The 72,089-nt window shown below is 36.6% G+C and overlaps 1 protein-coding gene and 1 long non-coding RNA gene across 8 annotated transcripts; both read right to left on the bottom strand.

Annotated features, from left to right (window-relative positions):
• Window positions 1-25,007: 25,007 nt before the first annotated feature.
• Window positions 25,008-68,409, bottom strand: pax2b (paired box 2b). 7 transcript variants are annotated; one of them, XM_067368982.1, is made up of 12 exons: window positions 68,367-68,409; window positions 67,141-67,306; window positions 65,436-65,633; window positions 56,454-56,533; window positions 54,547-54,697; window positions 52,418-52,431; window positions 49,500-49,526; window positions 43,525-43,700; window positions 37,719-37,833; window positions 31,810-31,935; window positions 29,746-29,832; window positions 25,008-25,126 (listed from the first exon to the last, which is right to left on the bottom strand). In XM_067368982.1, exons 1-12 carry the CDS (start codon window positions 68,407-68,409, stop codon window positions 25,008-25,010), a joined length of 1,302 nt encoding a protein of 433 aa, XP_067225083.1. The 7 variants fall into 7 exon arrangements, with proteins under 7 accessions (XP_067225083.1, XP_067225084.1, XP_067225086.1 ...); XM_067368985.1 differs by having other exon boundaries at window positions 25,072-25,145; XM_067368984.1 differs by lacking the exons at window positions 49,500-49,526; window positions 52,418-52,431 and adding an exon at window positions 49,598-49,649 and having other exon boundaries at window positions 25,072-25,145; window positions 54,582-54,697; window positions 67,141-67,318.
• On the bottom strand, window positions 60,112-63,052 carry LOC137007482 (uncharacterized). The gene is made up of 4 exons (XR_010892632.1): window positions 63,005-63,052; window positions 61,871-61,899; window positions 61,668-61,738; window positions 60,112-60,399 (listed from the first exon to the last, which is right to left on the bottom strand). It is a non-coding gene; the product is annotated as an uncharacterized lncRNA (long non-coding RNA).
• Window positions 68,410-72,089: the final 3,680 nt, after the last annotated feature.

The following is a 72,089-nucleotide window of genomic DNA, read 5'->3' as shown; positions in this document are numbered from 1 at the left end:
CCATTGGGAAATTCTGAGATGAATCCGCCCAGTCTGAGAGGATCAAGTCTTTAGATGCATGATAATGTGTTTTTGAATAGGTGTCTTATGAGATATGAGATAATTTAATGAACATTTGTTTTGTTTTACAAGACACATTTAGCTGAATCTTGATTGAAATTGCAACAACTTTAGGGTTGTTGGACATTTGTAGAAATCCCTAAACTTAAACATTGAACTTTTTAGCGTAACTCGTCCTACACTTTTTGTGGTACAAGAATGAAAGATATTTCAATTCATGTGGCTATTTTTCTGAATCCTCAGACTTAATTTTTTTTACTAAAGAATATAAAAAGTCCAATAGATTTATGTTGAAGCCATCGACACTGTAGTGTTAAGGGGCAGTTTACACAACACTGTTTTCAACTAAAAACGTAAAACTTTTTGGCCATTCAATTGCACGACAACAACATTGTCTGAAAATGCAAACTTTTGAAAGCGGGTTTCAAAGTGCAAGTTTTTGAAGCAATACCATTATTGGGTCTCATTCATGAAACATTCGTAAATATACGAATAATATGTGAGTGATTTGCGCGTAAAGACACCTTCCCGAAAACTCTTCTCCTGATTCACAAATACTTCGTAAATGTCAGAAGTGATAGTGAAATGTGTGTGTGTGTGTTAATGAATTCCAATCAGTCGTAAATGGGACGCGAGTGCACGCTCATTCTCAATTACCATAAATCCCGCCCATTAAATCCGACTGACAACTATATATGTGCATCATATTATGACACCAAATGAAGAATTTTGGCCATTTTTTAGTAAAAAAATTCTATAACAATTAAGGGCTGGCCATTAGTTTGCCCAGCCCTATTGAAATCACTTATTTGATTAATATGTACCTTATTAAGGTGAATTAAAATGCAGCCTTATTAATGAGCAAAACGTTCGGATGTTAAACGCACTATTTACGCGTGGCTGGGAGCAGGTGTAGATTTCCTTCGTACCAATTAACGTTTGGAAAATACGAACGTTTTAATAAATCCGAAAATTTACGCCAGAACCACTTTACACACGATTTACACAAAAATTCGTTCTGCTCGTGTTTCATGAATGAGACCCATTGTCTCTGTGTAAACTACATACAAAAACGTGAATTTGTGAAAACGGTGAGCATGCGTATTACGTGACATCGCCATCTACTGGCCTGGCAGCAGAATAGTGTTTTTAGTTGTTTTCGCGGATCCGTGTGTACTGGGATTGTTTTGATGACGTTATCGTTGTACGCAAAAAAACGCAAAGGAAAAGGCTTTTCCATTTTTAGTACATTGTACGTAAACATACCCTTAGTATCATTAATATACTATTATACTTTTGTTAATATTTTGAATTCAATTTTATTTTTATGTTCCTCTTTTCAATTTAAGTTAAAGTTTTAGTAATTTTTTTTATATAGTTTTAAGTTTAGCTTTAGTTATTTTAGCTTAAACTAAATGAAAAATGTTGACTTTGCAACCAGCTGAAATAAAAGGCTTAATTTTAAAAATATTTCACTAGTTAGTGATGATTATAATTGCACAAAATAAATGTCTTAGTATTTTTGTCTTTCATTGCAAATATCTAAAGATTCTTAAATCAAGCTACATTCACTTGTTACATTTACTTGTCTTGTTTTTTGAAAAACTAAAATTAAGTGAGATTATGCTTAAAACAAGAACAATATCTGTCAGTAGGGTAAGAGAATTTTTATCTTTGAACTAAGTTTATTTTTCTCACCCCAGATATTGACATTTTCTTGTTTTAAGCAAAAAATTAACTTAATTTAAATTTGAACTTTTTTTTCAAAACAAGACTTAATACATTGTCATTTTGCTTCTCCAGTATAATGATTTTGATTTAAGAATGTTTAAGATATTTGTACTGGAAAACCAGACAAAAATACTGAGTAAGAAATTAAGAATTTTGTTTTTTTTGCAGTAGACGCCAGAATATAATTGAGTTTCGAGTTTGTATGTAACATATTTAACATTTTTATTTAAATTATGTAAAAATCAAGTTCTTAAATGTTTTTCCCACACATAAGACAGGTGCTAAAAGGAATAGTTCACAATTCATTCTGTCATCATTTACTCATGTCATGTTGCCGGTGAACTGTTTAACTTTCTTCTGTGGAGAACAAAGATGTGTCTCAAGATTTGTTGCATCAGGTTTGAGATCAGTGATGTTAAAAGCCCATCTGAGCCCTTCATGGAAGAAAATCATATGGGTTTGAAACAACATGAGAGAACAAGATGACTGATTTAATTTTTTGGGGGTAAATGGTTACTTTACCACAGGCCTAAAGCTAAAGCACTGGTAGTTTATGCATTCCTGATATGAGTCATTGCTAAGGTGTTGAACTTCTGTAGTTAAGAATTCTCTACCTGAAACGCAGGATTGATCCAACTGTCAGCAAGCACTTATTTCGTTCTGCTGTGCACACAAATTGTTAATGGTCGTCCACTCCGAACGCCAGAGAAAATGGCACATCCCTGACTTCTGCTCTCCGTCTTCCTTCTCCTTCCTCTCTGGGTTAACAGGGTTTAATTTAAATCCAAAAGGCCTGACAGCACAGTTTCTGACGGTTTGGCCAGAATGTTCTGCATGGCTGTTCGGATCAAAGCTCGACCATCTCTCGTATTGAGCTGTTCTAACCTCTGTCCGGGCTGATTAACAGCGGGTTGCTCGGAGAGTCCTGCATAATCAGGAGCAACATCAGGGAGAGTCACACACACTGATCATCAATATGGAGAAAATGCAGAGCTTCGCAGAAAACGCCTGACAATGAGCGTAAATCATAGTTGCAGCGCGTTCTGAGGCATGCAAATGATTCGGGAAATGACCCAAAAGATTCATTCAGATTGTTTGAATTTGACACTCTGGCTAGAGAATAGCAGACTACTCTGAATGCATGCTTACATATTTGCCAAAGTACTATATCCCACAATGCACTTGACTTCATTGAGGTCATGTGACAACAATCTTGCATTGCATACTTTTTTTGTATTGTGAAATAATGCCTACTGTTCGTGTGAGAAATAGTCTGAAATTTTAAGAATGATTTATGATTTTTGTTTGATTGTTTCTCAGTATTAACATCCAAAAAAATTTATTTGGAAAGCAACATGGCATTAGTGTTTTTTTTTTTTTTTTTTTAAGTATTGTTTGTATAGAATCTATTAATATTTTGAATGACCTTTTTTATATTTTCAGTTTTCATTTTCATTTTAGTTTAGCTTTTAGTAATTTTGATGTGTTTTTGTTTTTATTTCTTTTATTTTTTAGTTTTAAGCTTTATTTAATTTAATTTAAGTTTTTCATCAAATATTTTAATTTTTTATTTTTAGGGGTTCAAGAACGTAACGCTGAAATCCTATTGTAATTGGCAAAATTTCCAAGGATCAGCATTCTCCCCTAAAAGTGATCAGGCAGACCAAACCGTAAGTTGTAAGTCGTACTCACACCGTCTACAACATCACCAAGGCTCGCCCACATTGGCCTGACGGGGGCGCTAAAAGTACGAAATGGCTCATAACTCCTGAACCATTAGGCGTCGACTCAAGTCTTAAATCATTGGAATCCTTGTCAGAATTTTAAATTTTTGGGTTTCTTGGATTTTTGAAAAAACATACTTTTTGCAAGCTAGTCCTAGGTTTTTGGCCCAATCGGAACCAAACAGCAAGATTCTCCAGAGTCTGATTATCAATAATTATCAAAAAAAAGGTTTTGAATTGCGATTCACTGTCTCTGAGGGCCACCAAAACTTTCAAAATGGGTGGAGCCACTTTTACTAAAATGGCTATAACTTGTGAATGGAAAGAGATATTTTCACCAAACTCAGCACACCTATGTACCTGCTCATTCTGTGGTTGTGTGAAAAAGGACGTGGTGACAGGTCATGATTGTCTATGAGGACATTGATGCATCTCAAAAAACATGTCCGCCATCGACCAATGAGTTTTGAGCAGCTATCAGACAAGGTTAACGGAGGCCGATTTGATTGAAGCTTACTGGGCCTGTTTGACTCACGGCCCTAGAGGCCTGTGAGACATTCGAAAGAAATCAGCCACCGGAGAAGCCTTCACATTTATCGTGCGATTGTTTTTTTGTTTTTGTTTTTGTTTTTTTCTTCGTGCACACCCATTAAATTTATACCACATGGTAGAACTCCTTATTCTGAGCAACTTTGCCTCTAGTATTACCTCTGTCTACTGAATAGTTCATTAAATATTGGTGATTATTTCAAAAACCAACTTTGGTGAACTAGTCCTAGGTTTTTGGCTCAACTTCTAACTGTTAAAAAGGTTATATTTACTATGGTAAGTTGCCTGTATTTGCTGTAAATGTCTTTTCCATCTATGATCGAGATGGTTACAGGCTTAATTAAAACATAATACCTTTAAATATTAAATTATTAGTTTTAGTTAACAATAACAAAACTGTGCCGACATGTATATTTTCACTTATTTCTATCTTCTTAATACTCTAAACAAGTCACTGTCAGAAAAAAAAGTTATGGTGCTTGTCTCTGGGGCAGTATATATATATATATATATATATATATATATATATATATATATATATATATATATATATATATATATATATATATATATATATATATATATATATGCGCATTCAACTTTTTTAAATTTATTTTTATTTTTTGCATTGACATTATTGTCCCTCTGCACAAAAGTTAATGTGCTAAATTTCTTTCTATTCTTCACACAATGCTGTCGAATAGCTTCATCTCTGCATATTGCGGTTGAAGCTGTGCTTTTTAATATATTATTTCTAATTAAATTCCATGTATAATTCAAACATGTCATAATACCTAAAGATAGAAAAGACTTGACAAAATCCACCAAACTCTGATCGTTTTTTTCAGTAAAATTCACTCCAGAAATCTTTTTCTTGTGAAGCTGCCGTGCGTCTCAGTTTCAGCTCTTCTGCTCCTGTAATGCAGCATGTAAATGTTCTTTGTATTGTATATTGTAATTCTTTGGCTTAATACGGCCTATTCAAGATTAACAAGAGCAGAAAATGGAACTATAACAATAACTGGCATTTTAATTAGGTGGTGGATCAGGTCTGAGTTGTAAAGCGTTAGAGCACATTGATATCGTCCCCACAGGCTAATGATGGTCTGGCCGCTGTGTTGGAGGGTTCAGGGGTTGCATTGCACGGTTCAGGAGGTTAGAAAGGCTGTGTGAGGAGTGGGTCAGTTTAAAGACTGAATCACACCAGCTGTGTTTATGACTCTGCTGCACCTGTGGACGTCAAACACACACAAATCATACAGAATAAGAGTAAAGCTTAAGCAGAAAGAATGCTTTGGTTTTCTGTTTGCCACTAGGATGTAAATTTCATCATTGTGCATCGTGATACGTCTGCGTTCACGTGTATATATATATATATATAATATAATTAGCCTTTACTGCTGATATGGCATTCAATAAATAAGTAAATAAATCTATAACTAGTTATGCTCTTCAATGAGGACAAATCATTCAATCAGATGTTCGGGGGAAAAAGCCCTGCCACCACCTGATGCCAGCTGTTTTCACCAGAGTTTGCTAATTCATGATTAAAACATTGACACTTTACTCAGGATTAACCTGATGATCGTAATTGAATGTTAAAGCCTCTAGTTCAGCATTTCACATGATCAAAAGAGATGGATCAAGACAGATGGATGTCAAATTGAATACTCCTCTCGTTCCCCGCGCTGCTAATTGTGCCGTTTACCTCAGCAAAAGCCTCTGACTGTGGCCCTTCAGACAGGCTAATGATGATTCACGGTGTGAAACATCCCTTGATAATTAAAAGGAAAGAAAAAAACATCAATGTGAGTGCTAGCCACAACTGACTCGCACACTCAAAAAATATCGAGCAGTTTATCAGTGTGACTAGTCTAATTGCTTGTGGTTGACTTTATACTTTAAGGTCTTTTTTTCTGGTGCTTGCCTGTGCAAAAGTCACTATCACAGTCACTATTGTTATGATAGCTGCCAAAGAGTTGCTAAGTGGTTGCTAGGCTGTTCTGGGTGGTTGTCAGGGCGTTGCTGTGTAGTTGCTATAGGTGGCTGGCTAAGTCTAATGACATTCTGCTCCCTAGATGTGCAAGTTTTCTCCAGCTTTGGCAACCAAAGCGTGAGCTGTTGAAGCTCTGCCCTCTTCTGGAAAGGGGGCCGGGAGCAGCAGCTTATTTGCATTTAAAGGGACACACACAAAAAGGCTTATTTTTGCTCATACCCAAATAGAGGCAAATTTGACAAGCTATAATAAATGATCTGTGGGGGATTTTGAACTGAAACTACACAGACACATTCTGGAGACACCAGAGACTTACATTACATCTTGCGAAAAGGGGCATTATAGGTCCCCTTTAATATTAACTTTTGTGTGTGTGTGTGTGTGTGTGTGTGTGTTTTCCAAATCAAATAGCCTATATATTTCTTTTGTAAGCAAGAAGTTTGTGTTCCTTAAAAATATCTTAAAAAGAAAGGTAATTGCATTTCTGCTTCCATGAAGAACCGTTGGAACACCAATGGAACCCTCCATTCCATAAAGGGTTCTTTATTTAAATGTTCTTCAAGCAAAGAAAAAAATGGTTATTTTAAGAACTGTTCATTGAAAGGTTCTTTTTGGAACCACAAAAGGTTCTTCTGCTGTGAAAACACCCTTTTGGAACCTTTATTTTTATGAGTGTCTAAAAAGAAAGTCTATGGCCTCTGCAGAAAACTCTCTCTCTGTTTAGCTATTCTGCTCAAAGCACACTCATTCTCAGATATCAGGCCTCATTATTGTCATCACATGCCACATTTGTACTCTGTTAGGGAGCAAATTGTGATAAAATGGAGCGTGGCCTCTCTTTTAGGTGCACTTAAACAAACTGGACTGTCTCTTAACACACAAAATACTCTCTGTCACCAGCTCTCCTTTTTTACTGCTCTCCCTTTTCAGCTGAAAGACTGCAGAGAACCAAACTTCTTACAGTCAACATGAAACATCAACTTGTGTATATTTGGTAATATTACACTTTTTTTCCAATAAATTAGGGTCATTTTTAAGTATTTACACCGAGTACTTTCAGTAACAGGGTCATTTACAATGAGAGTTGATGATTTGAGGTTTTTTTTTTACTGATGTGAGGGAACATGTAGGAAGTATTTTTGTTGTCGATTTGTCATTTTTGTTGTCATTTGTTGATAAGAAGTCTATAAAACAGAATGTGAGATCAGAGGGAAGACCCCTGTAAAACCTCATGACTGTGTCAGTAATATCAGAAAAAAATATATTTTATGACATAAAAAGGTTAATTTACATTCTCCACTGTCGAAAAGATAAAACCCCTATCTTACATTATATCATTTCCATGATCCTTTGTTTTATCATTGTACCTCTTTCTTGATGTACAAAAGCAGATATGCATTTTTTTTTTTTTAAATCACATTTTGGTAACTTTATAATAAGATTAGTTAACACGAACACTAAAAATACTTCTAAATTATTTTCTAATCTTTGTTAATGTTAATTTCAACATTTACTATTACTTAACATCAAAAGTTGCATCTGTTAATATTATTTAATGGACCATGAACTAATGATGAACAGTTGTGTTTTTATTAGGTCATTGATGAATAAGGTTTTTAAAAGTGTTAAAAAAAAAAAAAAAAAAAAAAATATATATATATATATATATATATATATATATATATATATATATATATATATATATATATATATATATATATATATATATATATATATATATATATATATAATGGAAATATAATACATTTTTAAGTTTTATTAAGTGTTAACAATGAGATTACACAAAAAATGCTGGGTTAAAAACAACCCAAGTTGGGTTGAAAATGGACAAACCCAGCGATTGGGTTGTTTTAACCCAGTGGTACGGTTAAATGTTTGCCCAACCTGCTGGGTAGTTTTATTTAACTCAACTATTGTTTAAAAATTACTTTATCGCTTGATTAAAATTAACCCAAATTATGTTGGAAATGAACATTTATTAATGTTCAATGAATAATTATTAAACAATAAACATTTATTAAATTGCTTATTAATACATTTATATTAATAAACTATTAAACTATTAAATTTATATTAATAAAATATTAAAGCTTATTAATAAACATTCACCTTTTGTCTATTATTGTTGCCTCTAATTGCATCTGGTTTTTAATTTCCCAACTATTTTGGGTTCATTTTAAGCTAGCCATATAGCAATTTTTAAACAATATTTGGTTTAAAAAAAACTACCCAGCAGGTTGGGCAAACATTTAACCCAATCGCTGGGTTAAAACAACACAATTGCTGGGTTAAAACAACCCAATCGCTGGGTTTGTCCATTTTCAACCCAACTTGGGTTGTTTTTAACCCAGCATTTTTTAGAGTGTATGTAGTTTCTATAAACAATTAATATTGAAACAATAAATACACTTGTGGTTATACCAAATGAAGATATTTTCAAAAAATGCTAACTGGCTGATATCTAGCTACACTCTAAAAAATGCTGGGTTGTTTCAACCCAAGTTTGGGTCAAAAATGGACAAACCCAACCATTGGGTTAAATTTTTAAATGCATTTTTTAACCCAACGGTTGGGTTTGTCCATATTTGACCCAAATTTTGGTTGAAACAACCCAGCATTTTTTAGAGTGTAGCTAGCAAAAGGACAATCAAAAATTTATATTTAGTAAAATTTTTTAAAATATTACAACATTTTTTACCTGATGTTTGACCATGTGATCCTTTGCAGGTGTCTGAATGATGTCACATGATATTGACCACATGACTTGATCCAAAATGTTCCCTTTATATTGGTTACTCCAAATCATATCCATACACATCAATGAAATGAATTTTTTCTGACATTTTTCTCATAACAAAGCAATGACTTTTACATAATTTTAATACCATTTTGCACTATGTAGATATATGATGTTATAAAATCATGACAGAATAAAAAAAATATACATTTAATACATTTTAAGATATTTTAATCACAAATGAAATGGCTGTATTGGCCTTTGGATGGTTAAACCGAATGACCTTTTGACACTTCAAAATCTTTAAAATACCTTAATATTATATGTAGGAAAATATAATTAAAACCTTTTGGATTCAGTAAAAGAGATCTAGTTGTACTACCTTGCATACTTCGGATGTCTTATCTTTGACCCGTCACATCATTGACCCATTAACTAATGTTAACAAAGATTAATAAATACCTTAACAAATGTATTTCTCATTGTTAGTTAATGTTAGTTAATCAATTTCATTTAACTATTAATGGGACTTTATGTAAAGTGTTGCATTGCATTGAATGTGTAGTAACTCTAGTGTAAATTTTCTTTGAATTTCATGAATGACAACCATAGTTGAAAATGGTTTAAAAATTTGACCAAAACATAAAACTTTACAAAAGCATTTTAACTTAACATTTTTAACTTCCTCGTTTTTTCATTATGCTTCATGTACACCAGAAACTTAAGTCATTATACAAAGAATAACAATGACAGTCTGTAGCACCTGGCTGGATGATGGAACGCAAACCTCTTGAGAAAATGTTGCATCATGTTATGATCAGTCGAGCTCTACCAGCCATCGCGATGTTGAGCATATGTGTGTAATGATTTGAGGAGCACCTCGCTAGCGCAGACGTGTATTTAACGTGCTTCGAAACCATCTACAGCTGACCCGCATGTTGCCGAGGTCTTTTCTCTCTGTCATGCTGTATTCCTCTGAGGTTTCACATGACAAACTACAGAAAGTTGTTTTGTCACGCTGTACCTTTTATACGCTGAGGTTTTTTCCATTGGCAGTCGCTGTGCTGTCAACCCACAGTCTGCACCTGCTCTCACATTCCTAATTAGACTTGTTTAATTAATTATATTCAGCAGCAGAGCAGCCTATGGGCGCACATTGTCTTCTCCTGTTCAGAGGCTCTACAAGTAGTATTTTTTGCCTTTTGATCAGCTGGTGTAACAGTTAAAGTATTGAAATGAATATTAGCTTTCAGCAACATTAGAGATCTAGAGATTTCTGTAGTTAAGAATGAAGTTAGCAACATCAAGGGTTTGATTTCAAGGAGACATTCATAGGCCTATCACAAAACAGCTTAAAATGTAATTTATTTCTGTGATGAATTTTCAGCATCGTTACTCCAGTCTTCAGTGTCACATGACCCTTCAGAAATCATTCTAATATGCTGATTTGCTGCTCAAGAAACATTTCTGATTATTATTGATGTTGAAAACTGTTGTGCTGCTTCATATTTTTGTGGAAACCGTGATACGTTTTTTTCCCCCAGGATTCTTTGATGAACAGAAAGTTTTAAAAAACAGTGTTTATTTGAAATAGAAACCTTTTTTGATGTTATAAATGTTTAGAAACTGTCACTTTTGATCAATTTCATGCATCCTTGGTGAATAAAAGTATTAATGTATTTAAAAAAATCTTTGTGACCCCAATATTTAGTTTGGGGGTGCATTTCTAAGTGAAGAACCTGGATATGACTTAATTGTATCCATTAGGAATTAATTGGATTGTGAAAAGTGGTTGTTAGATGCCAGATTTGAGAATGATAATACATTATTTAAGTACGCTCTCAGAAAATAAATAAATAAATAAATAAAAGTGCAACAATTGTACTTTTAGGAATACAACTGCTTTTTTCTCGGGCAGTATCCTTAAAGGGACATCTTTGTACTTTATTTACCTGTAAAAGTTCATAGTAGTAACTTAAGAGTATATAATACCAAAGTCCCTTTAAGGCAAGTCATTTCATTCGGCGGCCATCTTTGAAACGCCTCTTGGGCAGGTGTTTCAGTCATGCAAGTACAGCTCTTATCCATTTGAATGGGGAAATGTCAAATTCTCCAAAGCTGTTCACCAAGCTTACGATTAAATGTTAGATTTGAAATCTGACAACAACTGTCTCACAAATTTAGTTTCTTATATGCTAAAATAACATTAAAAAAGCTTTTTTTTCAGGCTGGACCAGCTAATGTGCATGTGCGGTCATAAGCGCACGTTTCGGAACGCTGCAGTGATGCGATGACTTTACCGATTAGCAATTGGCTCTTTTATTTAGAAGGCGGAGCTTATTCCGCCATATTGGGCGTTGCACTTTATAAATGGGGTCTGTTATGACATTTATTTAATGTTGACTTTAAGATTTAGAGTTGTACTTTCAAAATGGTGTGATAGATTATGACCACCAGTTGGAGTGCCCCAGTTAACCACTAGAGGGCACTTTTGTCACCTTTCGGAACTTCATTTCCCATAACCCACTTCCCGGATTCATTATCCTTCATTGCACCAGCTGTTTTGAGTTTGTCATTAGTGTTATGTCTATTTATACTCAGTTGTTGCCTTTGTTTGTGGTTCATTGTATTGTGTTACATGCACTTTGTGTCTCTGGTTTTCTGCTTTTGTGGACTGTTTCTGTGGAGTTTGACCCTTGCCTGTGTCTGGATCACGTTTTGGATTAAAGCTGCGCTTGGATCTTACCATCTTGTCTGTGTGCATTTCGTGACAAAGATGGTCACGAAATGCACACAGAGCTAGCTAGCTTTCCCGGTTTCATTTCTATGATAAATGTTTGTTAAACCTACACTGTAAACCTAAACAAGTTGGGCTAACTCAAAAAAGTTCAGGTAAAAAAAAAAAAAGTTATGATGTTCCCAATTTTAAGTAAGCAGAACTATCAAGTTTTGAGTTTTCAGTACTCATGCATGTTAATTTCTCCAAACATGAAGTACTGAGTTAGCAAACTCATACATTTTGATAGCAATTAACAAATTTTTATTTTGAGTTTTTACAAATCAAATGAGTTATTTACTTTACTGTAAACCCTGATAAGTTGTCAGAACTCAAAAAAGATTAATGAGAATTTTTTTAAGTTAAGAAACTCAAAGTTTAAGTAAGATTTGTTTTTTGTACTAATACATTTTTTATTATTCTTAACTTGAAATATTTGAGTACACTAACTTATACATTTAACTTAAAATTATCAGGTTATCTCAACGTAAATATTCTGCTAGATATAACACCATTAATCTTGCACAATACATTATACATTATAAAACACTTAATTTTAGCTTTTACTCTTCCTTTCGAGTGCAAAGCAAAGCATGCTGAGAAATAGAAATCTTAGCCCGGTTTCAGTTAAACTTAAGTTCGTCTAAATTAAAAGAAATGAGTTCATACGGGGGGCGCTAGCGAGCAGGCGATGGAATAGAACGTGTTTAGCTGAGCTCCTGCCTAATTTTTATCTAAGTTTGCATTTAAAACAACATATCTTCTTCAATTATCCCCAGCGCGATTTATAGTATATTCCTGAACACGCAGTGGGCAATGATCGAACCTCGGAAAGAGTGATGGCCTCTAAGCTCCGGAAATATAAATACAAAGGATCCTGCGATTCTAGGCCCGACACTCCCTCGACACAGAGTTCAGCTTCTGACCGTGACCACACACCGAATCCGCCAGACATGACCGATATGGAAGAATTGAAGCTACAGATCCTGACATCTTTAAAAGCAGATATTTCCGTAGTGATAAGAACTGAACTTAAGAACTCCCTCGCTGACGATTTCAACTTTCTAAAGAGCGAGCTACAAGCTGTCAGAACGGAAATTGCTAACAATGCGACGCTAATGCGCACTGACATTGAACAAATGAAAACTACCATTAAAGATATGGAAGGCAGTATGTCAACGTGGACGGATGAAGTGAACGAACTACAAGCCGTGGTGGGTACTTTAAAATCGGAATTGAAGGAGCTGCGAGACAAATCCGAAGACATGGAGGGGAGGATGCGGAGGTGCAATATTCGAATCGTGGGGGTCGCTGAGGGACCGGAATCGGCTTCCACGAAGTCGGTCTCTAAATTACTATCTGAGGTGCTGAAACTGGATAAAGAAGTTCTGGTGGACCGGTCGCATCGTGGTCTGAGACCGTTGATCCCCGGAGGGAAACCACGGGTGATAGTAGCAAAGTTACATTACTATCAGGATTGCGTCGAGGTCCTGCGTCGAGCACGCAATCAGGCTCCGCTCCAGCTGAACGGAAATTCCATCTCAATATTCCCAGATTACACTGCTAGTGTCGCCAAAGCACGGGCCGCATTCACGGACGTCAGGAATCTATTACGAGAGCAACGAGGTGTTCGATACGGCCTGCTGTTTCCTGCTCGGCTACGGATCACTCACAACGGCGCGGATAGAGAATTCCTGGATCCGGATAAAGCCATGGCCCACGTCAAGAAGTATATCGTCGCTGGGGATGACACCGGAATATAACAGATTTTTTTCTTTTCTTTTTTTTTTTTTTTTTCTCCCTCTGTTATATAAAACTGGTGGGAAGTTTATGATTTACCTGTTGTGATGCAGTTAAATTCGTGATTTTGTTTTGCGATGACTGTTGTCATTAATGTTGTTATCTCGGTCAGGACAATTTGGGTAGGAGCTCTAGCTCTGCTTAGCTTAGTTTGCTTTAAGAGCTACCCGGATAAGCACATAATGTGTAGACTCAGTTTTGGGGGGTTCCTGGTTCATCATGTTCATGTTGATGACAAAGGGTTGGGTGGGATGGGGGTGTTCTTATCTGTTCTGTATAATGTTTTTGTTTTTCAGTATCACTTGTTAAAATAAAAATAAACATTGAGGAAAAAAAAGAAATGAGTTCATACAACTCAAAACAATGAAACAGTTCAGTTTACTTTAAATATGTCAGTGCTGTGAACTCAAAAGAAAGTTCAAAATACTCATAACTGAAGTTATTTGTTTAATTTAAGTTAGTCCTACTCAAACTAATTAAGTATTTTGAGCGTTAGGATTTACAGTGTAATATTAAACATTAAGTTAGAATATCCCTTACACTAAGATGTAAAATGAACCGGTAAAATGTTCTTCATCTCAGTGACAGAACCCATAAAGAGGTGGAGGCGTCTGTAATCAGGTGCAGCGTCTCCACCCACCTGCTCCAGGTAAAGGACACCTGTCACACTCAGCTGCCTTCCAGCTGTCCGATCGCCCCGTAATCTGCAGGAACAGAAAAAGGAGCCATGAAATATTCACTCCCTGATCAGCCTCAACACAATAGAGGAGAACTTACTTCAGGCAGCCCTGTTGGACAACAACCCTATTGAGTTTCCTTCTCGCTGGCATCAGCCATATGGAGGATGGAAGCTCATGCAACATGGTCCTGGTTATCACACCCTGATAGTGACCCTCTTTGAGTTCATGTTGAGTGTGAAACATTTTTTTCCAAAGCACATGAGGAAATTTCCCTTCTCAAAGTGAGTAGGATGGGGATGAAAGTGACAGAATCTGTGTTTGGCTGCGGGACGCCCCCGCTCTGTTCGCTATAATTAATAAAGGCAGTGCTAGGGGACTCCCGCGATACTGTCCGCTATGACAGGACCTGTCTCCGGTGCACTAAAGCATTAAATGACCAACTCCTGTCAGGCTAACTTCCATTGCTGTCCCTAGAGACCACTGGCTTTTTTTGCAATTTTCTTCTGAAAGAGCAACACTTGCTAGTTTTGTTCTCTGTTCCTTCTCTCCTCTTTTTCTTTCTTAAAGACCACAGCTCCTGGTTTTCGCTCTCTCTCTCTCTCTCTCTCTCTCTGCTCTGGGTTTTTCTGTGTCTGATGGCTCTAGTTTATTTCTGCTGGATTAATTGGTCCCTGAATGAATTCAGTTGACAGGGTAATTCATCATGAGTTTACTCTGACAGAGAGAGGGGGAGGAGAGGAAAGATATACAGGAGGAAAGAGTGGGAGGATGGAGGTTGATCATTCTGCTCTTTCTCTCCCTATTAAAGGGATAATTCAGCCAAAAGTGAAATTAAAATCCTTTTGCTCACCTTCTTGTTGCTCTAAACCTGTATGATATCTTCCTCCATGGAAAACAAAGGTAGGATGTTCACACTGCTGTTTTTCATTCGTCAAAATGAATGAGGATGGACACTGTTGAGCATCAGAAAAGGGCAAAAAATAGTAAAAAAAGATCTTATTTTTCCCCTTCCGTACGCATTGTTACATGTTGAACATCATTTACACCAAACACATGCCAAAATGAATATGCAGGATGAAGAATGAGATTTGAGAGCTGCAGACTTGTAATATAGTCGTTTGGATACATTTTATGAAACTTTTATTTAAAGGGGGCCTATAATGCCCATTTTACATTATGTAATGTAAGTCTCTGGTGTCTCCAGAATGTGTCTGTGAAGTTTCAGCTTAAAATCCCCCACAGATCATTTATTATAGCTTGTCAAATTTGCCCCTATTTGGGTGTGAGCAAAAACACGCTGTTTTTGTGTGTGTCCCTTTAAATGCAAATGAGCTGCTGCTGCCGGCCCCAGAAGAGGGCGGAGCTTTAACAGCTCAACAACAACAAAGCTGGAGAATCTCACACAGCCAAAATGAGGATTGTCAGTTATGGTGTTCAGCCTTACGTTGATCAAACCGGAGTCGACACTGATGGAGAGACTCAACTTTTAGACGTTTCTGAATGGTTAGTGGATAAATTGATGTAGTTGCTGTGGAGTTGATTCAACTCATCCACTAGCATGTGCCGTCATGTTCATCTTTTGTGTCCGGCGTAAAATGACGGCATGTCAACAACACTCTACTACAACAACTCTTCCTTTTCTCTAAAGCAGCCCGACATGGCCCCGCCCCCTTTGTTGTGTGTTCTCGAGGGCGGGGTTTATGTACATTTTAGGGTTGTGATGTCACCAAGCTCGTTGTAGTCCCTACCAGCCATTTGTTGTAGTCCTTAAAAAGTGATTTCTTAAAAAAAAAATATCTCCTTTGCATTGAACTTTGAGCCTCGTAACTTTGCAGATGTTGTTTATGATCAAACCGCAACAGTTTTTTTTAACTAAAGTAAAACAAGTGAAATCATAATCAAGGACCCCTTTTAGTAAAATGTTTGTATTTCACAAAAGAAAATGAGTAAATGATAACAGGATTTGCATTTCTGTTTCAACTTTCAGTGTTTCTTTCTTTTACAGTTTTTTTTAAGGTGACTTTTTTTTTTTTTTTTTTTACAGTACTTTTTAATGCATTAAATGTTTGTATTTCATATAAGAGATGGATATGGATGGTGAACAATTTCTTAAATCTCAGTAATAAGACTACAAACCGAAGTTTTCACTGTGACCGAAGCGATAACTGTGAGAGTTCTCTGGAGAGATCACGTGACTGGACGATTAATGCAGCACGCGTGTTGACATTCAGGACCCCTGACTGCCTGTCATTCTGCCTGCGGTAATCACATACGTGCATAACATTAGCTTTTAATTGCATCATGTATCACACAATAGCCATTAGGGCTAATTATTGAGTGGTGAGGGAGAAACGTTTGGCACTGGATGGACTGGGCAGCACGTTGGCAGTGCTGGAGTCATTTAATTCTCTCTCCTTCTCTTTTGCTGTATTGACTGTGAACAACTTTCACCTGTGATGATTTGCTCCATTTGGAAATACTTGCTGCTTAAATAGGCACCGCAAGCAAAACACATTTTAAAGCATCTTGATATTGCCGTCTATGTTGAGTGTTCAAAGTTACTTGAGGATTCATTTTAGCTATAGGATGCAGTCGACAGCAAAGCGGCTTTTTTTCTGATTATGCATTGCTTCATTGAATGTTCGCTCATTATCTCCATCCTCCTGGAAGACCTTGCATCTCCTCAGTCAAAAATCATCCATAATTGTTGTTCAGCCATCAGGCACCTGGGACACCCTGCTAACGCCCAGCACCATGCGGGGCCACGACTGGGCATGATGGTTCCTTAAGAGGCCCATTATTTATTGCCAAATCCAATTAGATTCTCAGTATTAAAGTGACAGCTCTGCTGTTGGGTTATTCCTGATAGGAACACATGAAACATGATTTTCTTTGTTTCCGTTTCACAGTGAAAATGAGCTTATGAGATTCACTGAGAGGACGAACTGATAACGAAATCTGTAATTATGCCGTAACGGTGGTTTATTTTAAACAAGCTGTGGATAGACGTTGTTAACTGGCGGTCGGTGTGCACTGGGTTGTGAAACTGAGACACATTTATGACCTGATGGGAAACTAATGCTGCTAAAATGACATTGTTTGAATCATGCATGGCTTGTTAATTCATCAAAATGACACCTTTGTTAGACTGTCATTAAGAAAAAAATATGAAGAGATGTTCAGACATTTATTATAATTTACACCTTTGTAAGATAAGTAGAAAGTAAAAATAATATAAGATCTTATATAATATAATTATATAAGAAAAAATAATCAAGATTAAATTCTTTAATTAACTTGACCCTCTCTAGATTGATTAGAACAATTTTTTTTTTTTTTTAAAGGGTACATTTTTTTCATTCTGTCTTTTTAGTACAATTTATGGTATGTATGTATGTGCGCTGGGGAAAAATGGTGTACAAACAGATTTCACAGAAATTGCTAGTAAATTATGTTTATGTATGTATGTGGGTCATTGACAAATAAGTTTTTTTTTTTTTTTAAGTGCAAAAAAACCCTAATGGAGAGTTTTATTAAGTGTTAACAATGAGATTATGTGGTTTTTATAATCAGTTAACACAGCTTTTGTCATTTTTTTACAAGATGGACAAAATTTGTCACCAAAAAAAGTGGTTCAGTTTAACCAAAATTTCGGTTTTACTGAATGACACTTGTGATTATACCGAATGATGATATTTTCAAACAATGCTAACAGGCTGATATCTAGCTAGCTAGCAAAACGACAATCAAACCATTTATATTTAGTACAAGTTTTTAAAATATTACAGCATTCTCCATGTTTTATAGCACTTGTACCGAATGACCTGATGTTTCAAGTGAAAACATGATTTTTTTTTTTTTGTTAAAAGAGAGTTAGTTAATTTGCTTCAAAACCATGTGTTCCTTTGCAGGTGTCTGAATGATGTCACATCCTGTCACATGATATTGACCACATGACTTGATCCAAAATGGTCCCTTAATATTGGTTACTTACTCCGAATGACATTAATGAAATTCATTTTTCCAGACATTCTTTCTCATAATGACTTCTACACAATTTTAATACCATTTTGCACTATATATGATGTTATAAAATCATGCCAGAATAAAAAATATATACATTTATTACATTTTAAGATATTTTAATCACAAATGAAATGGCTGTATTGGCCTTTGGACGGTTAAACTGAATGATCTTTCGACACTTCAAAAATTTAAAATACCTTTATATGTATATGTATGTTTTGGATTCAATAAAAGAGATCTAGTTGGATATCATATCTTTGTTTTTTATTATTATTAAGGCCTTTGGACAAAAAAAAAAGTGGCAAATGAATTGGAAGTCTCACACATTCAGATAAAATATCTTACTTCCGCATTGCAAAACAAGATGGATAGACTATAGATAATCACAATGCAGCTGTCAAACAGTCTATATGATATTTGTGTGCATATGTGTGTGTGCTGCATTTGAAAAGCTCTGACAGTGGCAGGTGCTTTTTTTTTTCCGTTCTGATGAGAGCCAATCAGCTCGCACCTCTCTCCGTATCGCCGTCATCTGGCATGCTGAAGTAACGCTCCGTTTGATTGACAGCTGCATCCAGGTTCACAGTTTACTGGTTTCAGTGAAAGAGCCAGAAATGCCAATTTAGACAGGAGTGACAAAAAGTTTCCATCTAAATGGAATAATTTTACCACAGGGAATTCTCCGCTCAGGGAGGGAAGGAGTCAACAGTGGATTTTTTCTTCTCCTAACAAGGCCTGAAAGACAAACATATACGACAGTTAGAGGCTGACAGAATGGTCATGTGAGATGCTACACAAGGGAGCGCAAGAGATGAAACTACAAAGTAAACTTGCAACTATCTTGTCAGCTAAACCCTTACACAGATTTACCATGGTAATATGGGCACTTCTTACCCTTAATTTAAAATAATAATTAAAAAAAAAAAAAACATTTGAATAATAATTGTTGAATGGTATTTTGACTGAAACTGATTATGGTAAACAACTCTAGGTATATAGTGTATTAATAATTAAATAGTATAAGAAAAACTTCCAAATTGTAAAAAGCCAACAAAAGGCTTCATCTTTTCTAAGAGGAGCCTCACAAAAGATAAAGTAGTTTAACGGTCATATTTTGTTGACAAATAAAAATATCTCTCCTAGGGCTAGTGATTTTGTTCAAGTGGAATGAACTTACCTCAGTCATTCTGCTCTTTTCTCCTTTATTCATAATCAATAATGAAGCGCAAAACAATTCTCCATAAGCCTGCAGGATTAAGAAATGGGATGAACTTATTTCCAATGAAAATTCATTGCATCCTGCATGTGTGAGAATTCCTGCAGAACTGCCTCAATGCATCTTTTTGTGAGGTCTCCGCTAATTGAATTCATCCCCGAAATCATACTTCTGCTTTTCAGGGCCTGGAGAAGGTTATACATTTTATATGCTCGGTGATCCAAATCATAAAGAAAACATTCTCTGGAGCTCTTCCCAGCCACATTGTGATCTCTCGCGCTCTTAAAGAAGTTCATCTTTAAATTTCCTAATTACTTTTTTTGTGAATAAACAAAATAGAATTCAGTCCATTAAGCACTGAGGTGTTTATAAAGCCTCGAGGGGATCGTTCTCAGGAGAGCCTCAGAAATGCTTCTGAAAGTGAATTAATGGTAAATTTTATTAACAGACTAACACACGGCCTGTTCTGTAATTGCACATTCTCATAGTTGTCAACATTGTTGGGGGAAAGTTGCTTTTAAAAGTTGCAGTATTGCTTTACTCCCAGAAAAAGTAACTATTTGTGTTTACTTTTTATGGAAAGTAATGCACCATGCTTGTGTGTTTTTTAACAACAAATAAATAAAAGATTGATTTTTGGCAAATGTAAAGGCCCTTTCACGCCAAAAGTGAAACAAAGCCTCAGGCTGAAGGAAACGCAGATTCACACCTGTACAGTAGAGGGCGCAGCTCAAACCTTTCACAGAAGAATAGGATGCAAGAGAAGAAACTAAATGAATCTAAATTCATTCATCTAAATTCATTTTTGCTTATGGTTGCATTGGAAGTTCATCGAGGTTCAGCAGCAAAGACATTGGTTCATAAAGTGAGATTAAATACACAAAGTATATTTGTGTTATTTAATTATTGCAGGTTTTCGTAATATTCTGAGTTTGCATTTGACTGTTTTTATTCATTTTGAGGAATACTGAATCTGTTTTTGTGCAAGTGAGATGAGTAAATGCCTGCTCATAACAACAACAACAACACTACACAACAATCTACAGCAACAATCATGTTCACACAGCGTACTCCCGATTTCTCTCAACATGAGGACAGGAGAGCTGTCAGTCAATAAATAGGAAAACAAAGTACCTTGTGTTATTTGCAAAAGTAACTCAACTGTAACTGTAGATATTTTGTTGTAAATTGCTTAGTAATCTGATTACATTACTTGCCTTAACTTGCACTGTAATGACTAAACTGCAATGAAAAAAAAAATCTGACGTCACAAAGTACCTTGTAACCAATCATGTCAACGTGTGGGTGGGCTTTAGCATATCATTAACAGTGAACTAGCAGGGGAGTCTCAAGAGAATCCAAGTTATCCCACTATATTTTTCTGTTGATATGAAAAATCTGGTAGATTTAGCAATATTGCGGGTATGTGATATATATTATGATGTTATGATGAACTATATGCCTTTCTCGTAAGGATATTGTTAGAATGCAGCTTTCTTGACTTGTGAATGTGAACATGGTTTGTGTAACATTAGCAACACATTATTAGTTGTTTGATACCATAGTCAAGCAAAAGGCTAATCATATTAATTACCGTTATGTGTCAGATTTTGTAAAGAGCGATACCATTGTGCAGCGTTTACCTCAGTAAGTTGACCGAGTGGATCTCTGAGCTGTGTGAGCGAGTGGAGGCGGGGCTAATTTGCATATTCATTGATTTATGTATAAAAAACGAGGCAAGGGTGTAGTTACATTCAAGCTATTTTAAGGCATGAATATTTTGTCTAAGGTAAATCTTGTAAAATTCCTTCAATATTCCCTTTTGCATTACACATTGTTATTGATTGTGCTATAGTAGTTCAAATACTAAACGAGATAATAACTAGAAACTAATTTTATAAATAAACTTTACAAGAAGAGCTAAATCAGCCAGATGGCATTTGTTTCTCTGTGAAGTCTGGGATATTTTTAAAGTGGTTTCTGGCTGTCAGTAATTGTAGTCAGTGTTTGTCTGCGCTCTCTATTCCATGGTGGCAGAAACGTTTGGTAAGGTCATGAAGTAAATAATGTTGATGTTAGACATCAGAATCTTCCTATTTGTAATCATCCCATGTGTGTTTCACACTGTAAGTTATTTTAAAGATGAGATGCTTGATGAAACCAGAGAGACGGACCAGATTTGATCAGAATGTATTTACAGTACAGAAATGACATTTCACACAAAATTATTTTAAAAATTATTATTTCACAAAATAACATAAATAATGAACAAAACAAACATGTCAGTAGTTTTATAGTTTATGCATACAACAGTTTTTTCTTTGCTCTGCATAGGATTTGTACATATATTGAAGATGTTTTACTATAATACTGTTTGTACAATGCGACAGCAGACTGTAAATAAAAAATACACATCAACAAAAAGTCTTTGGCAAATGTAATACAAGTACATTCTCTCAACTGTAACGTATTTGATGAAAACGAAAGTTGTTTGTCAGACAGTACATGATTATGAAAAATGTTTTGCTGAATTGCACTTGTTGTAAAGCATTGAACTGTAACAGCTTGACGATCCCAAAATGTATTTGAGTTCTGAAAAATAAATCATAAAGCCGATAACCAGTGACCAACCCATCTGCTGATTAATTGAACAGCTGCTAACTATTCTGTAAACACGTTTGGAGGTTTAAGTGCTTCATCTGATCAGTAGTACATGTTTGCTTTTTCTCAAATGCTTTAAAAACTCGTACCGAGCATCCATTCTGACTGAAGAGTGAGTAAGTTCACTGAAGATATTCATAGCCATCTCATAAAGAGCACAACCCATAGTGCAAAAAATAACACTGAGGGGTGAATTCACTAAACCACTTTTGCATCTGTATTTCAGCACCTGTGAAACCACCTCCAAACCAGGTGCTAAATGTGCTGAAATACTGTTTTACAGTACAGTGTTTCCCGATTCTTATAGGCCATGTACATACTGTAAGTTTCAGGAGTGAAAACCGCATTTAAATGCAGGAGTGAATCCCCTAAATTAGCGTTACATGTGTGTACGGAACACGACTCGCTCTCAAAACTGCGATGATTGACAGCTTGGAAACCATAGCGACATTCTGCCGTCTCGCGTATTTAGAATCCGTTATTGTGACCAAAGTGATATTACAGTGACAAATCACTCCTTATTTTCAGCAATTTAACTAAATGTTAAACGCTGTTTATGCTTGAGCGCCATGATCAAACATTATAAGCGTTGTTGAGCTTGTCGTTTAAGCTCGGCTCATAAAGCGATTGGGTTTATGTAGTTATGAAAGTGGACAGCATAATTATAATATTTTCAGCACAAAGCATTTGGATTTATTTCGGTTTATTATGGGCTTGTACTTGTTTGCTGATTTTTCTAGCAAGATCTGGCAACACGAATGAGTCAAGGCTCCCTGTTATTTCTTCACTGCACATAGTCTACGTTTTTGGCCCATATGTGACTCATTTCTGTTTTCCCCATGACAGTGTGAACGGTACAATACACATGTAATCTTATCCTTTCAATTCCAATTTGTGCCACTTCCATATGTGGTACTAAATCTGATGTTTTGTAATGCGGCCGCAATGTGAACAACAGTTATATTTGAATTCATGCGTTTTTTTTTTTTTTTTTTTTTAACGTCACTCGAGATCAACATTCGTCACTATTCTGCACTCATGGGAGTCTATTCAAAGATTTTACATACCCAACGTTATAAAGACAGCTGCGAAAGGTAGTCAGTAGAAGAACCTCTATAATACAAGCAAAGAAAGACCTCTATAATACAAGCAAAACGAGGGCTCGTATCATAAAAGTTTCAAAACTCTGCTCTCTTTTGTCACCTCATTATCTTTATTTTTCATATTGCCTGTGCATAATTTTGCTTGCATCCATGGCAGATCACACTATAAATATTCGCGTAATCGCTTACTTTAATGCCCTAAACAGGGTTGCCTGGTTTTCACAACAAAACCCACACAATTGCTCCTCAAAACTAGTCCAGTCACATTCCCGGGGGGTAAAATTTGCGTTTCCAGGGGCTAAATATCACGTTATTTTGGGTCGATTCAACCCGCGGACCTGAAAAACAACCCGTGCCAACAATGTAAAAGTAGCCCAATTCCACGGGAAAAACACAGACTTGGCAACACTGGCCCTCCGTGTTTACTTCCGTATGACAGCACGTTGTGTGTGTTGCCAAGTCCACAATTTTCCCGCACAATTGTGTTACTTTTTCACTGTTGCCGCTGATTGTTTTGCAACCGCACTAATGCGATATTTAACTCCACGAAAAGCAATTGGGCTAGTTTTGAGAAGCAATTGAGTGGATTTTGTGGTAAAAACCTGGCAACCGCGTTTGTATCGTTCTTTTGCGCATGCAGATCAGTTCAGAATCATGATCTGCTCACATTGGAAATCTGATATTGGCCACAATACAGCTATACAAAAAAAATCTGATCTAAGGCTCACAGTGTGAACATATGCATAGAGACATCTCTGATGCATGTTAAAAAACGTCATTAACAACTAGCAGTGAACGCTGCATAGAATTTCAGTAATTGCAGTTGTCACTACCTGTATTTTTAATACAGTTAATTTGGTTGTAGAATGCGTTTGTCACTCCCGTATTTTACTGAAGTGTGTGTACAGAACAGGATTAAGCACTAAAAGGTGAACTGACAACCGCAGTGTGTACGTGGCCTTAGTGAATCAGGTGTAAAACTATCATATAAGTGGTCACGATTCAACTCCCTCCTGAGAATTTGATACATAATTTGATCTATGATAAACATTAAAAAATGCATAATGAATGAAAATAATCCATGCATACTGTAGTGTCCTTGTCATTATAAAAACGACATACAAAAAAAATGCATCTTCGAGTATTTCCACTTATAATCAAATCTGGTCTCAGTAGTACCAGGATTGACAGCAGGTCAGTTTTCTCTGTTTGATGAAATATTTGTCTCCTCGCTTCTTCTCTTTCAAGTTTGTATCTGATTGTTTCTCACAGAAGTGTGCTAGCAATCTTCTGCTGGCGTTGAGTAGGTCTGCTTTTATTTCCATGCTGAGTTTGAGTACACACTGTATTTGAGTAATAGGGAGTGGAGTCCGTGTGAGTTTTACTGTTCATTTTTGCGAAGTCCACAGACACACACAGAGAGAGAAACCTGTTAGGAGAATCTGCTACCATGCGTTGGAAAGGTTTTCCTTGTCAGAGACTCCCCAGATGTATTCGTATTGTAGGTATTCGTAAATAAAGTGTACATAGACATTTTTTTACATTTGGATAGACACTGAAAAGTACATTATCAGCACACTGACAGCATCTGAAATGCTTTTACAAATAAACAAGACTTGGCGATAGTGTTCATTTCATTGTCTATCCAAACTAACAAAAAGAACCACTTTAAGTATGAATGCCTATGAATATAAATGAGAGGACAAAATATAAAAGTGTTACAAAAGCAGATGTTAATTCCATTGTACGTTTTAAAAATCATATTTACCCTCAGTCCGTGAGATATACATTTATTGTTCATTTTTAAGAGTTTTCCCTCGTCACGTGTGTGAATGGCTGAATTGTCGTTGAGATGTTTTTGTTCCTGATTGGTCTGTTCTTCATCATGTGACCGCATGAAACCACTCTGTCCAATCAGCTGCACTGCTCACACTGGCAGAATATGAAGTCCGAGTCCGTGGGCGTGCCGCCTAATTTGGTTTCCATGGTAACTAGTGGCGGTCATATGCAGCGGCAGCAGTTGGGGGGGCGGAGCCTCTGGATGCACTATAATAATAGGGGGAACCTGAAAGTTAATAAGAAAGGAATGTACCATTTCAATACACCATGAAAGTGACTGCATATTTGCTTTAAGCATGATATAGTTTTGATTTCATGTATGCCAGTCCTTCACGATAATTAATAATTCCCTAATTGGTTGCAGTAACTTGCAATTTTGTTTTATGCATATAACAAACTTTAGCATGATCCATGAATTACAACCCAATCAAATTGAACTGATTAACACAGTTGTGAACACAAAGTGCTTGTGTTTTTATTTACAGTGTTGTTTACACAAATATATTTCATGTCGTTTCAGTTAATATTTGAATGTACACAGCTAATTTTTACTGCACTGATATTAATTACGTAATGATTATTGGTGAATATTCACTGCATAATACCACAAAAAATCACAAATGAGAAAATCTGTGGCAGATTAAGAAATAAGATCCAGGTGGGACTGTTAACTCATTTCTAACAAATAAATAACAAGTTAAACAGTTCAAGTTACTACAATTATGATTAAATTCATATGGGATCTTCTTTCAACCACTTAGCTTCCAAAACTATCTATGTATATTATGTATTAATGTTACGTTACTTTACGTTATGTAATGTTACTTAATGTTGTTACGTTACATTATGTTATGTTATGTTACATTATGTTACATTGTGTTACTTAATGTTGTGTTATGTTGTTACGTTACATTATGTTACATTGTGTTACTTAATGTTGTGTTATGTTGTTACGTTACGTTACTATGTTACATTGTTGTTAAGTTATGTTATATTACTTTAATGTTATGTTGCGTTATGTTATGTTACTTAATGTTGTTACATTACGTTATGTTGTTACGTTATGTTGTTACGTTACGTTATGTTGTTGTTACGTTATGTTACATTGTGTTACATTATGTCACTTAATGTTGTTACGTTACGTTACTTAATGTTATGTTATGTTACGTTACTTAATGTTATGTTACATTACTTAATGTTATGTTATGTTACGTTACTTAATGTTATGTTATGTTACGTTACTTAATGTCATGTTACATTACTTAATGTTATGTTATGTTACGTTACTTAATGTTATGTTATGTTACGTTACTTAATGTTATGTTACATTACTTAATGTTATGTTATGTTACGTTACTTAATGTTATGTTATGTTACGTTACTTAATGTTATGTTACATTACTTAATGTTATGTTATGTTACGTTACTTAATGTTATGTTATGTTACATTACTTAATGTTATGTTATGTTACGTTACTTAATGTTATTGTCATGATCAACGTCTGTTCCTGTCACATCCCGGACTACATTTCCCATGATCCTCCATTGCTTATCACCTGCACTCACTTCACAATCACTCCACACTAATCATCACACCCAGCTGCACATCATTACCAGGACTATAAAGGACTCACACTCACACCACCAGTTTGCGAAGTCTTGATTACTCTGTGTGTCAATTCTAAGCGTTTCCCTGTGATTATCCTGTTTCCCTGTCTGTTCCTGTTCCTGCCTTTGACCCTTGCCTTGCCATCCTGTTCTGTGAATGATATCTGCCAGCCCTGATCTTCTGCCTGTATCTTGACCACGATTCTGCCTGTCCCTCGCTGTTCCTGTTTGCTCCTGATTGACCCTGCCTGTATGACTACGCTCACTTTAAATAAAGCTGCAAATGGATCTCTGCCTCAGTCCCGTTTCGTTACAGAAGACTTCGCCATACCCAGATCCAGCAGCTTCGGTGAGCATGTCCAGCCTCAGCATGGACCCAGCATGGTGTCTCGTCAGCCTGCGTCAAGGTAACAGTACTCTCGAGGCACATATCCAGAAATTTTTGGGGATTGCTAATTTATCTGATCTGCCGGACCACGCCCTCATTGACTTCTTTACCTATGGATTAAACGAACCATTAAAGAACTGCTTACTTACCAATGGTCCCCGAGGGTCGCTCATGGAATTTCTGGACTTTGCCCTGTTCACTGTCGGTTCACTTTTTACTGTGGGTATCGCAGAGGAATGCGACACCACAGTGAATCACGTCATGGCGGCCGCTAAAGAGAACACTCACAAAATGGCGGCCACCACAACAACATCACATCACGTCTCCGCTGATCGCCCAGAGCAACGTCACGTCTCCGCTGATCGCCCAGAGCAACGTCACGTCTCCGCTGATCGCCCAGAGCAACGTCACGTCTCCGCTGATCGCCCAGAGCAACGTCACGTCTCCGCTGATCGCCCAGAGCAACGTCACGTCTCCGCTGATCGCCCAGAGCAACGTCACGTCTCCGCTGATCGCCCAGAGCAACGTCACGTCTCCGCTGATCGCCCAGAGCAACGTCACGTCTCCGCTGATCGCCCAGAGCAACGTCACGTCTCCGCTGATCGCCCAGAGCAACGTCACGTCTCCGCTGATCGCCCAGAGCAACGTCACGTCTCCGCTGATCGCCCAGAGCCCGTTCCAGCCAGTGTATCCGTTCCCGAGCCCGCTCCAGCCAGTGAGTCCACTCCAGTCCAGCATGCTTTCCCTGTCAGTCCTGTGATGGCCAAGAGGGCTGTCTTCACTTTTTATGGCTTGGCTGTCATGCGTGCGTGGAGGATGTACTCGAGCTCTATGGACTTGGGAGCAGTCTGCCAGCCCGAGCCCGCTGTTGTCCCAGAGCGGCCCGCTGTTGTCCCAGAGCGGCCCGCTGTTGTCCCAGAGCGGCCCGCTGTTGTCCCAGAGCGGCCCGCTGTTGTCCCAGAGCGGCCCGCTGTTGTCCCAGAGCGGCCCGCTGTTGTCCCAGAGCGGCCCGCTGTTGTCCCAGAGCAACCCGCTGTTGTCCCAGAGCGGCCTGCTGCCGTCTCAGAGCGGCCTGCTGCCGTCTCAGAGCAGCCGTTTGCCCCGCTGGCCGCTTCGCTCTCAAGTTCGCCGCTTGCAACGCTCTCAAGTTCGCCGCTTGCAACGCTCTCAAGTTCGCCGCTTGCAACGCTCTCAAGTTCGCCGCTTGCAACGCACCTCAGCTCTCTGGATGCGATGGACAAGATGGCTGTTTCGCCAGTGCCTACGGGCAAGATGGTCGCCCCTTTGGTGTCAAGGAACATAGGGGGTGTTCCAGCCATCGAGTCCACTCCAGAACCTGTGCTACTTGCCCTGCCAGCGCCCCACGAGCTCCTTGTCCACGAATCGACCATGGCCACCGTTGATTTCCCCAAGAACTTTTTGGGGGGGGGCCATATACCAGAGGGTGGGGAGCTTGTGGGTGGGGACCCTGCACGGCCGCAACCATCAGCGTGCTCCGAACTGCTAGGGCCGCCCATGGACTATAAACCCCTATGGCCATTAATGGACTGTAGGCCACTAAGGCCATGTATGGACTCCGACCTGCCGTGGCTGCTCAAGCCGCCTGACCTGCCGTGGCTGCCCAAGCCGCCTGACCTGCCGTGGCTGCCCAAGCCGCCTGACCTGCCGTGGCTGCCCAAGCCGCCTGACCTGCCGTGGCTGCCCAAGCCGCCTGACCTGCCGTGGCTGCCCAAGCCGCCTGACCTGCCGTGGCTGCCCAAGCCGCCTGACCTGCCGTGGCTGCCCAAGCCGCCTGACCTGCCGTGGCTGCCCAAGCCGCCTGACCTGCCGTGGCTGCCCAAGCCGCCTGACCTGCCGTGGTTGCCTGAACCACCCGATCTACCGTGGCCGCCCAGGCCACCTGACCTGCCGTGGCCGCCCGAGCCACCTGACCCACCGTGGCTGCCCAAGTTCCAGGGGCTGCATTGGAGATCCCGTTCCTGGCTGCTACTAGATCTCCAATGCACCCACCCCCCCCTCCCTAGCTGTTCCTTCACGTCGCGAGGACGCGCCTTCCGGGAGGGGGGCGTTATGTCATGATCAACGTCTGTTCCTGTCACATCCCGGACTACATTTCCCATGATCCTCCATTGCTTATCACCTGCACTCACTTCACAATCACTCCACACTAATCATCACACCCAGCTGCACATCATTACCAGGACTATAAAGGACTCACACTCACACCACCAGTTTGCGAAGTCTTGATTACTCTGTGTGTCAATTCTAAGCGTTTCCCTGTGATTATCCTGTTTCCCTGTCTGTTCCTGTTCCTGCCTTTGACCCTTGCCTTGCCATCCTGTTCTGTGAATGATATCTGCCAGCCCTGATCTTCTGCCTGTATCTTGACCACGATTCTGCCTGTCCCTCGCTGTTCCTGTTTGCTCCTGATTGACCCTGCCTGTATGACTACGCTCACTTTAAATAAAGCTGCAAATGGATCTCTGCCTCAGTCCCGTTTCGTTACAGTTATGTTATGTTACGTTACTTTGTTACATTGTTATTGTACATTATTGTTGTTATGTTACCTTATGTTATATTACATTGTTACATTATGTTAGATTACATTGTTACATTATGTTAGGTTACATTGTTACATTATGTTAGGTTACATTGTTACATTATGTTACGTTGTGTTATGTTACGTTGTTACATTTACAATACATATTTTATATATATACACACAGATATACAATATTATTGTAGCAAGTCTAGCAACAATTATATTTTGACAGTAACTATGTTTACCATGATACATTTTTGTAAGAGACAGATTGTTGGTGACACTCACTCAGTATTGCTGGGTTGCTGAATCTCCAGGCTTCATTGTAGGTTGTGTATTGTGGATGGCTGTAGGGATTCCCTGAAAATTCACTTCCTGAAACAGCAACATACAATCATTTTAAAATAATGCATCAGATTTTAAATCACATTTGCTGTTACTTTGGAAGTTTATGATAAAACCTCAAACTTGTTCAGAAAAAGTTAAAATACATTTTCAATGTCTGATTTCTAAAACCCATTGTGCCCTGTTGCCCTTTTTTTCCCCTCAAGTTTTTTTTCTCTATTGTGGAATTTGATTGTGCAGGAAGAAAGGCAGAGCTTTTGTGTTGGTCTAACACTGTTTCTCTTTTATGGGATAATAAAGAGGTGTTTTTATATGCTCTGGCTGAGGGATGTGCACTGAGGGCTGTCAGTAAATCTCTCTCTGAAGCAGCAGGTGTAATGGACACGTCTGCCAAGAGCTGCTGCTGCTCTTAATACATGGAGCTGCTAAAAATAATGTAGATCGAATCACATTTTACGAATTAGTTTGAGCTCAGTGATCACAAAATGCCTTTCGTCTGGAAGTCTGTTGGACCAGTTAATTCTTTAGTCAATCGAGGTTTGATGGTCAATAGTTAAAGGTTTCCTGCATTCACACACCAGTGAAATGCTATGAATGTCTGCAGGCTGTTGTAAACACTACAGGACTTCATTTATTGGTATTGGTGTCTGGTCAGTTCATAAATGCAAGTCACACTAATATTTTTTTATTTGAGCTTTTTAAGTGAAGTGTGATGTTTTTTAATGTTAAAATACTTTATTGTGTTTCAGTTTAATTTGCATAGACAGCTAAACTATCATTCAAAAGTTTGGGGTCGGAATGATTTTTAAGAAAAAAAAGTTTTTTATAAAAGTCTCTTTTGCTCAACAAGGCTGCAATAACTTGATCAAAAATACAGTAAAAAAATATTTTGAGTATCTCAACACTAGCTGCGTTTCCAAACTCCCATATATCGCAAAAAAGTTTTTACGCTCGCTTGAGGAATATTGCGCAAAACTACAATGGAAGCAGTTTTTCCACATTTACAGGTCACCTGGTGTCCGGAAAAGTCGATATGTTTGGACAGAAGGCGAAACAGAGTTCTTTATTAAACTCATAAAAGAAAAAGAATTACAGGAATACTGGATTCTAAATGACAAAGAAATGCCACAATTTATCAAGACCTCGAAGCGGATAGGAGGGAGAAACACCTCATACTTGGCCGCTCCCAAGTATAAGCGGCTTTCCTTTCCATTAATTCTTGGATAACACGCCTATGTCTTCTTCGAGTTAAAATAATGGCTATATACTTAAAGGGGACCTATAATGCCCCAAGATGTAATATAAGCCTCTGGTGTCCCCAGAATGTGTCTGGGAAGTTTCAGCTCAAAATCCCCCACAGATCATTTATTATAGCTTGTCAAATTTGCCCCTATTTGGGTTTGAGCAAAAACACGCCGTTTTTGTGTGTGTCCCTTTAAATGCAAATGAGCTGCTGCTCCCGCCCCCTTTCCAGAAGAGGGCGGAGCTTTAACAGCTCAACAACAACAAAGCTGGAGAATCTCACGCAGCCAAAATGACGAAAATTTTCAGCCTTACATTGTTCAAACCGGAGTCGACACTGATGGAGAGACTCAGGAAGAAGTTACAACTTTTAGACGTTTCTGAATGGTTAGTGGATAAATTGATGTAGTTGCTGTGGAGTTGATTCAACTCATCCACTAGCATGTGCGTCATGTTCATCTTTTGTTTTGAATCGACCCTCGTTTGTGAAGCAGTCCGTCGTAAAAATGACGGCATGTCAAACCTGGCTAGTGACTCAACTAATAGTATTAGTTGGGGTGGGACTATGTTTGTTTGACCAACGACAGATTGAAAAATTGGCACATGGCACAAAGACATATTTCACAAAGCTGAATCATAATGATTACATTTGTTTTTAATGCATTTGAAGGTAAATATAAACTCCATAGCATTGTTTTTGTGCTGTGCATTTAAAAAAACAAACAAACATCTTAATCAGTTTTGTCAATTGCAAAAGATACTCACCAGGAACCATTCCAGCCAGTGTGGACGTGGGGTAGCTGCCCTGCCCGGTGGGTGGGACGTGAGGTGGATATCCAGGCAAGGTTGTGTTGGCCATATCCCGACCTGCACACATAAAACACAATAACACTCACTTGATGTTCCATCCATGAACAAGCTGACACTAAACTGACACTAGACTAACTTGCTGTAGAAATATAGAACAGAATCTGTTTTTGGTCACACACAGTGAGTGCAACTTAAGCAACTAAATTTGCAGAAAAGAAAAAAAAATGTGTATCAAAAGATTTATTCTTGTCCTTTCGAGGTCAGAACAGAGAACAGATGTAAGCCTGGGTCATACTGACCGGCCCATACCGGCCTCCATTAAACAGTCAATGTCTCTTCTTAGCACCAAGAAGCTCCACATTCAGAGCAGTAATTGGGACTGACGCTTGGCTGTCCTACCCAACAACGCAAAGCCCAGACCCAGCCGAGCGCTGAAGCCTGACACCCCTCACAGACTAATGTTTTTGTTCAAGAAAGGGGGGCTTTGGAGGGTTTACTGGGGACGCTGGGGGAAACTTGGCCAGCAGTTCAATTCTAATGAGCAGGACAGTGTCCATCAAAGCTCAGCGAGTGTAATCCTGTGTGGACCAGGATGGTTTGCCAGTGACCAGAAATAACATGCAGGCTAAACAGCAGTTAAAAATGAACTTAAAGGGATAGTTCACCCAAAAATGCCATCCTAGGTGTACATGACTTTCTTCTTTCAGTTATATAAAAAAAAAAAACAACAGTGATTATAGTTTATAAAGTTGTATATATGGATATTTTTCTTACAAAAACCCATTGTTTCACTTCAGAAGGGCTTTATTAACCCCCTGTAGCCGTGTGGATTACTTTTATGATGGATAGGTGCTTTTTTGGGCTTCAAATTCTTGAGCTCCATTCACTATATTTTCTTTTATTATACAGCAATAATGCAGAATGAGCTCTTTTTTCAGAGTGTCTGAAATGATTCGATAAGGATTAAGTCTCTCTAAACCCCTCCTTTCTAACAGCCTACTCTGCTCTGATTGGTCAGATAGCCCAGTCTGTTGTGATTGGTCAACTGCTTACAGAGTGTGTAGGAAACAAAACGTCCATTAGCATATCTGAATTTAAGCTTTCCCTCAGCACTTGATACATATGAACATAAACGATGGCGTCGGAAGTGCATCAAAGTGGATTTGCTTTTGCATCGCAGAGAACAGCATCTTCTCGACACAAACAACATGAACCAAACTCTTTCAGTCTCAGCTACAACTACAGTGTTTGAGGGTGGGGCAAAGTAGACGATGTTAAGCCAATGAAGACCATAGGCTGACATTATGCAAATTTGTTACAAACCTACATAGATATGTAACAGGAAGTTTCATTTCAGGCAGTTCAGAATTGCTTCTTTCTTTTGGGAGACAATAACTCCATTTATCTACACTTTGATTTTGACATACAGCCATATTACACACTACATGAAAGGTAATATCCCAAAAAAGCATAATAGGGGCACTTTAAGTATATGTAAAAGAAAGCCATGCTCCAATGCATTGGGAAAGCATTCAGGCTTAAGAACTGCTGCAAAATTGCACAGCTAGACTTGAGCTTTTTACCTTCCTCAATAATCTGTCAACATACAAGAAACACACAAAGCCTATTGAATTTTCCTTAAACCGCTATGCTGAAAATCAGGGTGACCTTACTAATATCTGAAAAAGTCGAAAGGGTTGAGTGCAAACACTTGCTTCAACATCTCTGTATTAAATTCGCCACGACAGGGACACCTTAATGTTCCAACAACGAGGCTACGGGAAACGTTTGACCTCTATTTTCTACATTCAGGATGCAGCAATTTATCACCAGCCAAAAAACACGGCACCCTAATTAATTACAACTAAGCAAAGGATGTTTGGAGAGCCAAATTGCCCAAATTCCCTGGATGCACAGTGAAAGTCGTTTGTTATCAAATGTGTGCTCAAAGGTTAGTTTGCTTTTTGTGAAGATGGAATAAGCATTAATTTGTGTGACTAGGAGCGTGGTGCCCTCAGGTGCGGACACGCATAGCCAGGGTGTCAGGAGAGAGAGAGATACTATTGCTTCTTTTAACGGTGACAAATTCATTGCATTTCCCAGTAGTTTTTTTCCATATAACTGGACAATATTTTAGTGTGCATGTAATACATATATATATATATATATATATATATATATATATATATATATATATATATATATATATATATATATATATATATATATATAAAATAGTTGGTTGATTGATTAGTTTTTAATAGGACAAGCCAAGGACTTAAAAGATGTCTATCTGTGAGGTATTCACAGTTCACCAAGAACTCACATCTCCTCTGGCACAGACTGCTTCATGAATCATTCATTTTTAATAGATTATGCAAATTTCCTTGCATAAAATCAACAAGATCAATAACTGTGGGCATTTTAATTGGGGTTGGAAAACATTTTAAGGATGAGCGTAATCTGTGTTTCTTTTCCGTTAAAGAAACTATTCAGCTGAACACTTGATCTCAATCATTTAAATATTTTTGTTTTGGTTCTATTTGGCAAGTCTATCATGCAAGTTTAAACAGGAATACATTCATATTTAGTGATAATTCAACCAGTTTGTTCCATACTTGTGCATTATAGTCACTACTTTTAATGTGCTTTGGCGGTTTTGTCTTTTTTAGACTAATATGGGATAATAAGACTAATTATATAGAAAAGACTATGCATATTCTTCCTAAAATCTCTTTTTTGTGTTCCATAGAAGAAAGAAAGTCATATGGGTGTAGTTTGAGGGTCATGAAGGTGATTAAATTACGACAGATTAGCATGCTTATTATATTCATACTTGATTAATACAAACGACACACAAATCTGTTGTGATTTGAAACTGCCATGAAACAGATAATCAGTCTGTCAACTATAAACTCACATTCTCTCTCTCTCTATTGCTTTCTGTCACCAGCCAAACACACAGTAATGGCCATAATGGCTTCCACATAATTATGTGAATTTTAATAAAAGCGGTGTATATTTATCTTTGACCTGAAGACGATCGTAAAACTGTCAGTAAACTTCACACATTTCACATTAATAACTGGCACAACAAGCACACTACGTTTTAATTAACTGTTCCATCATTTATTATTAACAAGAGCATGCTAGCAAGCGAGTGAGTGAGAAAGAGAGAGAGATACAGAGAAACAAATACCCCACGTTCCCTGTCTGCCATGAGCAAATGATGGATTTGTTTATGTAAATGTTAATATTTGGTATCGTTTTGAAGCTCAGCTCTGTGATGGAGCAGTTAACCCTCAGGGGTCTGAGGATTTTTGGGACCCTGGAGAAGTTATGACATGCCCTGACATTTGTTCTTTTTTTCAGTTGTTCATAAACATATTAATGGAAAAAGGGTCATTACACTGTATTCAGCACAAACTAGGCTACAATAATATGTGAGGAACATGTATGTACATGTTTGTGTTTTTGAAGGAATAACGTTTATGGGTGGTTATTGAAAAAACAAAAAACTTAAGTCACTGAAATAAAGCCAAAAAATATATATTAAATCTTTGTTCACAAGACTACTGGGTATTTGAGGTTGTAGACTAGAGTTTTTGCTTCAAAAGGAGGTAAAAAAATATGCTGCCTGCTTGTTCATATAAAACAATAGAGAGATTAAAATTTTCTAAAACATCTTTGGTCAAGAAACACAGTATGCGTGGAGGCGTGAATAATCATGAATAATGGGTGATTCTCACCTGAGAAGACAAAAGAATCACATAATAATGACCTGAAATGACTTGCATATTAATGAGGCCTTTCAGTCAGTTAGGCTGTGAAAAAAACCCTCTGTGATCATGATTCAAATCTCGTCATGGTGTATATCAAACATACAGAAAAAACAGCAATACTGTGAAATATTATTATAATTTAAAATAATGGTATTCTATTATTTTCTTTAAAATATAATGTATTTCTGTGATGCAAAGTGTCTGAACAATTATGTTACCTCTATGGCATTTCATATAGGCTTTTAGCTTGAAAGCATGCACATTTGGAGAAATATTGATGGATTATCATATGTTTGTCAATTTTCTATACAGAGTAGTAATATTTATTCAGGATTTATTGTCATTACTATGAGTGCTGGATACTGTGTTTTCAATTCATACTTGCAGCCGGAGGGCGCTCTGTACACTTTTAGTCCACAAATGCCTGAGCACTAAAGAAGAATAGGCAATCCAGGAACTAACCGAACGAACAGAGGCCAGAGATCGCTAACTATGGCTATTCAAAACACTTTTCAAGACAATAAATACATGATTGAGACGATGAATGCATGTATTGCCTCTGAATTTGCATCTGAATAGCGCTGGCTCCGTGGGCGTGGCCGCATTAGCGGATAATGAGGTGAATCACGGATTTCTGACATGGCTCTCTTTTCATACAGATTACATAAACACAGAATGTTTGTTTTCGATTTGACTTACACTATTTAAAACCAGACATTTCAACGTTTCTTTAGACATAAGTCTAATTTTTCTGTGATTAGTATTCACTAAGTTACAGTTCATTTTCTGAGAACTATCAGATTGGACTTCCTTCAGAGGGAGATGAGAGATCATGCATCATGTTAGTTTTCTTTATTTTACAAAAAGCACAACATTTTGTTTTTACTCAAATAAAAAAAGATATTCCACAGATTAAAATGGTGTATAACTCTTAATTGTATGTGCAACATTAACAGAGTATTTTGAGTCTCTTTCACACTGGTAAGAATAAAACGCGGTGGTATCGCCGGCGAAACCCTCAGACCTCAGAGTGTTAAGGAACAAACATCCTCTGTGCAACAGCTCGTTAGTCTAAAGTTGGTTTAATTATGTCCATTATAAGACAAACATCACTACGAGAATTAAATCTTCTAATACATGCATGTACATTAAACATGATTTACACATAGCAGCAGAGTTCAATTTCACTTCCAATCATATTCAATATTTATATTCAATTGCAATATATAGACACTGGCTTTACTTTAGATTTTAGAAAGGCTTCAGTAACAGTTGCCTAAATAAATGACTAAAATTGACTATTGGTGAACATTAATAGGTCTATAAAAGCAACTGGCCAAAAAGCAAAGTCATTTCAGAAGTGGAGCAAGTTATTATTGCTTTTTGTATATTGCAAAGACCAGCATAGTCAAATCTGAGCACAAACCCTCAGATTGACCAGTTTATCTCATTTTTAAATGCATTTAGTTATGACAAGACCGCAGGATGAGAATTTGTATTCTTCATAAATTAAAGGGGACCTATTATGCCCTTTTTCAAAGCTTTGGTGTTGTTTTTAGGTCTACTAGAGTAGGTTTTCATGCTTGAATGTTAAAAACACATTACTTTTCATTGTTGCAGCTGCTCTCTTTCTAGTCTGTCAGTAACGCTCTGTTTAGTTCCTGTCTCTATGAAGCCCCTCCTTCTGAAAAGCACAATGTGCTCTGATTGGTTGTTGTGATTGGTCAAGCGCTTCTAGCATGTTTGGGAAATGTCCCGCCCCTTACCATAACCACGAGTTTCAACACGCTACTAACTCAACCAGGCCCCGCCCCTTTTTTTGCAAAATACGAGAAATATTGTGACCGGAAGAAAACTCAAGACTACAACGGAGGCGTTTCAGGAAACGGTGACACTGATATAGAGAATGACTCCCGCTGGAGGGACTTTGGAGAGCTTTTTCAAGCTCAAACAGCAACATTACACACACTAAAGAAAGATGAACATGTAAAAAAGCATAATAGGTCCCCTTTAATTAGCCATTTGAGCTTAATGAGGGGTAAACTGTCATTAAGGTTGGTGACATGGATCATGTGATCTTACCTACAGGGTAGCTCTGTGACACGCTGGCGCCCAGGTCAGAGGTCGTGCTGGAGGATAAACTGGGCTTGACTTCGTCCAGGCCTGCGTTTAATGCAGGGAGGCTGTACTCACTCGCCTGCAGATCAAGAACATCAAGATCATGTCAACATCGCTCAACCCAAACACTGTATGTACAAGCCTTTATTACGTTACTGATAGACATTCAAACTATTTCCTCTGTTAATGAATGTTCTTCCCTCTTTCAGATCAAACTAAAAACTCACTCAACTTATGCTATGCTTTTTCCCTCTTAATAATCTTCTTTTTTGAATTTTTATTTGTTTTATATAATATGCCTATATAAATGTATTTCAGTCATTTGACAAGACAACATCTCTAATTGTTCATCTAATATTTTTATTTTAATTTATTTCAGCTTTATTTCAATTAACAAAAATGTTTAACCTGGCAACCTCTCACAGCATCCTAGAATATTTGTCAGAATCCTTTCTGTCTTATAAAATAGAGGATAAAATCATTTTGCAACAAGCCATCTTTGGAGACTGTTGCATTTCCCATGGGCAAAATACAATTTCTGAGACTAAAAATGATGATATACGCTGTTGTTATGAATTTAAATGAAGGCCTTACTGATTAGTTCACTTCATTTTATAAATAAGATCATTGTGAAGTTTTAGCATTTGCTAGTTCGAAGGCCTTCAGAAATGACATTGATAAGATTTATGATTTTCACAACCCCCTTCCATCACAGACATGCTCCTCAGACCGTGTTAGCAGATGGGGGGGATTTTTTTCTTAAACTCTTTTGTTATTTAATGAGATGAGACTTCCGGCGTCTGCATGTTGAGAATGTGTGTGTGTGTGTGTGTCACAGGGGAGGCCCCTGACCCCAGCCATGTCTGTCTCTATCACAGATAAACTCTAATTGTGGGCTACAACTGTTTGTGGCGGCCCTGCCTGATGTTTGGCTCTTTTTGGTGGAGGTCGTGGAGCAGAACAGGGCTTTTCTCATGCAGATGGAGGGGAGAATGAAAAGGATGAGCACATGGCTGGCAGAAGTGTGGGAGGAGAGCCTGTCACATTTAGCATCTCCAGAATGGCTTTTTAATGCCTCTAAACACAACCAAAATACTGGCTCTGTTCCAAAACCTAGTGAGCTGCCTATGCATTCTTTGGGCCAAATTTGAAGGCAGATATATATATACATGCTCTGCAATGAGCTCAGTGAAGTGTATATATATACACAGTGGCATGAAAAAGTATGTGAACCCCTTGCAGAATCTGTGAAAATGCGAATTATTTTAATAAAATAAGAGGGATAATAAAAAATGCATGTTATTTTTTGTTTAGTACTGTCCTGAGTAAGATATTTTACATAAAAGATGTTTACATTTAGTTCACAAGACAAAACAATAGCTGAATTTATTAAAATAACCCCATTCATAAGTATGTGAACCATTGATTCTCAATACTGTGTGTGGTTACCTGATGATCCACGACTGTTTTTATGTTTTGTGATGGTTGTTCATGAGTCTCTTGTTTGTCCTGAGCAGTTAAACTTCAGAAAAATCCTCCAGCTCCTGCAGATTCTTCAGTTTTCAAGCATCTTTTTGCATATTTAATCCCTTTCCAGCAGTGACTGTATGATTTTGAGATTCATCTTTTCACACTGAGGACGACTGAGGGACTCAAACTCAACTATTAAAAAAGGTTCAAACATTCACTGATGCTCCAGAAGGAAACACGATGCATTAAGATTCGGGGGGTGAAAACTTTTGAACAGGATGAAGATGTCACAATTTTTCATATTTTTTAAAATATCATTGTTTTTCATGTAGTACTGCCCTTCGGAACCAACAGAAGATACTTGCATGTTTCCTGGCAGAAAAATTAAGTAACAATTTACCTTGATATTTAAATTCAAAAGTTTCCACCCCCCGGCTCTTAATGCATCGTGTTTCCTTCTGGAGCATCAGTGAATGTTTGAACCTTTTTTAATAGTTGAGTTTGAGTCCCTCAGTTGTCCTCAGTGTGAAAAGATGAATCTCAAAATCATTCAGTCACTGCTGGAAAGGGTTCAAATATGCAAAATTGCTTGAAAACTGATGAATCTGCAGGAGCTGGAGGATTTTTCTGAAGTTTAACTGCTCAGGACAAACAAGAGACTCATGAACAACCATCACAAAACATCAAAACAGTCATGATCATCAGGTGACCACACACAGTATTGAGAATCAATGGTTCACATACTTATGAATGGGGTTATTTTAATAAATTCAGCTATTGTTTTGTCTTGTGAACTAAATATAAACATCTTTTATGTAAAATATCTTACTCAGGACAGTACTAAACAAAAAATAACATGCATTTTTTATTATCCCTCTTAAATTATTAAAATAATTCTCATTTTCACAGATTCTGCAAGGGGTTCACATACTTTTTCATGCCACTGTATATTTAAATATATATATACGTGATTGAAAACACATTGTACTTTCGTAATGTGACTTATTTAAAAATGTAAACAGTATATTCAACAACAAAAAAATATATCCATGGAGAAATAAAAAACAACACTGAATCGAGTTATGTGCACTTCACATGAAGTGTGCTATTTGTTTGATACACTAAATTGTAAACACTAAAAGTGTTTCAAATTCCACCTGAGTAGGCAATAGACAGCAAGGCTTAGTTTTGAAACAAAGCCACTAATACTAATAGCCCGACATAGAGAGAAAGAGACAGAAATAGAACGGTGGTCTGGTATTGTGAAGGAGGAAAAAAAGGTCTATGAAGGGAGAAAATAGTCTGATTAATATTGCTTTAAATTAAAACTGATTTTTCTAGAGCGTTCTGTTCGTCCATTTTTCCTTCAAAGGCTTTCCGTGTTTCCTTCGTCTTTTTTTCCTCCTTTTTAATACCTTCTTTGACGGCCTTTGTGATTGCGAGTCATTTCCAATTCATTTCGGTATTGATCTTGCAGTGAAAATCAGTTTTGTAATTAGCTGCAAATTAGGCCTTCTTCTGGAGGTGAGTGCTGTCGGCCTGATTAATCGCTGGAGTAATGTCTCCCGATCGCACCCAAATTAAAATGAACTCAATTAGGCTGTTCCCTTTGCTTTATGGCTGCGACTCGCTCTTTCGGGGAGAGAAATTAATCGTCACTTGTTGTTTAGTAGTCTAATGAAAGTAAATAAAGGTTATCCATTATAATAAATCCAACACTTTTAATACAAAATTGTACATAAAGGGTTTCATATGGTGCTGTTTGTGTGTGTGTGTTAATTGCTAACATTGTTCTTTTGTGAGGTGTTTTGCCACATTTAGATTTTGTAAACAGGAAATGACATCATTTCTCATGTGCTCATGTTATCTATGGTCAGTGAGTGGGCAGTAGCTCATCTCATGTTGTTTTTTCCCTAGAATGTATTTTTATTTCCATCAGAAAATCAATAAACCGAGGGAGTTCTGCTCTTTGATCCTCAATGCATCACTGCAACGCTAGCAAATTACTGATAAACAACACATATCTACACACACACACACACACAACCAGACATAGAAATTAACCAAAATTGATTTAAAATAAATATAAAATAAAATACTGTAGTACAAACACACACACACACATATATATATATATATATATATATATATATATATATATATATATATATATATATATATATATATATAATATCATAGTATTATTAAAAAGAGAATTGGGACTTTTTATCTCACAATTCTTACTTTTTCTTAGAATTGTGAGATTTAAACTCGCAATTGCGAATTATAAAGTCAGAATGGAGAGATATAGTTGCGATTCTGACTTTTTCCTCGCAATTGTGAGTTTTTATCACACAATTCTGACTTTATATCACACAATTCTGACTTTATAACATGCAATTCTGACTTTATATCTCACAATTCTGAATTTATTCTGACTTTATAACTCGCAATTGTGACTTTATAACACACAAATCTGACTTTATAACACAATTTTGACTTTATAACTCGCAATTCTGACTTTATATCACACAATTCTGACTTTATCACACAATTCTGACTTTATATCACACAATTCTGACTTTATAACTCGCAATTGTGACTTTATAACACAAATCTGTCTTTATAACACAATTTTGACTTTATAACTCGTAATTCTGACTTTATATCACACAATTCTGACTTTATATCACACAATTCTGACTTTATAACTCGCAATTCTGACTTTATAACACAATTCTGACTTTATAACTCGCAATTCTGACTTTATAACACACAAATCTGACTTTATCACACAGTTCTGACTTTATATCACACAATTCTGACTTTATATCACACAATTCTGACTTTATATCACACAATTCTGACTTTATAACTCGCAATTCTGACTTTATAACACAATTCTGACTTTATAACTCGCAATTCTGACTTTATAACACACAAATCTGACTTTATAACACAGTTCTGACTTTATCACACAATTCTGACTTTATAACTCGCAATTCTGACTTTATAACACACAAATCTGACTTTATCACACAGTTCTGACTTTATATCACACAATTCTGACTTTATATCTCGCAATTCTGACTTTATATCTCGCAATTCTGACTTTATATCACACAATTCTGACTTTATAACTCGCAATTCTGACTTTATAACACAATTCTGACTTTATAACTCGCAATTCTGACTTTATATCACACAATTCTGACTTTATAACTCGCAATTCTGACTTTATATCACACAATTCTGACTTTATAACTCGCAATTCTGACTTTATAACACAATTCTGACTTTATAACACAATTCTGACTTTATAACTCGCAATTCTGACTTTATAACACACAAATCTGACTTTATAACACAGTTCTGACTTTATCACACAATTCTGACTTTATAACTCACAATTCTGACTTTATATCACACAATTCTGACTTTATATCACACAATTCTGACTTTATATCTCGCAATTCTGACTTTATATCACACAATTCTGACTTTATAACTCACAATTCTGACTATCTCTCAAATCTGACTTTATATCACTCAATTCTGACTTTATCACACAATTCTGACTTTATATCACACAATTCTGACTATATCACACAATTCTGACTTTATATCACACAATTCTGACTTTATAACTCGCAATTCTGACTTTATAACACAATTCTGACTTTATAACTCGCAATTCTGACTTTATAACACAATTCTGACTTTATAACACACAAATCTGACTTTATAACACAGTTCTGACTTTATCACACAATTCTGACTTTATAACTCGCAATTCTGACTTTATATCACACAATTCTGACTTTATAACTCACAATTCTGACTATCTCTCAAATCTGACTTTATATCACTCAATTCTGACTTTATATCACACAATTCTGACTTTATATGACGCAATTCTGACTTTATATCTCGCAATTCTGACTTTATATCACACAATTCTGACTTTATATCACACAATTCTGACTTTATATCTCGCAATTCTGACTTTATATCACACAATTCTGACTTTATAACTCACAATTCTGACTATCTCTCAAATCTGACTTTATATCACTCAATTCTGACTTTATCACACAATTCTGACTTTATATCACACAATTCTGACTTTATATCACACAATTCTGACTTTATAACTCACAATTTTGACTTTATTTTAAGCAATTCTGACTTTATAACTCGCAATTCTGACTGCCACTGTATTTTTTGTATAAATAGGTCTAAATATCAATAAGTTTAGTTGCAGCAGCACACAGAGAGCACAGAGGATAACGTCACTCACCTGCTCCGGTTTGACGTGTTCAGAAGTGGGAAAGACGTCGGGGAATGCCGGCCTCTCGAACACTCGGTCCAGGGCCTCTAACTGCTGCTGTGTGAAGGCATCGGCTCGCAGATGTTTCCTCAGGCTCTCCACGCTGCCCTGAGAATCACTGCTCTGCACTGAACCCTCAGAACCATCTACAGACACAGGAGAAACTGCTTTCTACTCCTCTGGGGTGAGAGAGCAACATTCTACAACAACCACATGATGTTAAGAATATTCTAGAAGCTTAATATTCTAAAATCGAAATGAGTCAAATGAGAGAATGTAACATTTCAGGTCATTTGAGATTTCCTCTACGAAAGCAAACTCTCTGTCTTTCTGTGCTTTGAATGGGAAGCTCAAGTAGATTAAACACAAGATAAGCTCTATATTTTGTAGATAAAATAATTTAAAGGGGTCCTTGATTATCACTTTTTTAACTTAAGTTAGTGTGTAATGTTGCTGTTTGAACATAACATCTGCAACGTTACAGTGCTTAAAGTTCAATGCAAAGGGAGCTTTTTAAGGACTACAACAAACAGCTGGTATGGACTACAATGAGCTTCTTCCTGGGTTGGTGACATCATAAACCCCCTTCTGGAAAGGGGGCCAGGAGCAGCAGCTTATTTGCATTTAAAGGGACGCACACAAAACGAAAATTTGCAACATATATTTTTGTTAAAGAATGATATTCTTTAGCACAAAAACATATGTTATTTGACCACAGGTATGTTACAGAAGTGAGATTGGAATTGCTGACTGGTTTCGGGAGTTCAGAAGCAATTCTCTCAAAACTTTTTTTGTCATGCACTTTGATCTTGAAAACTTTGCAGACCTTTTATATTCACAAACAGCTATATTACTCACTACATGAAAGTTAAAACTCGAAAAATCACAATTGAGGGACTTTAAATTGTCTTTTTAGCGTTAGGTCTACATGAAGATCTCAATGACAGTAATTTGAAATCTGCCATCTTCGGTCATGGGAGTAAACAACATATGTTTGCATGTATCTTGCAAAAGTTACTAGGTTTACCCAGTTCAGATGGTCATAATCGCAGCTCGATATAACTTTTTACACAGACATGGCTAGACTAGTCTAAGAATGAATCTATGCTGTCAGAAATTATTAAATTAATTTAAAGCCAGGAATATTTTTGTAATATATACAAAAGTAAAGTTAAAATAGGAAAATATTTCTAAATCATAATCTGTTGGAAGGGAAATAGATAAATGTAAAAACTCAAGTATGACAGAATATGAATATGAGTTATTGATTTGTTCCAAATAATCAGATTTTATGGTTTGTGTCCGTCAAGTAATTCTACTGGGATTAAATACCTTTCATTAATTGTCTATTAATTTAACTACATGGTTATTCAATATATAAATAATTTTAAATTGATTTTTCAGCCCCCCAAAAACCCTACATGCGTATTAGCTGAATGTGTGTTTACATGCACACTGCATTGCACGCTCATCTCTCCTGTTTTCTCCAGGCGTGTGCAAGGCTGATTTGATTTCACCAAAACCTCTTTAGCCTGAACCTGACACACACTTGAAGAAAACCTCTGCTATTATAGTTCAATCTCTTTACCGGTTAAACAACACTCCACAAACACAGCAGCACTTTTTCTTGGTTTTCCTCTGACCTGATTACCCTTGTGCTGAGTAAAAGACTCTCTCACACCTTCCTCCCTCTCTTTCTCCTCTCCTTTTCACCCTGCCAAACCGCTTTAGAGCTCCTTTAAATATCTTCACATCCTGCCTTCTCTGGGAAGTCGTGTCTCCCTTACAAATCTGTCACTCTGCATTCGCAGCATATTATGTTCTCGGTGCGGCCCACAGGCACTGTGATGTATGACATGCTCTGCCTGTATTGATTGACCCAACTTGGAGAGAGAGTGGATGAGAGTTAGAAAGATGACCTGAGAAAAATAAGAACTCTTAGTTTTGACACATGGGATAAAATGTTTATAATAAATTATTATTTAATAATTAATTCCAACACATCCCAAAGCTGCTCTATTCACTCTAAAAAATGCTGGGTTAAAAATGGACAAACCCAGCGATTGGGTTGTTTAAACTATATAAATGAATGAATATCATTGAACATGTTTTTAAATGAAAATCCCGTTTTATAGCCTGTTTTGCTCAAGAATCAGTGAGAAGAGAGATGAAAGGAAAAATGCAGAGGGGATGAAAGCGAAAGAGAGAGGGACGGATGGATGGATGGAGTGATAGAGGCTCAGGCTGGAATGAAGTCTTGATGAGTATCCTGTCCCAGCTCATCGTGTCGGTAATACTCTTCTTGATCGCACATTTTTCACTGCCGCTGAATTCAATTGATCAATCATGTCTGTCTGATGGCACCATTTCAGCTGGTTATTACCACTGCGCTTGTCACGGTGACCTTTTCTTTCTGCACAGCGTGGGTTTTCACACACATACACTGGACACTTGCTCTGTGTGTGTATCCAAGTAGATTTTTCTGAAGCTTGCAAAACTTGACACTACAATGCTATAATTTTGTGGATGATTTTTGTGCTGTGGATGATTATTAACGTTAAGTTACTATGGGATTCTGAGTGTTTTTTAGTACATTGCTATGCTGTTGCTAGGGTGTTCTGAATAGTTGCTAGGGTTATTATGCTGTTTGTAGAGTGTTCATGGTAGTTTTAACATGATGATATGTTGGCTATTTAGTGGGCAATGCATTACTATACGATTGATTAGGTGATCTATGCGGTTGTTAGGGTGTTGCTATGCTGTTTCTAGGGTGTTCTGAATAGTTGCTAGGGCATTATGTCATTTCTAGGGTGTTCTGGGTGGTTGTTTAGCTGTTGCTATGTAATTACTACAGTATTTAATGGGCAATGCATTGCTATACGATTAATTAGGTGATCTTGATAGGGTGTAGCTATGCTGTTGCTAGGGTGTTCTGAATAGTTTCTAGGGTGTTATACTGTATGTAGAGTGTTCAGGGTAGTTTTATGTTATTGCTAGGGTATTTAGTGGGCACTGAATTGCTATACAATTGATTAGGTGATCTAGGTGGTTGTTAGGGTGTTGCTATGCTATTGCTAGAATAGTTTCTAGGGCGTTGTTATACTGTCTGTAGAGTGTTCAGGGTAGTTTTATGTTATTGCTAGGGTATTTAGTGGGCACTGAATTGCTATACAATTGATTCGGTGATCTAGGTGGTTGTTAGGGTGTTGCTATGCTATTGCTAGAATAGTTTCTAGGGCGTTGTTATACTGTCTGTAGAGTGTTCAGGGTAGTTTTATGTTATTGCTAGGGTATTTAGTGGGCACTGAATTGCTATACAATTGATTCGGTGATCTAGGTGGTTGTTAGGGTGTTGCTATGCTATTGCTAGAATAGTTTCTAGGGCGTTGTTATACTGTCTGTAGAGTGTTCAGGGTAGTTTTATGTTATTGCTAGGGTATTTAGTGGGCACTGAATTGCTATACAATTGATTCGGTGATCTAGGTGGTTGTTAGGGTGTTGCTATGCTATTGCTAGAATAGTTTCTAGGGCGTTGTTATACTGTCTGTAGAGTGTTCAGGGTAGTTTTATGTTATTGCTAGGGTATTTAGTGGGCACTGAATTGCTATACAATTGATTCGGTGATCTAGGTGGTTGTTAGGGTGTTGCTATGCTATTGCTAGAATAGTTTCTAGGGCGTTGATATTCTGTATGTAGAGTGTTCAGGGTAGTTTTATGTTATTGCTAGGGTATTTAGTGGGCACTGAATTGCTATACAATTGATTAGGTGATCTAGGTGGTTGTTAGGGTGTTGCTATGCTATTACTAGGGTGTTCTGAATAGTTACTAGGGCATCATGTTGTTTATAGGGTGTTCTGCTTGATTGTTTATCTGTTTCTATGTGATTACTAGGGTATTTAGTGGGCAATGCATTGCTATACAATTGATTAGGTGATCTTGGCGGTTGTTAGGGTGTTGCTATGCTGTTGCTAGGCTAGGGTTATCAGAATAGTTGCTAGGGCGTTGTGTTGTTTATAGGATGTTCTGTGTGGTTGTTTACCTGTAGCTATGTGATTGCTAGGGTATTTACTGGGCAATGTATTGCTATATGATTAAGTGATCTAGGCGGTTGTTGGGGTGTTGCTATGCTGTTCTAAATATAGTTTCTAGGGCGTTGTTATGATGCTTGTAGGCTGTTCTGGGTGGTTGTAAACATGTTACTATGTGATTGCTATGGTGTTTTGTGGTTAATGCATTGTAACATATATGATTGAGTAGGCAATCTAGATAGTTCTTAGGGCATTGCTATGCTGTTGCTAGGGTGTTCTTTGTGGTTGCTATGGTATTGAATTTTGTTTCTAGGCTGTTTGCAAAGACAGTTGCTAAGGTGTTCAAAAAACACAAGTGTTCACCTTCAGTTCTTTGAGCAATAGTAATAGTGATGCTTGACTTAGCCATGTGTTTTTCCCACTTCAGCCTGTTAAAGCTGCATGTTTCTGAGCAGGCGCTCTGTTTGGACAACTCCCATGGGGGTCCTTGAGGTGGAGTGGGTATTTGCTGTATCGGGCGCAGGGGCAAATGAAGTCATTAATTAGGTGCCATTAGGGAGCCTGGGCCACAAACCTGATCAATACAACTGCATTTGTCATTCACACCAGTGACAACAGCTTCCCACTCACTGGATGAGCAACACGCACATGTGCGCCCATTACTGCTCTGGCTTGATGTGACGTTTTGGCAGGAGCAATGAACGTAACGCTTCAACTGCTTAGAAAAAATCGACTACTGAATCCACACATGACTCTTACTGCGACCAGGACCTCTTTACATTACAGATAAATCCAATGAACTGAAAAAATAGACATATTTAGCAAAAACTTAACAAAAATAGTATAAAAGTAAAAGAGCGAGAAGAATCAGACCCAACAATTATTGGCTAGAAATCTTAGCTTCCAAAGCAGCTTTCAAATCTAATTGCAAATGAGATTTCATATGACTTTAGAAGAATCTTAATATAGCATGCAAGTCATATTGACTACTATTAAGATACTTGAGCGCAGTCCCTATTATTATGGCGATATATTGCGTTTTGTGTCTCAAAGAATAAAGACAAACACATTTGAAACAACATGCAATTGGTGAGTAAATGACAGAATTTTTGCATTTACTTCTGCTTTACTCTCAACTTTTGCTCTATTTGTTTCTGTCTATTAAGTTACCAAAGTAAAGTGCGCAGTTGAGTTTCTTTCTTCTGTCACACAATGATTCAGTGTTTTGTCCCACTCGTGCTTATGTAATGCCTTTCACCTGGAGCCTCTTGCACCGGCTTTGAGGCGCTGCTGCACAGTTGCGATGTGTGCTGCCCTGCTGCTGTGGTATTGATCTGCGACTGAGTGGAGCGGATTCCTTTTGACGTGAGTCAGTATTAAGACTGAGGTAACGAGGGAGCCCGCTCTATCAGAGCAGATAAGCAACTCCATAACACCGCAGGATTCACACCCACAGGCCCTGACCCCATGGGAAAGAGAGAGAGAAATACTGTGTCTGCACTAGAGATTTTCACGTTTCGCTTTAAGACCCAGATTCTACATGACTTTCAAGCGCAGAACTGACACAGATCCAAAACTGTTTAATGTATGAAAGCAAACTAGGGCTGGTGCCAATTTGCATACTTATACTATATTGAAGTGTGTACTTCCCATATTTTGAGACCGTATGCAGAGGTAAAGACACTTTCATGTATCGTTTGCATGTTAGCATCTAGAGAAATTTATTACATGCTTTCAGCCTCACTTTTAAATATGAAAAAAGCAAAGTTTTCCTCTTCCAGTGGATTATTGTTGGCCTAAAACGTTTGTACCACCAGAAAGGTTATATGATCCAGATCCTTTAGCATGCTGTTTTCAATGGGCATGTTAATTTTCAACTTGCATACTTATTTAGGATGGATGGTATGTGAATTTTACCTCTCCTGTTATAATGAAGAAAGTGTACTTACAATTTTTTTTTCTAATAACAGGACTGTTCTGGTTTCTTCACTTTGCATCAAACACATTTAGTGTACTATGATAGTGTATTACATTTACATTTATATGGATTTTGGAGGGTAAAATATCCTATGTAGAAAAATAAAACTAATATACACTTAGAAAAAAAAGAGAGCAAATTTTGAAAATAACATTAGAATAATGTTTTGGAAAATCAATAATTTACCATGATAACCATAGTTTTCATTCAAATAATGTCTTTTCACAGTTTATTCTTTTTTGTTGTTTATTTGTTAAAGGAGACCTATAATGCCCCTTTTATAAGATGTAATATAAGTCTCTAAATGTGTCTGAGGTTTCAGATCAAAATCCCCCACAGATCATGTATTATAGCTTGTCAAATTTGCCCCTATTTGGGTGTGAGCAAAAACACACAATTTTTGTGTGTGTCCCATTAAATGCAAATAAGCTGCTGCTCCCGCCCCCTTTCCAGAAGAGGGCGGAGCTTTAACAGCTCAACAACAACAAAGCTGGAGAATCTCACGCAGCCAAAATGAGGATTGTCAGTAACGGTGTTCAGCCTTACATTGTTCAAACCGGAGTCGACACTGATGGAGAGACTCAGGAAGAAGTTACAACTTTTAGACGTTTCTGAATGGTTAGTGGATAAATTGATGTAGTTACTGTGGAGTTGATTCAACTCATCCACTAGCATGTGCCGTCATGTTCATCTTTTGTGTTGAATTGATCCTCGTTTGTGAAGCAGTCCGGCGTAAAATGACGGCATGACAACAACACTCTACTACAACAACTCTTCCTCTTCTCTAAAGCAGCCCAACATGGCCCCGCCCCCTTTGCTGTGTGTTCTCGGGGGCGGGGTTTATGTACATTTTAGGGTTTGTGATGTCACTAACCTGGGAAGAAGCTCATTGTAGCTGTTTGTTGTAGTCCTTAAACAGCGATTTCTTAAAAAGAAAATATCTCCTTTGCATTGAACTTTGAGCGTCTTAACTTTGCAGATGTTGTTTATGATCAAACAGCAACATTACACACTAACTAAAGTTAAAACTGAAATCATAATCAAGGACCCCTTTAATATCTTATTTATAGGATTCTCTAGCCTCAAAACTACAGTATATGAAATCCGAGCCATCATGTTCATGACAATAATCATTGCAAAGTGGAATTTTACAACTAAAAATTAAACATGCATAAACACAAGACGGTCAGGTTAATGTTAAAACGTAAGCACAATTTAAGCATAAACTGCACAGCACCAGTGGTGTCTTGGGTTGGCCGGCGTAAAACTGCTCTCATCTTTTTAATGGTCTGCTCTTATGAGACAGCTGTAGAGGGGGGTGCTGGGATGTGTGGATGTTAGATGTTAATTTGTGCCGTAATAGCTTTTCTCGGCGGAATTGCAAATTCTCTTAAATGTCACTTGCAGCTTCGCAGCTCAGACAGCCAGAGTCCATGTGGATACTATTGCTGTCTCTCTCTCTCTCCCTCTCTCTCTCTGTATCATGCTACTTTTAATTTGCAGTAATACAGTAGCGCTGTCAGATTAATGGCTGGTGTGACACCTGTGTCCCCGCGGCCTGCTCTCTCAGCTCCGCCGTGTACATAACGCGTGTCACAGCGCATTATCTCTCTGCTCGGCTCGTAATGGGCCCTGCGTCTGAGGCCGCTGCTGACTCCAAACGTACTGTAAGAAGCTGTTTGCCTCTCTTGGCATGCGTGCCGCCACAACCGGGGCACAAAAAACACACTGCTTTTACCACTGAGATCTATTATGTTGCATCTGACAGCGCGCTGTTTAAAAAAGCACAGTGGTTTTCTAAGAAAATAGTTGTTTGTGTTTGTGTGGTGATTTAAGAAACTGTTCAAAGCACCCAGTGAAAATTGACTACTTTCTTAATGCACATTCATGCATGTGTTTTCCTGACAAGGAAAAAAAAAACATCACATTATCAAAGTAAAATGTATATTTAATGCATGCATATTTAATTCTGTGTTAATTGCTGTTCCTTTGTAATTTTATTTATGAAATTTATTAGCAGTTTCTGTTGCAAAGTAAATCCTAAGTATTTACATTGCATTTTACCTCCATAATGTGAAAACTAGGAAAAATACATCACATTATGGAAGTAAAATGCACTGTAAATGGCACTGTTTTTGAAAAAAAAAAAAAAGAAGTTTTAAATAAAATGATAAAAAGATCATTGAAGTATGTTTTACAAGAAAATGCTATTTGAGTTTTTCTACTTCAAAATGTCATGTTTAGTTCAATGTTACTTCCTATTTCTTTGTAATTATTTACTAAAAAATTACTCATTTGTTTAAAGCGTAGAAACAATTTGGTCAAAATTTGCTAGTAAATTTCACAAATAATCACAAACAAATAGCACATAAACATGAAATTTTGAAGTAGAAATACTGAAATAGTGTTTTTATATATATATATATATATATATATATATATATATATATATATATATATATATATGCTGTGTACATAAAAAAAAAATATATATATATATATATATATATATATATATATATATATATATATATATATATATATATATATATATATAATTTTTTTTTTTTTTAAATGTATGCCAATAATGTTTGTTTTGTGTACAACTAAAAAATCTCTTTTTTTCAGTGTATTATGGGATTTTATATTCTACATTTTGCTGCAGGGAAGACGTTGTTTTAAAAGCATTGTTATCAGGCAACTGTGTGTGTGTGTGTGTGTGTGTGTGTGTGTGTGTGTGTGTGTGTGTGTGTGTGTGTGTGTGTGTGTGTGTGTGTGTGTGTGTGTGTGTGTGTGTGTGTGTATGTGTGTGTGTGTGTGCATCACATGAACGTTTGTGAAGTTATACATAACATACACTGCCCTCCTCCTCTCCTCTTTATCTCTCCTCCACCTCTTCATCCCCAGCGCTTAAATCAAGAAAATGGCCACGCATCAAGAGGATCATTTGGACCAGAGAACAGCCCCCAAAACAGTCAATCATCTTAAAGACACGCACACACAGACACAAGATCTGAAGTCTGCCATCATTTCCTCCTCTGCTGATGTCACCCCTGCGCCCTTGCAGCGTCTGACAGCAAGAAAACCAATGAACCCCAATGCAACACAAATGACTGCAAGGGTACCGCGCTCTAATCACAAGAAGGACTCGTTCTGTGTGCGGTGGATCACGTGGGCACTGAATGCGAAACACACCGCATCAGTTACATTTGGCACACCACCTGCACGCTGCTGTCATTGCTTAGTTTTTTAGTTAATCACCTATTACCATAGTAAAATCTCTCTATACCCACAGGAAAATGATCTCATGATAACCACAAGAATGCACACTGCATGCAAAACCAGCACTAGAGAAGATTGTGAGCTGTGTCTTCAAAGTCAGCAGACAGGGAAATATGTAAGTGCATTTATCTCATTCACTTTTTATAGGAGAGAGACCCCATTGCATGATGGTCTCAGTCTCACATGCCATTCCAAATGAAAACAACATTTGTGGGCATATTGTGCACAAGCTGTAAACTGATTGCACTGGTTCACACAACTTCTGTAAGTTAAGACACAAAGATCTTTAGCAGTTAATCTGTGTTTTTGCAGGTAATGCATTGCCAGAATGAAAAACTACTCACTGGATTTGCCAGGCAGCATAAATAATAATAATAATAATAATAATAATAATAATAATAATAAATTGATAAATTAATTAAATTAAACTAAAATAATAATAAATAAATACATAAATAAATTAAATTAAATAAAAAAAATTAAAAATAAAATGAAAAGTAAAATAAAGTAAATATATATGTACTAAATGTATATGATATAGAATAATATTTTGTATATTCATTAATAATAATTCTAAAATATTATTGAAAACGTTTTATATATACACTACTGTTCAAAAGTTTGGGATCAGAAAGATTTTTTAAAAATGTTTTAAAAAGAAGTCTCTTCTGCTCACCAAGGCTGCATTTATTTGATCAAAAATACAGTAGAAACAGTAATATTTTGAGATAGTATTACAATTATTATTATTATTATTATTATTATTACAGAATAACTGGTTTCCATTGCAATTTATTATAAACTGTAATTTATTCCTGTGATCAAAGCTGAATTTTCAGCATCATTACTCCAGTCTTCAGTGTCACATGATCCTTCAGAAATCATTCTAATATGATGATTTGCTGCTGAAGAAACATTTATGATTATTATCAATGTTGGAAACTGCTTCATGTGTTTGTGGAACTGGTGGTACATTTTATTTTCAGGATTCTTTGATGAATAGAAAGTTTGAAAAAACAGCATTTATTTGAAATGGAAAGCTTTTTTGTAACATTATAAATGTCTTTAGTGTCACTTTTAATCAGTTGAATGTGTTCTTACTGAATAAAAAAGGTATTATTATTATTAATAATAATAAAAAACTAACTTTTGAACAGTAGCATATTTGAAAATCTATTCTATAAAATAATATTTATACTTTTGTATGGACAGAAATCCTTCCCCATAAAAGGAAAAGCAGTCTGATTGTAGATGTGTGATTGTTGGTCAGAAAAAGCTGCAAAGTGAAGTAAGCAGTACAGAGAGAGAGAGAGAGGTCCTTGAGCTAAATGTCCTCTTAAGACTGTCGTTCTTGTTTGACTGAGTTTGTTAGTTGGCTACATCATCTTGACATGTAATTACTGAAGCTCTCTTAATCACTGCAGTGCAGATTAATAACGGGGGGGCTCCTGTGGGGGTCACATGACCACATCAAAACCCTCTCAGCCTCCCTCACAATCACACACATGATAAATACTGCGCCCAATCATTATACATTCAAGGACAATCTTAGTAAATTCAACACGAAAATAAATATTAATAATTATGAATGTATACATTTAATGATAATAATTATAATAATTATTGATCATTAAAGTTGGAATTATATTGTTTGCAGCCCTTGTGGCCTATATTTTGGCCACAAATATTTTGCATATCCTTCACAAAAAAAAAAAAGGAGAAACCGCAGACTTACCAGCATCTCTTTTCCTCTTTTCTCCATTGGAGCGAGGGATTCCCAGAATGCCGTTGATGGAGTAGGAGCCCACGGGGTCGTTGGAAGAACTGGAGACAGGAGGAGATGCTGTACTGGGGACTATAAAGAGAGAGCGAGAGAAAGACGATCAAATCTCTTCCCATGAGTATAACATCACATCAGAGTCTGATTACAGGACAGAAAGGTTTATTGCATCTTATATCGCTTGCATTTGGTCTGTTTTCCAAGATACACTGGGTTCAGAAGTTTGTGACCACTAGTGAAGTTTCATTACAGATGACACTAAAAACATAATTTAAATGTAAAAATGAACATGAAGCCTCTTTTGCACGAATAGCAGCAGCACTGGAGCTACATGAACAAAACCTGATGATCATGATCTCCAGCATCTCAAGCTTCAATGGATGCAAGAAAATTTGACCGTCTATCACACGATTGATTTACGTGCATTTGATTTGTCACTTACAATAGCGAAGAAGAATTGTAAATATTTCTTCGTTAAGTCTGGATGTGTGTTTAGGTCTTGCTGGGTTGCAACAATGAGCAATTTTGAGGTAAAATTCTCACTGGATTTGCAAGGCATTGAATCTTAAAGAAAATAATGTAGATAGCAAAATAGTATGTATTTCAGTTTGTTTTTAAATGAAATAAATATGGAAAATGCTATATTTATATAGATGTATACTGTTCAAAAGTTTGTGGTCGGTAAGATTTTTAAGTTTTCATGTTTTTGAAAAGTTTCTTCTGCTCACCAAGGCTGCATGTATTTTAACAAAAGTTATAGTGTAAACTTTTGAGAAAAAATTACAATTTAAAATAGCTGTTTTCTATGTGAATATATAGTAAAGTGTAATTTATTCCTGTGATCAAAGCTCCAGTCTTCAGTGTCACATGATCCTTCAGAAATCATTCTAATGTGATGATTTGCTGCTCAAGAAACATTTATGATTATTATCAGTTAAAACAGTTGTGCTGCTTTATATTTTATATATATATATATATATATATATATATATATATATATATATATATATATATATATATAAATAATGTAGTAATAATTATATGTATATTAATATTATTATTTATTATGAATATATTATTTTGTATTTATATAAAATTGAATATATAATATTTATATTTCATTATATATTTATATAAATAATTATGTTTTATATTTATTTATTTATATTTAATTTATATAATATTTATTTTATTTCATTAATATTTTATATTATCAATAAAAGGAACAGTATAAATGTATTTAATGTCATTCCTTGTCATTCGCAGGTTTAAAGTAGTTTTTGGACTTAACTGTTGCCTCTCCTGTTCTGTCATCATTGCTTTGTACAAATGTTTTTGCTTCTTATGTAACTTTATTACTTTGAGTCTGATGAACTTAAACCATTTAAGGCAATCGGTTTCCTCAAACCATTTAAGTAGGTATATAGTTGTATAATACAAATCTAAGTAGGTTTATACTTAGATTTGTTACCCAAATTCAAACTGGAATAAACTGTAAATTTTTAATTTGAGTTAATGATTGACTAAACCAACATTAAAATATAATATACATGTGTGTTTACAGTACTCACACGTATTGGTTTTAAAACTTAAATGGTTTGAGTTACCGTAACTTGACGGTTTTATAGATTCAGATATGATTTATAAAGAGTAAAAGATTAGTGTGTGTACTTCTTTCAAGTATATCACTAAGAAATAGTAAACAGGGAATGGGATTTTGTTTTTTATTTTCCCCCGGAGCAGAACGGTTTGGCCCTTGATTTGATTTGGAGGGTTGACCTTGTCCAGAAAGGTCCAAAAATGGCCCCTGGAGTTAATGATGTGATCTTACCTATAGTGTGTCCTGGGGTGGAAAGAGATGTCCCATCTGGCGAGGGGTGAAACGGTTGCTGAACCTTCGTCCGAATGATCCTGCACAGTAAATACAGTGCGTTCACTCACATGAAACTCCAGAGCCAATGTCTCAGTCTGTCTGTCTCTCTCTGATAATCTCAGATTTACTTTATATATCTCCGAGCAGGGGGGATCTGACAGAACGGATAACCGCAGACGTCCAGATCCCGTTTACCCGAGCGAGAAGCAGCAGACTCGCTGTACCTTTAAGGTGAGATATAGCGAAAAGCTCTCTGAGCTCTTTTGCCTTGAGTGATCTTGCAAACAAAGCATGAAATCACAACAATTCACCTCGATAATCGTCCTCACGGCGCTCTCGGTGTGCGTTTCGGTCCTGAGGAGAGCCTCAGGCTCGGTTCTAGTGTGGATGAGGTTCTATTGATCTAGACTCTAGGATAAAAAGTTCGGAATTAGCCACATGGGTGCCCGGATGCAAATGGAAAGCTATAAATTATATGTGACAGGAAAGCAATAGTTGCTCAGTGCGGTGTACAAGCTTACGCCAGCATTTGATTCTGTTAATCTGAACGGCACTTTGGGAAAAGGGCCCGCTGTCGTGCTCATTTGTAAACTTTAGATCTATTCATCACCAGTGGTGCTGCTTCTGTTTCAGCAAACAAATGCAACATACATGCAAAAACCATGGCATAGTTTTCATTTCATGCCCCATGAAGATTATTGATTGTAAAAATATTTAGAATATACACTGTGACCGCGGATACTATTCAAAGAGCATATGTATTTCCATTTAAATGAGCGTGCTGCTAATATTGATATCTGCTGAAATAAACACCAGCTTTAGGGATGTGTCCTCGGGGCTTTGAAAGGAAAGAACAATGACAACATATCGATATTATATTTCATTTCTCTCTTTAAAACCATTGTTTGACCCCTCTCGCATGGCCTGGGGAGAATAAATCTGCAGACTTTATCCAGAATCTATGTTTCTGTTATTGAATAAGTCATTTGGGAGAGCGAATTAATGTCTGGGTTGTGTCTGAAAATCCTCTTAAGAAATATTAAAAATGCTTTACATGTGAATCAATAGTATTGAGTGCTGTCGAGGTGGTTTTTATAAGTCTGGCGGTTTCAGTGCTGTCACTTGTTGGCTGTGGAGACACTTTAGTACAACAGGAACTCTGTAACACTTAATAATGTATGTTAAAGAAAAGTGCTTGAGGTCTGAACATCCTCTCACTGTCAACAGGCCGGGCTCAGTTTGCACACAACTTTGCGACAAGCAACATTTCGCTTTAATGAATAAAAGGTTGCGGGTGAAACTGACTCTCCTCTTGTATTTCATCAAACTGACTTCAGAAATGATTCCCAAATTATTATATGTTCTATCAACAGACTGAGTTTGGTTTCAGCCTTATTCAAGGATCCAGACAGGGCTTCATTCATGAGTATATCAACATATAAAAACAGACATAAAGATGGAATAAATTGTGCTTCATCAAAGTCTTTTACCCACATTCATATTTTAATTTTCCTCATAAACAAAGACCTGTTTCCTGTTTCAAAATATCCAGACTGAATTCAATTAGACTTTAGAGACGTTTAAGGGCTTCGGTAATTACATTAACGTACATTTTGCATTTATCTCACAACACTGTAAAAAATTTGGAGTAGGATTTACTTGAAAAAAGCTTGGACATTTTTTTCACTCAGAAAAGGCTAGTAAATTTACAAAAAATTGCCAAGTAAAAGCCTAAACATAATTATTAGTAGCTTTAATTAGACAATTTTAAGTTAAGTTTACTTGGGAAATCCCAGTAAATTTTATTGACTCTTTGTTTGTAAATTTTACTTAAGTAATGCTTATAAATATATTAGGATTTATTGCATTTCTTTTACTTAAGAGTCCTAGTTATCTTTCTTAGTTATCCCGAGTAACCTTTACTTCAAATATTATTTAAACATTACTTAATATAATTTGTGATGTATTACTACTGATGTTTTCAGTAAAAACAACACTAACAGACATTTTCCTTGAGTACTTTTATTTGAATTAAACTCTTCAAAAAACAGATTAAACAAAGGCAATGATAAAACAAATGGACAAAAATGAATGGACACATTCATTAAGATTAACTGCTGTCGGCCAAAAACATGGCCAAAGTGGTTCAGCATCTTTATCCTATCACAGATGTTTCAATGTGTTTAACAGAGCTCAACAATTTAACGTGAGATGCTTAACTGTGATCTTACATACGACACTTACTTATTCATTACACTGCATTACAATGTTTCTTTGAAACAGTACAGTATAGTACAAACTTAATTTAAAATAACAAACCTTTTTAGAGACTTGCTGAACAAATGAGCAAATACAAAAAGTGTAAGTGTCAAACAAAATGGCCAACTAGCAGACTTTTTGCAGATACTTTTGATGAAATCCAAGAGTTTCTGAACCACACATTGGCAGCAATGTCATTGCACCTTTCGACATCCAGAAAGGTAATTGAAAACATTGTTAAAATAGTCAATGTGACTGCAGTGGTTCAACCGCTATGTTATGAAGCTACGAGAGTACTTTTTGTGTGCAAAAACAAAACAAAAATAATGACTTTATTGAACAATCTGAACCGTTGTCATACATAGTGAACTCAGTGCAGGCTTCCTTGTTTATGTCCGAACAGCAACTCAGTATTGGCCGAAGCTGAACACATGAGCAGAATGACGCAGGAAATGGCCACTAATGAACAGGCACTTGGACGTAAACGAGTCGTTATTTTTGTTTTGTTTTTGTGCACAAAAATTATTTTCATCACTTCATAACATAAGGGTTGAACCACAGTGGTCACGTTGACTATTTTAAAAATATTTAACTACCTTTTTTGGACATCAAATGATGCAATGACATTTCTGCCAATGTGTGGATCAGATACCCTCAGATTTCATCAAAAAATATCTTAATTTGTGTTCCAAAGATAAACGAAGGTCTTGCGGGTGTGGAACGACATGAGGGAGAGTAATTAATGAGAGAAATTTAATTTTGGGGTGAGCTAACCCTTTAAAGCATCCAGCCCAAGAAAGATTTTTGAAATACTTCAAATGTGTTTCTCAGATTTGGGGGTTAGTTTAAAGGGTAAGTTCACCCAAATATGAAATTTCTCTCATTAAGTACTCACCCTCATGTCATTCCACACCCATACGACCTTCGTTCATCTTCCGAGGGTTTCTGAAGCACACATAGGCAGCAATGTCATTGCACCTTTTGAGGTCTGGAAAAATAGTAAAAACATCATTAAAATAGTCAACATGATTACAGTGGTTCAACCTTCATGTTATGAAGTAACAAGAATACTTTTTGTACACAAAAACAAAACAAAAATAAAGACTTAAATCAACAATTTGAACCAGTCATAGGTAGAGACAATGCAGGCTTCCATGTTTACATCCATATGCCGACTAAGTAATGGCCGAAGCTGAACACGTGAGCGGCACAACACATGGGTTTGATGCTGACGCAGGAGGCGGCTAATAAAATAAGCCGGCATCCAGACGTAAACATGTAATCCTGCACTGAGTTCACTAGGAATGAAATGGTTCAAATTGTTGAATGAATATGTTTTGTTTTTGTGCACAAAAAGTATACCTCTCTCTTCAAAATATTACGGTTGAACCACTGTAGTCACAATCACTATTTTAACTATGTATTTACTATTTATCCAGACCTCAAAAGGGCCAATGACATTGCTGCCAATGTGTGGTTCAGAAAGCTCTCAGATTTAATCAGAGTAAAACAACACCTTAGTTCCCTCAATGACGATAACGATGTCAGCTGTGTTGGCATCTTCCTCTCCTGCAGTGCTGCCCAGTTCAATGATCTTCGTTACATGACTGGTGAAGCAATCTTTAATCATGTCTCTGCTGACATCCTGTCAAATACACAAATAAATGCAAAGTGGTTATAATACTGTACAGTAAGTTGAATGTTCTCTTTAATTTTATGTGATAAGTGCCACACACAGAGATTTGGTCTCGACATCATTAAAGGTGATAGAGAGGATTTTTTCGTCGACTGAGAATCCAAAGACTGTTAGTGAGTTTTTTAAATGAGCGCATGCATAAGAACAAAGGAACGCCTCCCAAAACTCGTAAACACTCGTATTGGAACACGAGTGTTTACCACCGGCATTCGCTGTGTCGTGTTAGTGGATTCATTATGTCGGACTCACTGCAGGTAACTCATAATCTGCAGTTGTTACTCCTGTCTCCTGACAAAAACATTGCATGCGGCGCCTGTGGAGTGTGGAAAGTTACTGGAGCGCGCAGCCGCGCTCGTCTCTCACAAGGAACGTCATGGCAGTGATTGACAAGCCAGAGGGCCAATTGGCTGATGTTTTTAAGGCCCTACCTCGTGCACAGATGATGTATATTAATATTATTACTTTCAGTGCACCTAATAAATAGTCTTTATCAGTTAGTAAAGACAGTCTCAAGTAATATTGCAAAAATGTATAAAACAAAACATCCTCTTTAGCACCTTTAAATCTGTAATTACATGAAGAAAGAGGGAAAAGGGACTATGACAGACTAAATCCAGAAGAGCTGTATCTGCAAGTCGATTAGAAAATACCTGCAAAGCTACAGTACTGTAAAAGGTTTTAGGCACTTGTGTAAAAATTCTGTAAAGTGAGGATGCCTTTAAAATGCTTTCATAAATTGATTTTCATTTACCTTCTATTGATTAAATCAATATTTGGTTTGATCACCCTTTGCACTTAAATCAGTTTTTGGCCTTGTACACTTGATATTGTTTTTCAGATAGCTTTGCATGTTTTTTTTTTTTTTTTACATTTTGCAGACATTGCCACAGTTTTTCTTAATTTACGCATTTATTCTCAGCTTCATTTCTTTCTTCATGTTATAATAGACAGACTCAATGATGGTGAGACCAGATCTTCTGTGGAGCACCAACTGTTGTCAGACTCCCTGTGCATACAAAAATCTCACTGGATTATTAAAAATAATGGCAAAATGAATGTTTAGGAATGTAAACTGATATTTTATGCCAAACTAAAGCACAAAGATATAAAAAGTAAAAAAAAAATTTGGGGGATGAAAATACTAATGTGCCCTAGACTTCTGCAGTACTGTACATATGCTAAGTCAAAACAAAATTTGAATTAATCTATTAATGTACCTGGTAGGCTTCAATGAGCTCCTCAGATGATTCTCCCAGCGAATAACAGCATCTCGCTTATCTTCAACTTGCTGTTAAAAATAAAAGTAAATTGCAGTGAACATTAACAGCCATCTACATACAACTATATACATGTCCTGGCAGAGTGAATACTGCAAGCTTAATCAGTGTTGCATAGGCTGTAAGAAGTATTGCCAACTTACCTTGCATGAGCTTGAACGGTGAGTGCAATCTGTGGAACATATGTTAGAAATGTTAATGTCAGAAATAGATTTCTTTTAATAAAATTTGAATAAATATACTTGATTTGAAATTTGAACAGTTAATTTATTTTGGAAAAACTGCATTCAAGTAAGTAGCCTATCAACAATACATTTTCAATCATCTGGTAGAGTCAAAGGAATAGTTCACCCAAAAATGAAAATTATGTCATAATTTACTCACCCTCAAGATGTTCCAAACCTGTATGAATTTCTTTATTCTGAACACATAAGAAGATATTTTGAAAATTTTTGATAACCAAACAATTGATGGACCCCATTGACTTCTGTAGTATTTATTTATTTTTTTTCATATGGAAGTCAATGGGGTCCATCAACTGTTTGGTTAACGTTACCCATATTCTTCAAAATATCTTTTGTGTTCAACAGAAGAAAGACATGTATGCAGGTTTGGCACAACTTGAGGGTGAAGAAATTTTATTTTTGGGTGAACTATCCCTTTAAGGCTGTCTGAACACATACACTAGAAAATGTATCACTATTGTATAGCTTCAATAGGGAGTATAATCTCTGTTTTACTTGATTGATATGCATCAAATGCTTATCTATTTTATAAATAAGACAAAGCAGTGTAGTTGATGTGGATTAATGGGGTATTAGTGTTTTTCTCAGTCGCGTTTAAAGTTAATGGCCACCCATCTCAGGGCTCGGGTATCATTCCGGGTTCGTAAATTTGACTTCCGATGCTGTACATGTCCAGTTTCTAATTAGAAAACTTGTATTTATAATTCAGATAGCACATGAGGGCACAATTATTTATTCACACAGATGAATAAACAGACGCCCTTCTATTGGCATTTGTCGCGACGCATCGCGCTCGCTCTCGTCCGGCAAAGTTTATTTTAAACTTCACTGTAAAATACAAGTCAGTTGTTTTCGACACATATGCCGTTTGCTAATAACGGATGTTTGTGCTAATCGGTTCTTTAGCAAACTCAACTCTGTCGACTATAACAGTTAATGCGTTAACTCTTTAACCACCCGAACTGCAGACAGCCTAATTGCTCTATACTTCTCTGGAAACATAACTAAATAAACAAATATTTCATAACTTACCGTGTAAAAATCAAATCGTCCTTCCAGGAAATTTTCCGTTGCTTTCCTCTTCCTCTGCGCGCCACTTCGGGGACCAAGAGCGCATGCGCATAGATTGCCTTGCTTCGTGGAGTACTAAGTTTTACTTGCGTTTGTCATTTTTTTGCATTAGTTCATTTTACGACAAGATACTAAGTAAATATTACTTGGGGAGTTCCATTTACATTTACTTATGTATTTAGGCACAATAAAATAAAACGAAACCTCAAGTAGTTTATTGAATTAAACATGACATTCTGAAGTAAAAAGACAAAATAGGATTTGTTTGTAAAATATACTTAAATTATGCTATCTTTATTTACAAGTTCAAAAAATCATTTTTTACAGTGAAGTTCATGTCAAAAGACATTCAAACGGCCCTTTTTAGGTGACCATGAGGCATGAAATGAATTTTTTCTAGCCTTCTCTTCTGTTGTGTGAGGCGCTCTATTCTTCGCCATCGACTCATTAAAATGTAATGCAGAGTCTGGTTTTATGGAAGAGTGAATCTTAACCAAAGTTCAGCGCCTCACTGCTTCTTTTTACCGTTTTGATTTTCCACACAAGTCTAACATACCACCCCAAAACACCAATTTAAGGATGTAAATAGGATCATATTGGATTGTGGATTATGCATACTGTAGATTTCCTATATTGTAATTTATAGGTGTGCATTATCGATATCATTCCAGTTGGAGGGCAAAAAAATGTTAAAAAATAAGGTCCCACTTTATATTAGGTGGCCTTAACTACTATGTACTTACACTTACATGAAACTTTTGATACAATGCAGTTATTGTTTACATACATTGTACTTTATATATATATATATATATATATATATATATATATATAAACCTGCATGTAATTACGTCTGTAATCAATTTCTGTAATTACATTTATAATTACACCGTTGACCCATCCCTTACACCTACCCATACCACCAATCCTGTCCCCCATCCCACCTCAGTAGAAAATACACCACACACAATGTGAACACAATAAGTACATTGCACCATTTTTTTAAGTAGTTAAGGCCACCTAATATAAAGTGGGACCAAAAATAAAACCGTCTTATATAATAACATTTTCACTCACAGCATTAAAACGTATTCATTAAGGATTTATTTTCTAGATTAATAATTATGTAAACACAAATAAGCATGAGAATACATCCTTTATCCCATTAGTCTATTGGAAAGGGATGAAAATATGAAAAGCCTCGTTACTTCTTCTTTGGAAAATAGAAGGAGCCGTTTAATAACGGCATGAACTCTAATCGAGCAGCTCTGTGTCTCTTTTACCAGGTCTGATCAGCGTTCATTGATCGGTTTTCACTCGGTCAGATGAGATTTTAGAGCTTCAGTCTGTCATTGTTGCGGTATTGTGGAGTAGGGGGTTGAATTACACACATAAGACCACCGGCAAACCACAGAACAAACCTCTATACTGACACAACAGACAGACTAATATCAACCAAAATACCTGATAACTACTAGAATGTATTATTTCAAAATTACTCTAAACAGCGCTGGGTTGTTTCAACCCGTGTTTCGGTGAAATATGGACAAACCCAACCGTTGGTTTAAAATTTTAAACCCAACGGTTGTTTTTGTCCATATTTACCCAACGGTTGTTTTAAAATTTAAATTAAAAATTTAAACCCAACGGTTGTTTTTGTCCATATTTACCCAACGGTTGTTTTAAAATTTAAATGAAATATTCAAACCCAACGGTTGTTTTTGTCCATATTTACCCAACCGTTGGTTCTAAAATTTAAATGAAAAATTTAAACCCAACGGTTGGGTTGGTCCATATTTGACCCAAACATGGTTTGAAACAACCTAGCATTTTTATAGTGTTGAAAAGCAGCAAGCAAATAGTTAAACGCTGTGTAAATACTTTTCTTTCTTTCTTTTTTTTTTTTTTACCTCAATGAATGGCGATCAGACTGCGTATAAAAAAGGAAAAGCTGCTCGATTAAAGTTTATACGGTTGTTTTATTCTTATTTGCCCCAATTGAGGAGTGTTAAATGTTACTTAAATTAGTTCGTTTTCAATTTAAATATAGTTTCAAATGTATGGGGTTTCTTTTTAATTTAAAGGTTTAAATCCACGATTACGTGTTGAGCTAAACAGACGCTCGCTACGTTGCTTTCACCTGGTAACCATAGCAACCATATGCAGCTCTTGCACTTTCGGTAGGATCAGTATCGGGACAGAACACAAGCCTATTGTCAAATAATTGTAGGCATATTGCAGATTTACACAACAAAAGAATATCACATAAATGTTTTGTTTTGTTAAAAAATGTCTAAGGCAGTTTGACGCATGATTTTAGAGACGCCAAATACAAGTCACTGAATAATTGACACACTGGTTATTGTTAAATGACGGCCTCGGTTCTTCTGACCTGTTTATGGAGGAGACGCTGGGGACGGTGTCATTATCACAGATCCCCTCCGCCAGCAGCCTGTCCCGGATCTCCCAGGCGAACATGGTGGGATTCTGTCTTTTATAGTCCGCTATTTTATCCACCACCTTCGGCGTGGCGACTTTGGGTTTGGACCCTCCGATGACTCCAGGCTTTATGCTGCCAGTCTCGTAATATCTGCAGAAACAAGTGTAAATCTGACTTTCATAACCTGACCAAACCTAATGACAATAAACAACAGATGCGTGCTAACAAAGCCATGAAAATGTTTTATCTAAGCTACTTAACACGGCCCATAGCAGTACTAGTAGGAAATTATCATATGATTAGAATACTAATTTAAAATTTTGCGCAGCAGGACATTAAGCAGCCCATCTGTTTTAGTTACTTATTAATCTCAGATAAAAAATAAGCTTGAAACGAATTTTACGTATTTTTGTCTGACATGTTTTTTTTTTTTTTTTTAATATACTTAATAAAATGAACAAGCGATGACTGAAAAAACTCATTAGCATTTGTACTTATGGTTCTGACCTTGTTGAAATACCCTGAACTATAACAAATTAATTTTAATAATTAATTTGATCCTTTTAAAGCATTCAAATCAATGGTCAAATATTTGGTCTTTTTTAACGCCCAGTTCTGACAGACTAAAAGCAAATTAATTGTTTTTTTTTTTTCTATATGAAAAACAAAGGGCATTTAAAATATTTTGGGATTTTTAGTCTGAGATGAAAACAGTTTTTGTGGACATAATAATAATGATCACAGATCTCATAATGCTGAGTTTCAAAGCTCATTAGGCGACTCTTTAGTAATCAAGGAAAAAATGCACATTTCTATGATTCTCAATTCTGTGCTGTTAAAAAGGCAAATGTTTTAATTTGATGACAGTGTATTGGGTGCGTCAATCTAATGCAGCATTTTGCTAATTCTTTATACAATTATTATTATGCATCCAGTGTTTTATGAGCTCAGATTAATTGATGAATAGGCTACACTCTAAAAAAATGCTGGGTTAAAAACAACCCAAGTTGGATTGAAAATGAACAAACCCAGCGGTTGGGTTAAATGTTTGCCCAATGTGGTGGGTAGTTTTATTTCACCCAACTATTTTGTTTAACCCAACTATTACTATATGACTGGCTTAAAATGAACCCAAAATAGGTTGGAAATTAAAAGTCAGACACATAATTACTAGAGGCAACAATAATCATCAAAATGTGCACATTTAGCCTATCAATAAGCAATTTAATAATTGTTTGTTTCATCATTATTTATTAAACTTATTAATACATGATAATTTATTAAACATATTAATAAATATCAATTTCCGACATACTTTAGGTTCATTTTAAGCGAACAATACAGTAGTTTTTAAACAATAGTTGAGTTAAATAAAACTACCCAGCAGGTTGGGCAAACATTTAACCCAACCGCTGGGTTTGTCCATTTTCAAACCAGGTTGGGTTGTTTTTAACCCAGCATTTTTACACTTTAAATGCTGAGTGTACACTTTAAAATTGGATTGTAAATTAGTGACGGTTAAAAAGATTAAAAATGTGGAAAAACCAGATGTGGGCACTCGGTCACAGCACAAAACATATACACGGCCTCAACTGATGCGTTGTTCTTAAATGGTAGGCTAAATATCACGTTGTCGTCTTTCGTATGAGGGTCTCACCTGCCCAAGATCTTGCTGACGCAGCCGTGACTGACCCTCAGCTGTCTCGAGATGTCACAGGGTCTGACCCCTTGATGCGCGAGCTCCACGATTCTCTGGCGCACGACGTCAGGTAAAGGCCTTCCGTTCACGAACACCCCGCCCAGCTGGTTCACTCCCCCGTGCCCTATACCGGAGACAACAGCAACAAGCACCCAAAACATAACATTACATACAGGCCGTCGGTGACGTCCGGCAGAAGTCATGTCACATTCATCTAATTAACAGACGACGCGTTCAGTGTGGTGACACACGAGTTATCAGCCATCAGAAAGGTTCATTACAATCAAACGCAGTTTGTGATAATGAATTCCTGTCTGTACTCACATTAAATTACTGAATAAATAGACGGTGCAATCATTAAAATAATTAGTCTGCATTATTTTCACAGCGAAAACATACACAAAGGTATTATATTTAAATGCTAATGTTTAAAACATTAATAGGCCTATATGTATGTGTATATATTTATTATATATAAAAAAAGTAATGTTATTTTACTGTCCATAAATCCACACTGGCAGTAATATAATCATTATCAGAAGCTTTTTAAGCGTTTATCAAATAAAATAAATGTTTATTTTCATTTATTTTTTTATTTTTTTTCTAGTGATGTACATTAATCTATTCTGGTTGGATGTTCTTGTTGAAATAATACTGTTGTTTGTTAGTCGTAGGTGAGCGATTAAATTACACGAGCATTTATTGTTTTCATTCCCTACATATGAATTATTAAACAGTTGTGTTTGATCAAATTACATAGTTAATCCCGATTGGTTGTTTAAAAAAACATTCCATTTTAATTCAATTAAAAGTCCATAGATTGATGCAGAAACATTAAGCATGTACAGTTTTTTGTTTTTAATATATTTTCTACTGTAAAGCGAAATAGTTCTTTCTTATCCCAATATGCTTACAATATTTTGGCATTATCTTGCATTAATTTTTTGAATAAGAATCACAGATAGTGATATGCACATCGCATATTTTAATTTTCTCATCTCAGCCGCATTTATTTTGATTATTAGCCTACCCGAGTATTGTTTCTGTTTTATACTATTTTATTTATAGTATAAATGCATTATAAGAAGAGTGTAATTTTGGTCTTTTTTCCCGGGAGCCTAATAATTTCCTATTCCAGTGACGATCTTAACATTATTCTCCAGATAAACTCCAGTGTAACTCACGGTGCATGGCGGAGAAGGGGTCTGCCTTACAGTGAATATCCATCGGATAACCGAGAAAAGACAGATAATCAACTGAAGTCGCCGTCTCGTCTTTCTTACACTCAGAACAACTGAAAGAAACGAAGATGTAACGTGAATCCAGCCGAGGAGCGGGGAACTTCGGAAAGTTGCAAATGGACGCAGGATTTGTCAGGTGTCAGACATGACCGTATATTCGAGGTCAGCAGGAAATGTTTAAATGTTTTCAGCATGCATGCTTTCCCCAGAACTCATTTCCCAGCGTTCGTCCCATCCATCCGCGTGTTAGTATCTCTTATATCCCGGTGGTCTCGGTTAGCAGGTGCTGGGCTGCTGTGTTTCGGTTCTGCGCATGGATGACAGACAGCAGAACCATCGGAGACTGCGGGTTTCCTGCGCCCACCTTTCCCTCAATATCAACGCGATGCGTTTGCATGCGCACACGGCCCGGGACTGAAGGACTTGGGTCGGTTGTGTTGGTTTGTAAAAGCTCCAGCCCCCTCCTTCACGCGGACCCCCTTTCGCCACTACGGGTGAGTGTATCAGACAAAGGCAGTAGATTCCAGCACTTTGTGATTCGCTCAGATGAAGCTCCATCCGCCTGTCACTCCAAAAAGGGGAGGGAGAAACATTCACCTGCGAGTGAATGAGAGTTTAGTGGAAATTGAGAGCAAATCATTTGCTTTTCTTTGTGATAATAGTTTGAAGAAGTCATGTTATCAATGAATTAGCCTGCATCAGTTGTGTAACGAGGTTGGTACAGTGACAGCACACAGGTAATTACATGCGTAATATGAGCATTTGTATTAACATGGTCACCTTAAACATCTCATATTAACACTCAGAATAAAAGCTCACAGCTGTGGCCTTCGAAATATAATGCCAAATAAGCATCTTGCTGGAAAAGCACAGCGCTAATGTCATTAATGGGGAGGTCGATGGTGTGATTATGGTTTGATTTAAACACCATCTTGTTTTGATTTGCTGCGCTCGTCTCTGCGGTGATGAGCAGCTCGGGATCGGGTCACAGAGACACAGACTGACTATAGGTGGCGCTCTATCGTCTCCAAACCCTCCTGAGACTAGGTTTGGTTACATTATACATATATATGATGCAAAGTTACACAAATATATATATATATATATATTATATATACGGTGAATTTAGGTTGATTGGGACACTTCCCCAGTGGAAATTTAGTATTTAGTTACAGACTTTGTATTTTAGAATTATATAGAGGATTTAAGTTAATCAAACACTGTAAGTATGAAATACGACATGTATGAGGTACAAAAAGCTAGTGTTATAGTAAAAATGAATTAACCCATTATGCTGGGTTAAATTACCCAATTTGTCGGGTAAAATGAACCCAACATGTGTTCTGTCCTATTTACCCGGCCATTGGGATAAAAAACATTTAACCCAGTGTTTTTTAGAGTGTGGTTTTTCAGTTTTAGGTGCAATGATTTATTTATTTTTTTCCTCATGTAAATATTATTATAATGTTATTGCTGCAATTACATGTCCTTTAAGAAATGCAAATGTTATTATATCAATATTATAATATCTTTTTGGCCACAGAAAAACTCAGAAATTACCTTTTCGAGATGCACCTGTCTAGATTAGCCGAAAAAAAATGGACAAAAAGTAAACTTTTTCCACCTTTTTTGTAAGTATTTTACGTGTTTAGTGTTCGATGTTCCTGCAATTCACAGGATTCACATCGCTTTATTTGTAATTTACAAAAATACAAAATAAAAATACAAAAATAATAAAATAAAAATTTAAAAATAAATAATAATTTGTGAGTGCTAATGTTATAAACTAACTGTATTGCGGAATGTTTTTGTTATTTGATGGGTGTCATTTTAAATAAATAAAAATAATTGAAAATTAAATAATTTAAAATATATATATTCAAATAAAAATGTAATTTCAGCTGAAATGGATCGGAAAATATAATTTAATTTAAAATATTAATGCACACCAAAATGACCTCATACAATATTTAACAATATGACAGTTTTTTTTTTTTTTTTTTTTATGTATATGTTTACTATATATAAACAAAGACTGAAATACTTCCTCGCCTCTGTAAAGACTGGCGGAAGCGGCGGTAAAGTGGAAGTGTTTTGGACAGATCTCTGAGGGACGCAGGGGGCAGGTCGGCTAGTCTGCCTCCTAGTTAGGTTAGAGGATGATTTTTCTTTCTCCTGGTGTTTTTGGAGGAGCTTCTGGTACAATATGTAGCACTGCGGGCTCTAATTTCACCCTCCGTTGCACACCTTCCCCAAAGCTAGGGCTTTTTCTCTGTGAGACCCCCTCCCAGCCTTTCCCCCCTGCCCTCGTGCTCTCTGCGCTTTTTTGTAGACTTCTAAAATTAAGTGTTAGTGTTTTTGTCACCCTTGGAGAAATTTCACACTGAATTTGAGCAGACACTGTAAATCATAGCAGGCGTTGTGTATTTGAGTCCGTCAGGGGTTTACAGACATGATGATTTTTTTTACAGATTAATGCCACTTATTTATATATGCAACAGTCACATTTTAACATACATTTATGCTTTTATGCATCTAAATAAAAACTCTTAATAATCCCACCTGAGGATGTGCAGCTATATATATATATATATATATATATATATATATATATATATATATATATATATATATATATATATATATATATATATATATATATATATATAATTAGAAGTCTACAAGCGATGCGAAGTCAAATGTAGAATCTTAAAAAAAAAAAAAAAAAAAAAAGATATTGGTTCTTGATTTGATTAGGGCCTCGCGAGCTGACAGTGAGTAATCCATCTTCTCTCCGGCGCTGTTCTGAGTCTGTGAGCTCCAGCCGAACCACACACACACGCGTCCCGAAGATGAATCTCTCCGCTCCGGTTCTCCTCTGTTCTCCCGCGCCGTTCTGCTGAGCATTGAGGAAGCTCGTTTCGCCAGAGGTGAAGATATTTCCTCCTTCTCTCAGCCTCCCGTTCTCATGGTAACGTCACTGATCGATCAGAGCGCGAGCACTTCATTGCCGAGTCTGACTCCAAACGACATGTGTGCAACTCTATAGATTTATAAGCGTGTCATCTTCTGTTTTTGATGGCGAAGAGTTGATACTCGTCCATTTTGTTTTGTCGTTTTAAGTTCATAACGCTTAATATTGCCATCAATCTAAAAAATACTGGGTTAAAAATCCAGTGATTGGGCTGTTTTAACCCAGCGGTTGGGTTAAATTTGACCCAACCTGCTGGGTTGTTTTATTTAACCCAACTGTTTTATTTAAAAATGACTATTGCTCGCTTAAAATGAACCCAAAACATGTGGAAATTAACATTTATTAATATTTAATAAGTGAACATTTATTTAATTGCTTGTTAATAAATGTTTATCTTTTGATTATTATTGTTGCCTCTTGTAATTATGTGTCATTTTTAATTTCCAACCTATTTTGGGTTCATTTTAATCCAGCCATATAGTCATTTGAGTTAAAACTGTCCAGAACATTTTGGGTTAAAACAACCCAATCGCTGGGTTGCCCATTTTCAACCCAACTTGGGTTGTTTTTAACCTAGAATTTTTAGAAAGTAGCATACAAATACAACCATATGGTCTACTAAAATAATTATTAATAAAATATTATTTATTGTATTTAAAATATTTTATTCCCTTTGTAATTTATAGTAACAA

This window comes from Chanodichthys erythropterus, chromosome 19 (assembly GCF_024489055.1).
Source record: "Chanodichthys erythropterus isolate Z2021 chromosome 19, ASM2448905v1, whole genome shotgun sequence".
Taxonomy (NCBI): Eukaryota; Metazoa; Chordata; class Actinopteri; order Cypriniformes; family Xenocyprididae; genus Chanodichthys; species Chanodichthys erythropterus.
The sequence above is the reverse complement of the archived record's forward strand: the minus strand, read 5'-3'. Positions and strand labels throughout refer to the sequence as shown.

What these genes read in the sequence shown, in the direction of transcription:
- pax2b (XM_067368982.1), bottom strand. Translation starts at nt 68,409, where the DNA reads ATGGATATTCACTGTAAGGCAGACCCCTTCTCCGCCATGCACC. An exon ending in CCCCTTCTCCGCCATGCACC is followed by an intron (nt 67,307 to 68,366) that starts GTGAGTTACACT and finishes TCTCCGGTATAG; the next exon opens with GGCACGGGGGAGTGAACCAG. An exon ending in GTCACAGAGCTACCCTGTAG is followed by an intron (nt 31,936 to 37,718) that starts GTAAGATCACAT and finishes ACATCAAGTGAG; the next exon opens with TGTTATTGTGTTTTATGTGT.